Here is a 72089-nt window from a genome sequence, read left to right on the forward strand (position 1 = left end):
TAATATCTCTACTACAGTGTACACCTAAAATATGAGGCAAGCAGCATTATGAGATAGAAAGGGCTCACGCTTTGGAATCCAAGATCTGGGTTTAAACTGTATCCCTGACTCACTATGTGACCTTGGGCAGATCACTTAAGCTCTCCGAACCACGCAACTGTAAACCCACCACTGAAACTTGAGATGGGGGATCAACTATTAGCACGGAAGTATTCAAAGATATTCCCTTCTCCCAGTCCACCAAAAAGAAACCCCTTCTGAATCTTCTACCAGGTTTCATTCTGTCCCTACCTCAAGCCTTCCCCAGCCTATCTCTACACCAGGAGAGTTTGAGTTTGTTTCTGCAGAACCAGTTGGGCGGAGAAGGACAAGACAGTAGAGGAAAGAAAAGAAAGAGAGGAAGAACTTGGCTCTGGGGAAGGAGGTCAATCTGCAGAACAGGGCTGAGAGAAAGAAGGGAGGCAATGAGAAAAAATTTTTTTTGTAGGCTGGAGGTAGAGAGACATATTTTAAGGGCCTTTTTGCTAGTAAAGGACTTCAGAGAAAGTGGAGTATAAGAATCAGGAATGAGAGAAAATAGATTTCCAAGGAGATTTGCTAGGGGCTATGGATCCAACTTTACATTTTCCAAAAGGTGCTGGTAAAGAATGTAATTCATAAGCTCTAGGTAGAGAATAAAGTTGGATCAAAAATTCACCTTCCTGGAACACATAATGAAAGGATCAAACAATTAAAACCAAATTGCCCTACCACCTACTCCCCCACCAAAAAAACCCTCAGCAGCAGCCAGTCAAAGAGAAGGGTATAACTTCATGCCATAAAGGCCATGAAGTGGTGGTCAAGGAAGGAAGCAGGGAAGTCTGCCTTGACTTGTTATGACTCGTAAACTCCTCCCATAGGCAACTCTGATGGAAGAAGGCAAGTGAAAAAAACTGAAAATTCATCTAACTGTGCCCAGTGTGGAGGAAAAGGAGCCAAGGCCAGGCTGCCAGGTTATATACAGAAAACCTAGTTACACCTGAATTTCTGATAAACAATGAATAATTCTTTAGTGATGCCCCATGCAATACGGGGGCATACCTAGATAAGAAAGAACTTGTTTATCTGAAATTCAAATTTAACAGAGTCTTGGTTTTATTATTATTATTATTTTGATTAAACCTGGCAACACCAAACCCAGGTAATGAGCCGACATACCATAGAATATGAAAAATGAACAACACAAACAAGCCCATTACATGACTACCCTGAAAGGTCTCAATGGCAATAAGACTCCCCATTCCTTGGGCTCCCCTAAAGCTGAGGCAACAGCCGGTGGGCTTTGATAAAATCCCAGCAGAGGGAGCCCAAGTCCCCCAGGCTTTACTGACGTTTCATACATACATGTTCTTCTCCTCCTTTCTGCACCTTCAGAATAAAACGAATTGGAGAGACTTGCAGTACTCAAGCCTCTAGAGCTTAGAGAAGACAAACAAGCTTGGAGGACAGTGGGACAGTCCCTGAAGGAAGTTTTTTCAGAGCTGCCTACATCATAATAAGCAAAATAAAAAAGAATACATCACAAGTGTGAAAGCAAGCAATATGCAGAAGGCAAGGGATGAAGAGCCCTGCCTGGAAGGGAACCCGAGGAATGAGAGAAAGTTCCCTCTGGCCATTCCACGGCAGCCTGTTTGGTCCAGGGGGCTGTTCATTGAGTGTTTATAGCAATGAAAAAAAAAAAAAAAGGAAGAAAAGGCCTTAAATCTTTAACTCTCTACTTCTGGGGATTAGTGTTTAAGGAAAAAATAAAGAAGTATCCCAAACAAACAAAAACGATACATGTTTAGGGATATTTGTTCTACTGTTGTTTCTATCACAATAGTAAACAAAAATGACTTATATAGTAAGAAATTGGTCGAGTAAATGGTGGAAATTCATACAATGGAATACCATGTAGGGTTGGGAATGAAGATTGAGACCTGCATTTTCTTTTTCTGAATGAAAACAATTGGGTTACAGAGCAACATGTAAAGGAAAACTCCTCTGACGTCGGTTTGCGCCCCTGTGCTCATGTGCTCATGTTTATGAACGTGCTGCAAGGGTGTTTCCCCAAGATGTTATTAATGACCCCCCAAGTCTCATGATGGGATTCAGCCTTGTCTGCACTTTTCTGTATTGAATTGCCTTTTTTCTTTTATATCATATATGAATTGATTTTTTTCTTTTTTTTTCAGTTGGTACCCCTTTTGCCTTCCTTGAACTCAAGGTACTTGAAAGTTTTCTGAAGTCCTCTGGGAGGAGGTAGAACAGACAGAATGAGACCAGGTCACGTATGCTTCCCAGTGAGTGGCCAAATGCCTTGGCTGTCTTTAGGATATTTTTGCAGCCTGGAGAACTTGGGAAGTCTCAGAAACAGCCGTTTGACCTGAAGCTACCAATGGCCAGCTGGGCTGGCAGCTGTTGGGACACTGGACTTGTGTAGATGAATTGTTTGGGGACCATGGAAGAGTAAGGACCCAGCCAATCTTGGGCAATTATTTCTCCTCTTTAGACTTGGTTTTCTCTTTCCAAAAGAGAGAGATGGATATGGAACCTACATTATAGGGTCATTGTAGGCATTATATAAAATAATATACATGAAAGATATTCAATAAATGTTAGTTACCCTCTTTAAAGTCTTTCTTTCCATTGTGCTGTTAAAATTAGTTTTCATTTTATAGATGATTGGACTTTGGATTGAGGGTAAATTTATTTAGAAATGTTTATGAAAGAATAAATGCCCTTCCTGTCCCCTAGTCTATACCCACATATCTAGCCTCTAACACGCTTTATGATTTCACTGCTTGTGGGAGTCTTTCAACTCAATTATTTTTTCCAGAAATTGATTTCCCTGTGCGTTATCTTATTTGATATGTGGAAACAAGAGAATTCTACTGTAATTTCTATGAATAGAACATGATTAAACAGTTGTCAGGAAATCAGAAGAAAAAGAAACACTTTGCGCTCAAAGGCTTCCAATCAGCAGTGAAAGGTCAGAATGGCATCTGTCATCTGCAATGGAAATAAGGTTCCTGTTTCCCCTACAGAGTGATGGGCTCTTGGTCCCCAGCTTTTCATCTCTGGGTCTCAGCTCAATTACACAGCAGCATCAGCCTGCTGCCCTGTGCTGAGACACAAGTTGAATACATTTGGTGACTTCTACTTATTCAGAACAGCAATTTGGATTTTAAGAAATAATTAAGTTGAGTCAACCAGCCCTCCATGTTGCCTTTGGAGGGACAGTTTGTTCTAGGGAATGCTGAAGCCAGCTTAACACAGGAACCCAGCAAAACGGGATTGCTCACAGGATCAAGAGTTTTGGAAACAAGGCTTACAACTAAAAATATTTTATGGTAACTAGTATATCAAAGCAGTGAACTCAGAGAATTGAGTTCCAGCTCAGGCACCAAGTATGTGGTCATGGAATGCAGGATTAATCAGAGCAAATAACACATCTGCACACAGTCCAGATGATAACATTTGTATTTTTCATTGAGGTTAATGTTTAGAAAAGATGGATGTAAAAGTGAACCTTGACATGTACTTAGGCTGGAGGCTTCAGAATTTTAAAATGCATGAACATCCATATTAAAACTTGCCCAAGTCAGGGAAATTTCCCCTCTCTTGGGTGGGCAGGGTTCTGCATGGGGTTTGATGGCATCTTGACACTCACATATACCCTCTGTGTGGGAAGAGGGGAATGAGGGGGCTCCCAGGGTTTGTGTCTTGGGTTTGACACAATTAGGAAGTGATGCAGAGGAATGAACAACCACCAGAAGGTAAAGCATTGAAGACCAAGTTCTTCACGGTCATTGGTAACCATGGGATTAGAAACTTGGCCCATACTGTGAGTGACTGTGTGTGTGTGTATGTCTGTGTCTGTGTGCAGGTGTGTGCATGCACACATATTAAGTAGAATAAGAGAACAGAAATAAAAGATTCCAAACAATTGCCCAATTAGCTATCCTCGCAATTATGGGAATGTGACATTTAGTTAAAAACTCAATGATCGTTTTACATTAAACTGCCCATTTTGAAAGTGTCCTCCTGGCTCCGTTGCCATGCCAACTGATTGGTACAGTGGTGCCCTCGCTTTTGAGAGGCAGATGCAGTGGTCTCCCTCAAACAAAGCCCCCTGTCTGCTTTCTTAATGAACAAAGTTAAAACCAGGGAGGGAAAGGTTGTGGTTGGGAGATGGGGACTCAGCTACACTCCCTTTTCACTGATTTGTGGGGCTTGAGGGTGGCCTGCCTGGCCTCTGCATCTAGGAAATACTGCAGGGGAGGGCAGGGCAGGGCTGGGCCAGGAAGACCAGCTGGACCGGGGCATTGTTGCACAATTGGCTAATGGTCTCTTTTCAAAGCAGGGTGGCATATAGGCAATAATGAAAGACAAGTGAATAGGAACAAAATATCAGGTTCCAGAGATTCAACAACATTACTAACTGAGGTCTGGCTGGATTCTTACCAACATTTCCTCCTGGCATCTAGAACTCCAAGAACCTAAGAAGTCTTCTGTTTGTTTTCAAGCATCTGGTCTCATGGACTGATCTGCTTGCCCACCCAGGGTCCGTCTCCAGGACACAAGAACCTTGGTTCTCTTGAGCATCCTTCCCTCCTGGCATTGTGCCCACACACTGCCCACCCTAAAGAGCATCCTTCCCTCCTGGCATTGTGCCCACACACTGCCCACCCTAAAGAGCACAAGCCTGAAGACAGTGGGGCCTGCGGTTCTCATGTGTTGTTTTCACATCTCTGAGATCAGAAAGAAGGGGCCAAGGGGATCAGGAATTTGAAGGATACAGGGACTCCCTTCTGGACAGGCCTTTTCTGACTTGGGTGGCAGTTCTGATTGCAGAGTCCAGGGAGGGCTCTCTACCCAGGAAACATTTAACGGATGCAGACTTACCTGATGTGGCATTCCTGAGAAAGCCTCATTGGCCAACACTTCTGTTCTGCAATATGAAATGCGGTGTTCCCAATGGTCATGTTGTAGGACATGAAGCTTCACAATGGTCATGTTGTAGGACATGGACCAGCACTTGCTTAAGAGCTAGGGGGCCTTTCAGATCTGGGTTTATGGCAGGCACTGTTGCTTCCCAGCTGGGGGGTATTGGATAGGTAACTTAAATGTTCCGATTATCACGGAGCCTTGTCTATAAAAAGAGGATAAAAATGGTACCTACCCCATTGGGTTAGTGTGAAGACTAAATAAGTAAGTGCATGGGAGGGGTCTAGCACTGGTAAGCACTCAAAGATGGCATTTGTTACTATTTATTATTCCTTTCAAAAGTATGACCCAGTATCAGAGCTGGGACTCCAGAGAGGACCCATCAATCCCTCAGCCTTGTACAGCCCCTGGGGCCTGGAGGTTGAGGCACAGGCTGCCTGGGCCCGCTTTATGATCCACCCTCCACACAGCCTCTAGTAGGGTCTTTCTAAAAATGGAGCTCTAAAGCACATCTCTCCTACTACCTGAAGCCCTATTACAGTGGCTGCCTCTGATCATGGGCTCCCTGCCTGACATAGGGCTCCTCTGGGTCACCTGGAGCCTGGGCAGAGGCCTGAGCAAAGGCAAGGGGGGCAGTTCCAACTGAAGATAATGTGTACCAGGAAAGAGTCTGGGGGCCTGCATAGGTCAGAGTCCTGGGTTCAGCCCAGGTCTAGGGAAGACTCAGAAACAGAATGGAAACAGATTTGGGGCAAGCAGTTCACGACCTAAGGTAGGCTGGGAAGCCAGTGTGTCAGCCAGACCTGAGTGTGTCTGCTGATCCCAGGGTGGTGGGGAGATGCCAGCCCCTCTTGTCCACCACCGTATGGCTGCCTTTCTTCCTGGTGTGTGAGAGGTGTGGCAGACCCTGAGATGGCGGCTGGAGCAGGCCTGGGAAGGAAGCCCTTGCTACGGGCACTTAAGATGCTCTGGGTTGCAAGTAACAGAAACTCCTACCCAAATGGGCTTGAAAAGTAGGGATGTTTTGTTTCCTCACAATTCTAGAAGTCCAGAGGTAAGGTGGGCTGCAGGTGAGGGACTATTGGTGGCTTAGTAGTGTCATCAGGAATGCAGGCTGTCCTTGTGTCCCAGCTCTGCCATCCTTGCTGTGGACATCCTCCTAGGACGGTCATGTTCACTCTCAAGATAGTCGCCAGGGAAAATGATGGCTTGTCATGAGCTAGGGGTGGAGTGGAGGGACCTCCCCTGATCATGCAATGGGAATCTTTCCTTCAGACGGATTGGGCAACCTAGCACGCTACAGTCCAAAACACGGTTTCCCTTTGGAACAGATTTGAGATGATTAGAAAAGGGGCAGGGGAGAATTGTGGGTTGGGTAGGCCAGCAACCTCTCAACACATCCTAAAAGATATATCTCATGCTGACACTCACAGCTTTTCAGGTCTGTGACATCCTCTGCCTTCTTAAAGATCCATGGCAACCTTGAAAGGTGGGCAAGGATTAGTCTACCTATGTGCCTGGAAAAGGCTCAGAGAGGTTAAGAAACTGATTGAAGGTCACACAGGTGGTAGACAGCAGGTCTCTTTTTCCCCTCTCTGCCTGCTCAGAACCTGTTTGTGGTCCAGAATCCTACAGGGGCCCTGAGAGCAAGAGGGAGGCCCTAGGGTGATTGAATTCTTTGCTATAGAACAATTCTCTCAGGGACACCCCCACATGTACGTCCTAGAACCTGGGTGCTTGACTCCTTCCCAACCCCCAGGCCTTAGCTCCCAACCACTGCTGTCTGGCACCCACTTTTCCCTGCCACCATCCCTGCTCCTACCCCCAGGCCCTGCTCTTTCATGCCCACTTCCCACCTCTAGTGACTCTTGTCCCAAGACTCCCCGCTATCATTAAGGAAAAGTTCTTCCCAATGTGGGTGTGACAGGCAGGGGGCAAGGAGAGGAAAGAGAGAAGGATCTTCTGCAGAGAGTCTGGGGTACTCCCTCCAGGCAGCATGGCAGTGAAGCCCATCTGAGCAGATCTGGCAGACTGGCCCAGGTGTTGCCCAACAGAATGTTGACTCCATTCAGGCAAACACATTGATTTGTGAGTTAGAAGATGTGGTTCCTTCCAAAAAGTTCTCCTGTTGACATTTAATGTAAAATAAAGGATCAGAAATTGGGCTTAAGACAGCTGGCTTTCAAGGGAGCCAAGGGGCAGAGTTCACCTGTTGGCTGGCAAGTCTTACCCCTTGCTCTGGGAGGGGCCCAGGGGTAAGTGGCCTTTTTCTTTTTCTCTTTCTTCATATTCTAATGGGAGAACCAGAGTCAAGGATTATCCATTCCACTTTCCTGCCCTTGACAAGGCAGCCTCCTTCCTCTCCCAGGTGCCAGCAAGAGGCCATGGGTGCGAGATGCCCACCCTGCAGGCCAGTAAGTCATGGGCGGCATCACGGTCTGCCTGAGGGTCTGGCTGTTTTCCTGGACCCCTTCTCTTCTTTGCCAAAGGGAGTTGCCCATACTTGGGTGAGGTGGCCCTTTCAGTGACCCCTAACCCAGTGCTGTGTTTTGTAGTTTCTCCCCATTTGGAAATAAAAGCATGGGAGGGGCAGAGTGACTTTCAGTAAAGTGGTTATTTTCCTTAAGTCCCATTGTAATTAGGAACTTTTGGAGTGGAAGTCAGGAAAATCAAGATTAGAGCTGCAGCTTCCTCCATCACTGACTAGGTGATCAGTCCTTTCTCAGGGAGGAGTGGTGTCAGGTGAATGCTAAGGCCCCTCCGGGTTCCAGTCTATGAATTTTGCTGAGCCCCTTTTCCCTACACCAGAGTTATAATCAGGTTCCTTTGGTGGAGGCTTCACTTAAAAAAATAAAGGCTTATTAAGGTGTAATTGGCCTACAGTACACTTGGGACACCCACCTCTAGCCAAGATGGAGTAACAGGGACTCGAGTCCCGACTCTTGTAGGTCTTCTCCGGCCTCGTGTTCTAGAGACCGCGGAGCCGCTTCCCAGCCGATGCCTCTGCAGTTCCCAGAACCTTCCTCTGGGGGGGAGAATCAGCGCTATTTTTTCTAATTAGTCTGACATTTCCAACAAGGCCATTGTTCCTTAAATCTAAAGGGATTTGAAGTAGTTCTAATCTGCTTGGGCTCAGGTCACATGGCCCAGGCTTCCGGAAGTACATAAATTCCCAAGGGTCACATGGGGCAAAGGGGGGCCTTGGGTTGCCCCAGGAAGAAAAAGAGCTCTGAAAGGGAAGGTGCTTACAAATGCTAAGTCTTTGGAACCCTGATTCTTTCTGCAGAGAGGCAGATTTTGTCCAATTCTTCCCTGATCCCAGAGGGAACCCACAGACTTAGGGGAAGAGGCATGAACCAAACGGTGCTGCACCCCAAGCAGGTCTGCAAAGCAATCCTTGTCCACAAATGCAACTGCTGCAGAGCACATCAATCCTATACATGGGTTACAAGAAAAAACGAGTCTTCCAATCTATTCTAGATCATCAACCATGGGGCCAATCACTCTGTATCCACTGGAAATGTTATAAAAGAAAGATTAATGACACAAGAAAAGTCCCCACTAGCCCAGCTTTTCATCTTCTGCAATGATGACACGTGGGGCCTGATTGCTCCTTGTCGTGGGGCCCGTCCTGTCTGGTCTAGGATGTTTAGCAGGGTCCCTGGCCGTCACCCATTAGTAGCAACCCACCCCATAATGGCAACCAAAAAGTCTGCAGATGTTGCTGAATGTCCCCTGGGGAGCAAAATGTCCCATTTTGGTTAAAAAAAAAAGTAAAAATAAGCTATTGTTTTGGCTACTATTTATTGTGTGACTGTTATATGCCAGCCACTGTGTTAAGAGTCTTACAGACAGGATCTCACTTATTGTGGCTACTGGATTACAAGAGCCTTTTATTTCCTTCCCTTTTAATGAGAAACACATACAGCATCAGGGTTTTCTGATTTCTTTAGCTAATTTTGGGGTTTTCCCTCTGCCCAGGGAGAAGTGTTGGGCAGGGAAAAGAGATGAGGGGCCTGGCCCGGTCACATAGGTTGTGCTCAGGGTATATACCCTCCTCACCCTTTCTGAGCCTCACTTATAAAATGAGAATAAGAATATCTTGCAAGGCTGGGAGGCTTAGAAACAACATTTATGAGGAGAGGGAACCTGCTGGCTTTGATTATCATCTCCTCAATGCCTGGCCACTGGGCCTGGTTCATGGTAGATGATCAATAAACGCTCCTTGGTGAATAGGTTGATGAAGAAAAATGTCTGGGATCTGCCAAAGGCACTGGCTTGGATATGTGCCCAATAAATACTTACTGCCTGGCTGTGAGTGTCTGTGCACAGACAGGCAAACAGCAGAGGCACCAGCAGACATTGGATACTGCGAGCAGGACACAAACTAGAGCTGCCCCTGCCCTTGCGTGGTCTGTGATCCTGCAGAAGGGAACAATGAGCCAGAATTACCAATCATTAAGTAATAGCAAGTGTGAAATATGGCAAAGCAGAGGTTCAGTCACCTGCACGCTCAGAGTTACCCGGACACACCCTCACACTTGAGTGTGCCCAGCCACGGGATTGAGGTCTGCCCAGGAACTAGGCTCTGGAGAAGTTTTAGGGAGGTTTTCATGGCTTTATATGCTTAAAACAATGAACTTTAATAAAAGAAAACATTTCCATTGAGCTTTTAAGTACTTCTTAGGAGTTAAAACTAATTAAGGCTAATAAAATAGTGTGTTTTATTCCAGTTCAGTAAGTGCTTTATTTTACTAACTTCATTGGCCTATGAGATTGGGGTTAAGGTTTGTCTGCATTTGGAAAAGGTCACATTTGCCCAAAGACTGAGGGATGCCTGGGGTAAGGCAGTCACTTGTGCTGGGAATGCCAAGAGCCTGGCTCTGTGAGGCCATGATTCAGACCCGGGTCCTGCCATCTCCCAGCTGCCAGCCTGGGCACGCTTCTCCTCCCTATCCTGTCAAGCCTCAGTTTCCCCATGTGTAAAGTGGGGATGGTACTATGTGGGAAGGTGGTGTTGAGGATTAAGAGAGTTCTGTAGGGAAAGCCCCTGGCATGCTGTGTGGTAACGGGGCAGCTGATGATGACCCCCTGCCCCCAACCTTTCCTTCTGAGATGACCTCTCTGAATATAGTCCATCTTTCAGTGACTAGTGCTTTCCTCTGGGCTTCCACAACCCTCCACATGCCCTCTCTCATGCCTACTTACAATGCTCTGAGTCTGACTGCGAGCTGCTGAAGGGGAGCAAGGTCCACTTGTCTGAGTGCCTCTCAGTGCCCATTTGCTATCAGACGCCTTCCCCTCCAGCATCTGTCCACGCTACACTCGGGGAACTACATTTCCCAGGCTCCCTGGCAGCAGGCTTCAGGCTAGTTTCCACCAGTGGGAGCCCTGATAGAGATTGAAAAGTGAGAAGAGAGTTGAAGCCAGGGTGTTTCTCTATCTCTTCTTCCTTCTTCTGTTCTGGGTTTTTTTTTTGGCAGTGCCTGTGTCTCCTCTGATAGCCCTCCTGCCATAGTCCAGCCCCTCCTGGCAGCCCTGGCTTCTGGATTATGGTAACACCACTTTCCTCCAGCAACCCTCATGGTATTGCCAGCTTCCTGTTGTGGCTAAGCTCCAGGCTACTTCCCCATCTTCTGTTAGGCTTCTGGGCTTTCCCAGCTTCTCTGTAAGCAATTTCCCGTACTGAATTCCCTCCATGTGAAATGCCTAATATGGTTGTTGAAATGCCTGACAGGAGTAGACTGACGCATTCTGTGTCCTAGACTTGACAGAAGCTCAGAGAGCTCTTATTGGCTGAGTGCGTTTTCTGTTGTAACATTCCAGGTGGGATTTTTGTCCACCTTTTCCAGGACTTCCCCTTGGCCTCCCTCACCCTCCATAATCTTAGCAAATGCAAAGCGTGAGAAGTGAGTCAAGTGAGGGCCAGCCTCAGAAAATCAATGACCGAACCTTTGAAGCTCTAGGAAATTCTGCCTAGTTCATTTCTATTTCATTTTTCAAGGCCTAGCTTCTAATTGGATCCATCTACATAACAAGTGTAATCAGTGAGCCAAAATTAAATATCCCTAACCTCTGCCCTAATCAATCACAAATCATGGGTGAAAAGAGCCTGTTCGAGTGGAAGAATTGGCTCCAGGAGGCCTGTTCTGTCCATCAGTTCTGCCAGGTGCTGCACAGAGGTCAGACATCAACCTCCAGCCTGGGAGAGTGCAAAGGATCACTTCCAACAGGCGTCCTGTCTGCAGCAGAATCAGTCTTAAGGGGTCTTACAGTGAATGCTGATTTAAGAAAAATAAAGCCTGATTCCAAATGATTGGGAAGAAATGGCATTAGAGGTCTCCTGAATACACTGGGGGTCTGGAGCCTGCTGGGTAGGTCTGTATGTCCAGGAAAGGGGAGGGCCACCCTGTCCCTGTCAGGGACTGCCTCCTGTAATATGGAGGGTCTCAGACTCTGGAGACAGACCCACCTGGGTCAAATTTTGCCTCTGTTACTTAACCAGCTGTGGCATCTTTGGTATTTAATCTGTTCTGAGCCTCAGTTTCATCATCTATAAAATGGGCTCTTCTATTATATGAGTTCCTGGAAAGAGCTCCAGGACAGAGGAGCGATTGTTATTAGAAAAGGCCTATTCTTTCCTCAAACTGATTAAAGACCCAGGCCAAGCCTCCTGAGTGCCTGTAAATACACTTGCTCTATGCTGACTTGCCTAGTTATATTTAAATAAACCTTTCTGTGCTCTGGGGAGGTGGGGAGGAACAAAACTAGTGAGAGCCATGGGGGTGCATCCCCACTGCTGTCGCTCCAGCTGCGGACTTAGCTTACGTCCACTACACTTGTCTGTGTTTGCTCAAGGTGAGCAGGGTCCTGCCCCAAGGCTCTCCCCACTCCTCCTGCCCGCCCTGCTTTCCTCCTACCCCGCCCCTTTTCCCCTCCCCCTCTCCTCCGTCCTCAGTCCCTTTCCCCTCCTTCCATCAGCACTTCCTGGCCTCCAGAGTGTGGCAGCCTGGTTGCTCCTCTCTCCCCAACCCAGCCCCAGCCTCCCTGCCTCCTCCCCAGTCACCAGGGCTGGGAGGCTCATGAAGGGGTGACATTCAGGCAGGGGGAGGTCAGGTGGCTGTGGGAATGGGGAGAGGGCCCGCTGGCCTTTGCGATCACCGCTGTCGCCTCCCTGGCAACAGGCCTCAGCGAAGGCAGCCTTCCTCCTGGCATCCCCTTCTCCACGGCGGCTGCTGCGCTGGGTTGAGGACCATCCCTCCCTCTTTCCCGGATTCACAGCCTCTCTCTTGCCTCAGCTCCTCGGTGAGCTTTGTGAAACCATCTCCTAGCGCAGGGGCTCCTTTAAACGCCTCTGTTCTTCCCTTTCTTCCCGTGGCCACTCCCCAGCCCTGACATGGGTCCGTTGCTGCTTCCGCCCTGATCACATGTCTGAACAGGGGAGCCTGAGTCCCAATCCCCACCTCCACCTGTCCCGCCAACAACGGCCAGAGGGCTTTCCCGGACAGGACCTGCTCCTGGATCACTTTGCTCTGTGCTCGCCATGCTCCCCCCACCGAGGCCCAGCGAGGTCCAACCTCCCCTCGTCTGAGATGGCAACTTCCCCCGGCGCTGACCGCCTCTCCTCCTCCAGGCAGGCACGCACTCCCACCTCTACCCAGCCCTCTTCAGCTTTTCCTGCCTCTTTCTTTTGCTCACCGTGGTTCTTTCCCTGCCCTGCCCTGTCCCCGCTACCCATGGCCACCTCATGCCCCAAATGCCTCCGTGCCCCAAAGCTGTTCCAGAGACCACGACATCACCCGAACTCCAGGGCTCAGCGTGCACAGCAGGAGCCCTAATACGGTGTGGTGGAGGAACCATGTGTGGGCCGTTCACGGGAGCTTCAGCCACCTGTAGACATGGATGGGGCTTTTGCTTTGAGAGTGTGTGTGTGCGCACATGTGGGTGAACACGCATTTAAAGTGACTCAAGCTTCAACTGAAAGAGGCGGGGCTTGTTACTGTGCTTGCCAAGCTCCTGCAGGTGACTTACCCAAGTTGGGGGCTTGTAACAGATTCCTAGGCCTTGCCCATGACCTCAAAGCCAGAATCTTAAGGGCAGAGGGGGCAGAAATCTGCTTTTTTAATAAGTTCTCCTGTGGTTTTCAAGTGTGAGGACTGTTGTAAGGCATCCCAGTTTTTGAGCTTTTAGAAAGCAAAGTTTTAATGAAGGGAATCACTACCTGACCACATATGTACGTAAAAATACATGGCAATGGAGGGAGATTGTGTATGTGTGTGTAACACACACGCACACACAAACACATATTTAGGTGTTGACTGCTGTTTGAGGCACTGTGCTAAGTAAGATCTTATTCGATCCCTACTAGCCTCTATGAAACAGGTTCCATAGTCCTCATTTTGCAGATGGAGAAATGGAGGCTCAGAGAGGAGAAGAAACAGGTATTATCACACAGCTGGAGAGAGGTGGGGCCAAGGGCTGATGCTGAAGTCCACGCTCGAGCTGGTCTACAGTGCCGCCCATTTGGGAGCTAGGATTCCTGTGGGACAGGTTTTCTTTAACTTCCAGGATCAGGCCTCTGGTATAGCTAACCCCCAAACCTCCTATGACACCCTCTGGAGGCCAGGGTTCCTGGGTTCTTAGAGTCTTTGCCAACAGCCCTGCCCCTCCTCAATATAAGATGGGTTTTAAAAGGTGACCCTAGCCACACTGTTCCCAAACAGTCTTGTCACTATTGGGGTGAAGCATTCCTGCCAGGGGCTGGTTTTGAAATAGGCTGAGGGAACAGAAATATGGGGCAGATAACTTGGCCTCTCAGCCACGGTGAGTGCAGGACTAGAAGGCAGGCCCTGGCCCAAACATGTGCCCTGGCTTTGAACTGAGTACCTCAAATTTGACCACTTCTGGGTTTATTTTTGTTGGAAAAGAATGGTCAGTAGAATGAATATAGCCACTGTTAGTCTGTCATACTTTTATGTAAACTAATTCATTCAGTTACTCTTCATTAGTGGGAAAGAGATACTGAGAAAACCCCACTTGGAAAATGGGAGTTTTTGTTATCTGTAATTGAAAAAGTGTTGTACACACACAAGGAACTAAAGACCCTGTGGGAGCTGAACGCAGTTGGGTGTAAGGGGCCCTAGGGCTTAAGGTCTGTCTTCTTTGTTGCAGGACTTCTCAGAGCTTTGCTTTGAGAACTCTCACTGAATTTCTAAGAAGGGGATGTAGTCCTCAGCATTTCCATTGTTCATTTGACCATTAACCTTTCAACAGAATTTTGGACAGCCAATATCTCCTAGAATATACCCCTAGGACCTCTAGAATCAAAAATGACTAATAAATATAACCCCTTCCATGTGCCAAACACTTCACAGCTAGTCCCCAGAGGGCCTTCCTCAGACATGATCTTTTTCAAAAGGTTTTTCTTGAGGGACAAAGCGGAGAGTCATCTGAGGCCATGCTGGATGAGGGCAGACAGGGGAACATGGGGCTCCTGGGGCAACTATGGGGCAGTGGAGGACAAAGGGCCCACCTCCTCAGTCCCTCCACTCGGTCCCTGGTCTGCCCCAGGAGATGGGCCTGCACCTAGTCCAGAGGCTCCTGTCTTCCCCAGTGCCCATGGGGGGACCCCCACATTCCCTAGGTCCCCCGCCAGTATACGGCTGCATCTGGGCACTTCCCTGGCTTCTTGCTGCTGGGAATAAGGTTCAATCCACCCTGACCCTGGGACACATGGCTAGATTCCATCCTCAATCCCGTTTCGGATGCTCAGGATCAAGGAGTGATCTGCTTATGCAGATGACACCAGAGTGTGCTAATATCACATGCCAGCTTTCTTGGGGTAAACCTGCTTTTCAAAGACAGTGTTTGCCTAATGGTGGGATTCCAGGCCCTGCTGCAGAGGGATGAAGATGGCTTTAACCTGCAGGGCCTTCCCAGGACCGATGATTCTCTATATGGACCCTGTTTCAAGCACTTTATATATATTAACTTGCTTAATCCTTGCAGTGACCCAGTGGCAGAGACACTATTTTTGTCTTCTCCATTTTATAGGAGAGAAAATGAGGATAGAGTGGCCAAATGATATGCTCATGGTCACCCAGCTAAGTTCAGCAGCAGGACTTGAACTCAGGCTGCTTGGCAGTGCTTGGTAATTCCTCTGCAGGAATGCCTGTCTGTCCAGGGCTGAAGGGCAAAGGGCTGGTCTGGACTGAGAGAGCTGGTAATGCAGACCTGCAGAGGCCTGTAAAGGTAGCTTTGCCTGTGCTGCTCAAGGTTGAGTACAAACTGGAAGGCATAGGCATCTTAAAAAAGAGTCTAGAGAAATGAGTGTTTTATCCAAATGAATGCATCTCAAATGGGCAATGTTCAAGAATTAGCAGGGGATGCTGTGTTGGCCAGAGAATGTTTCTACATAAAACAACTCCCTAAACTAACTAGCAAAAAACAAAACTCAACTAGAAAATAAACAACAACAACAAAACACACAGAAAACCACCCTGCAGGCAACCACTGCTTTGCCTGTGGATAAAATGGAAAGTTGTAGAACTAAAGGGAAGTAGATTAAAGGGTTCAAAGTATGGGAGTGATTTTTGGTTTTTATTTAATGCCAGGTTTCAAAGAAGGAAGAACATGTCTATCAACTGTTACACACTCATTCTGTTTAAAATCCATCTCGATGCCTCCCCAGGAATGGGAGGGTGCCCACAGCTGCTTCTGAAAGCCAGTAGAGAACTCCTACTCTGGGAGTGTGGAGTGCATGCCTGTCAGGCCCCCCAAGGCCATCACTTCTTCTTGAACACTTGATGACACACCTGGTCACCACACATCAGCTCCTGCAACGTCAGAAAGCGGGTGAGTGACTGACAAGCCAGGCCTCCTTCTCCCCAGCCACCCACCCTCTGGGTGTCTGTGGTTTAGGATGGTGGGGCTGGGGGAAAGCTGCGATGAAGAGGACACTTAGTCATTCTGGGCAAACTGCATCTCATAGACCCAGTCAGCTGGCATGCCCTGCAGGTAGCAGTAATTTGATTTTGACACTTGAATTGAGCTCGAACAACTATAAAAATGAAAAATGCCAAGAAATTACCCTCTTGGGTGGGATTTCTCCTACTTTTGTGATTAAAGCAACATCACTTAAATTATAAAAGGTAGTGAAACTGTGAAGATGGGAAGGATGTGGTGGGGAGAAGCATTTGGAAGGCAAGGCCCTGGGAAGATGCTGACTGCTGAACTGTCCCTCCACTCTGTGGCCCCTGGTGATTGGATGTGGGCTGAGGGCTGCAGGAGGCTTGCCTGCGTAGGCGAGACGCTGTTCACCACACAGATGGAGTCCCTGGGCCTTACCTGCTCCTCAGGAGCTTCTGAGCAGGGAGAGGGGCACACGAGCATGGGAACGTCCACAGAAGCACTGCAGCTGACAATGGATCCATTGTCATAGCCACAGGTGCCACTGGGGACTGTAACACGATTAAAGAAAACCATCATCCAGCCCAGAGAAGGTAGGGAAAACAGTCAGTGGGAAAACTGGGGAATGCTTCCCATTTATCACCAGTTGACACTGCCTCTGATATAAAGATCTCAGCTGAGGTGAGGCTGGCTCCCCAGGGCACCATGGTGACGTGGAAACTGACTTTGGAGCCGGGTACCTGTCTGACTCTGTAGGTGAATGAGTGAATGTATAAATGAGTGAGTGAATGAAGAGCCATTCTTTTAACAAGTGAGTGACTGAATGAGAGGGTGAAAGATCTATCTGAATACTGAATGAATAAACTGCCTTGAAGATTGGAGACTGAAAATTAAGCTATCACAGACAGATAATTTATTTAAGAATATCAGCAATTGCTCCTACTGCTCTGTTCAGTACTAGATTAACTTAAAATATTTTGGAATTGGTGGACATATCTTTTGATGACGGGCCAATGCCTGTGGGCTACAGGCAGTTCCCAGGCCCAGCTGTCCCTGTCCACCCGTCTCCATCCCACTCTCTCCTTCCAGGCCCACATAACTATGAGGAGGCCTGGACTCCTCATGGGGCAACTTAGTTCTGTGCCTCACATTCCTCCTTAGCTGGTCTTTAACAGGTTCCCTGCATTGTTCCTTGGATCTTGGCTTCCTTCTTCAGCATTTTGAACCTCATTTCAATTGCAGCTGTTCACAGAAACAGCCATATAGATTCCATCCTGGACTCCCCTGAGCTGGATGGGAATGGCTTTCCGACTCTGTGACCACGTGCATTTGGCTGAGCTCAGGGGAGGAGCTCAGGGCCATTTTTCTTGTCAGTGCGCCTGGCTCAGTGAACCAGCAGGTTGTGTAAGCACAGGGGGTGGGGAGCTGCGCAGACCGCAGGACTTACCAAGTGTAGTTTGTCGCCCTCAACCCACTGCCTCCAGCCGCGGTTCTCCTTCTCCCCCTTCTGCACGCACACAAGGACATCACCTTCCCAGGTGACCAGCGTCTGCAATGACAGGTTCCCACAAATCAAATGTATTGTCTTGACTGAGCTTGGACAGAGCTGCCCCTGCGGCTGCAGTTCCTACAGCCACGAGCACCTGCCTCCCCACAGGGCAGAGCCCTCAGCATCAGCCAAGCCAGATCCTTCCTCAGACACTCTCCGTGCCATCCAAGCTAGCTTAGAGTGGCTGGTTCTGTCCTCTTAGAAAGAATTCTACTCCCCCATTTTACCATACAGTGAAGACAGCATTCCAGATCAATGAGGGGAAAGATGATGATCTTGAATATATAACCATGTGAAATTTCTGGGAGGGGAGAATACCTCAAAGTCAACAGGTGAATAACAAAATGGGAAAACTTATGTTAGCACATATCAGACAAAGACTTGAATTCCTTATATATAAAGCACTCCTGTAAATAAATAGGAAGAAGATCATGAATAGGAAATTCAACAAAGGACATAAACCAACAACTTACAAGGGAAAAAAAAAAGCCCTAGCAGATGGCTTTTAAATGTAAAAAAAGATATTCAACTGAACTGGCAATAAGAGAAATGCAAATTAAGGCCGTTTGTTTCTCCAGTACAATTCATCATCTGGTCAAAGATCAAAGAATCTGATAACATTCCAAGTTGGAGGGGCTGTGGAGGGCAGGCAACTTCATATATGGCTGTTGGGTGTGTCAACTGGTATGAATCTTTTCACAGAGCAATTTTATACTATTCAAAATATAACATTGGGTATGTTCTAACCTAGAAATTCTACTTCCAGGAGTTTCCCTACAAGAATTACATTGGGGGGACTGCCCACTATAGGGCAGTCATGAAGGCAGGGACACTACCTCCCCAGCCGGGGGCCACTCACGTGGCCCCAGTGCCGGCCCAGCATCCAGAGCCAGGGTTTCCTTCTGCTGGTCCCGGGTTTCCTCCAGATAGCCATGCCCACTGTTAGTAGCCCAGGGGCAGTGGCACAGACGGAGCTCCTACCAGACAGCCCAGCAGAGCTGATCAGCGGGCTGGAGAAGCCACAGGCCTGCTGAACTACAAAAGGCTCAAATCCCTGTTGCACATAATTATAAATTATACACCATCAGCTCCTCCTCCTCTGTTCTCCCTTTCATTTCTCCTGGAACCTGCCTTTGGGCAATCTGTACTGCCCCTAGGTGGTCCTCTAGGACCCCCCACCTCTGTGCCCAAATTCGGCTGAGATGGTGATGTCATTCCGACCCAGGCAGTGGTTCTGTGTTGATACTGCCCTTCCTCAGGGATGACCCTGATGCTAGTCAGTTTCCTTCCAAGTCTGTGCAAACCATATCACGTCTCTGTGAACAATATTATGCTAAGGACAGGGTGTTTACTTTTCTCTCTACCTTGTAAACCCAGTGGGTGATAAACTGACCTGTGTTTTTTTACTCACTGTCCTTGAATATTCAGGTCTGCTTTTTGGTATAAATCTGTTTTTTACAGATTGTTAAGTCTACCTACTTCTGAAAGAGTATGTGACCTTGATCATATTATATATTTTATGTACAATTTCATTCCTCCTCCTTTTACTCCTCAACATATTGCGGCATTGTTTGTTACAGCAAAGGACTGGAAGCCTCGTAAATTCTGTCAGTGGGCGGCTGGTTACATATGGTGCGCTGCGTCCCTACTATGAGCCTTGAAAGACAGACGCCGTCCTGTACTTACAGAGAGCAGCAGTCTCCATAGCGTACAGTTTAAGTTAAAAAGCAGAGAACAGGGCCATGTGCATAAAACAAGGTGGAGTGTGTACATACATGCACATTCTGCACAAGTTCTCCGCAAGGAGCGAAAAGAACCCTTCATGGTGATTGTTCTTGGGAGGGAACTGAGAGGCTGGTGGCCAGGAGAGGAAGGAAATCTCACATTTTACTATTTTAAAAAAATGATTTGCATGTATTACTATTTCTCAAATTAGCTTAACAATATAAATCTCCAGGCATTCTAAGGAAAATCTATCTCCTCCTCCTTCAGGGCCTTCCTAAGCCTCACATCTTCCACTGTCTGGAAGAAGTTTAACTCACAGCTTGCTCTCCTTGCTCTTCTGGGAGGGAGGTGCTGCCTGGAATACTCCTGAGTTTGCTCCCAAGTGGATGAGAAAGGAATATCCATTTGCTGTTGCCCATCGTGGGTCTTGTGGGTCAGTTCTCCCCTGAATAGGTGAGAAAGGGCTCACATCTTCTATCTGGGCAAGGACTGTGTCTTCTGATGCCCCCCACCTGCTCCTACTCTGCCAGCCCCTATTGCCTTACACATCACAGACCCCTAATACATATTTCTTGGACTAATGTCTGTCTCACTCAGGAGACAGTAAGCTCCATCAAAGAAGAGGCCATGTCAGCTGCTCATTTCTGCAGCCCCAGACTCAGCGCAGTCACCAATGCTGAGGAGGTGCTTGGTAAGCATTGTTGAATAAATATGTGATTGAATGATTCTGTTGAAACAGAATCTTGATGTAAATCCACATGTGGGAATAAATAAGCATTTGTATTCTTCACTGATGAGAGTTCTTGACAAGACCCAGCCAGCCCACCTCTGGTATTAGCGACATTCACATGCCCACAGATATGGACACCAAATGGTAATTCTCCATTTACTTGTTTGCTTCCCCATGAGGCTGTGAGATCGTTGAGGGAAGCAAGGGAGTCAGATTCATTATTTTATCAAGGCCTTGATTGTAGTAGGGGCTTAGCAAATTTACAGAAGGAACAAGGGAGAAAAATGTTGTTCCACAAGCGCCTGTCCTAATATTTTCTTTTAGTAACTCATATTGGGCAGCAAGATTAAAAGTTATTCTGACTTGAAAGTAAATTGATTGCGAATGAATCATGTCAATATCTACACTATCATAGCCTATTCCTAGATAGAACAGACACTAAGAAGAGAGACGAGAATGGTTAAATGAACTAAAGCCTCATAGTTCAATTTGCTTTTAGTTGGTGTCCTTCATTCCTGTATCAAAGGCTTTAAAAAACTCAGTTAAAAGATCTTGAGGTTGAGGAGCTGGGTGCCAGTGAGGAAAACCAGTGCTTCTGCGGGATGGGTGTGCTGAAGAAGGGGCATCTCAAGAAGACAAAGAAGATGCACTTGCTGTGTGCTAAGGAAGGAAGTCGGGCCCTCCTGCAAGGCCTCCCTCACAGGGTCTGAAGTTAACTTCAGTAGAAACAGCCCTTTATGGCAAATCAGATACAGGCATTGTATCTATGTTAAATTTACAGAACTTGATAACTATACTGTAGGTATACAAGAGAATATCCTAACTCTTAAGAAATACATACTGAATTATTTAGGGATAACACATTGATTGTTCAGAAAAAAATATGTATACAGTAGAGAGTGCGTATACAGAGGAGAAAGCAAATGGGCAGAAATGTTCATAGGCAGCTCTTGGTAAAGAACCTGTGGATGTTCTTTATTATGGTCTTGTATCTTTTCTGTACATTTGAATCATACCCAGATAAGTTTTATGTTTTTTAAAAAAGGAAAATAATAATTCCAATTTAAGAGCATTGAAGGACCCTTTTAACATGTTTAAACCCTCTCAGTGCACCCGCCCTTATGCAAGAGTCATTCCGGCTGTGTTCCCGCTGGCAATCCCTGAGGTGGGGCCTTCCTGGGGAAGGGTGTTCCTGAGCTCTCGCCCCACATCCCAGCAGCATCACTGGTCCTAATTGCCACTGCCTATATCTGCTTTTTCTGGCCCTTACTGTCTGCCTCAATTACTTATTTTCTTTAGATTGAGATGAAATTCACCCTTTAAAGTATATAGTTCAGCCATTTTTAGTATATTCACAAGGTTGTAAAACCATCACCACCATCACATTTTCATTGCCCCCCAAAGAAACCCCACACCTTCTAGCAGTCAGTACCCATTCCTTTTGCCCTGGCCACCACTGTCTGTCTCTGTGAGTCACCTATGCTGGACATTTCATGTGAGTCATACAACAGGTGGCCTTTGGTGTCTCAATACATCTTCCAAGTTCGGCCATGTTGCAATGTGCATCAATCTCTCATTACTTTTTATGCCTGTGTGATATTCCATTGCATAAATATCAATTACTTCTTTTTACTTTACTTTTCTTTTGGATAGCTTGTGTATTTTTGAAGGGGCTTTAAATCCTCTTAGAATCTGGTCAGGGTCGAAAGTGAAGAATGTGTGTGACCCGAAGGAAGGAGGAAGGGGGTCGCCGGGCCCCTCAGAGGAGAGTCAGCCCTCTGATGGGTGTGGTCTCATCACTCCTGCTCTGGAGCCAGCGAGCACAGGGCACTTACGGGCCTCCACTGTGACCCCATTTGCCCACACCTCCCCTCCATGCTGCTGAGTGAGGAGATTTCCAGAGGGATTTGTGAGGGGAACCAAGGCGCTGAGAAGGGGAGCCCTGGGCAAGAAGAGCATGAGGAATACTACATAAACATGCACACACACGCACACACACACATGTACACACAGACACACAGCAGTCAGGCTTTAATCACAGAGATAGACTCACCCTTGTTTGTTGTCCCTTTCCAGCTGAAGGATTCCAGTCAAGTTACAGGAGGTGGGTAGTCCCGAGGGCACTGTTATATGTTGTGATTCTCAAGGGAACAGCCCTTTGCTGGGGACTCAGCAGACTATCCTGGGTAGGACACTTCTCAGCTGCCACCAGTCTCCTGTGTGTGTGTGTGAACACGTGTGTGTGTGTGTGTGTGTGTGTGTGTTAGCCCCAGTTCTTTGCTGCAGGCAAAGCAGAGACAAGAAACGAAAGGGAAAGGGGGTTCCCTCTCTCTCTGAAGGGCTAAGAGCTGATCCTGGACAGAGGATGGGGCTCAGAGGTAAGGAGAGTGGAACGTGGAGAGGCGGAAGGGAAAGCGTTAAAGACAGAACCCTCTATGGGTCAGGAAGGGCCAAAAGGACATGATTTATTTCACGAAGAGTGAGTTCTCTACCATCAAAGGTGATGAAAGAATGAGTCAGAGAGAACAGGACTGCTTTTCAGCAGCCCATACCCATTTTGGAAAGGTGAGGGTAAAATGAATCATTGTGAACTGATTAGGTTAGAACAGCAGAGTGATGCAAAAATTCTGAGACAAATTTTCCAATCAGTTCTGTTGTCTGATGAATTGGCCTTCTAGCCACACAGTTCAGAAAAGCCTCATCTATCCTTCAACCCTTCAGGGAGGGATTCCACACGGGGCCATTCCAGGGCTCGCAAGCTCTCTTGCCAAGACTGCTCTGATGGAAGCATTTCCAAAGTGCTTTTCATTTCCCACTTTTCTTTAGCAAGGACCACTCAATATAATTCACCCTTGGTATGATGGCTGAGATTACCAATGCTGCAGGACAAGTTGACTGAGAAATAAAATATGCCCTGCTCTCTTGGCTTTACAGTCATCACCAGAGAGTGATGACAACTTATTCTCCCCACCCGAGGAGAGGAACCAGAGCTCATGTCTCTTGTTTTGCAGAAGACTTGAGATCTCTGACTTTGAAAGAGCTGCTGGAAGCACCAGAGAAGAATGGGACTCTGGGGAAGGCAGGGCTCAAGTGGGGAAGGGCAGGGTGGAGGGTCCTGCTTCCTTGTGGCACTCGAGGGGGCTGGCCCTCTGCTGGGATACGTGGGGACAAGCTACCCAGCCTTGCCCTCCTCAGCTGGGGAGCCAGGGCAGTGGTCCTGGCAGCTGCATAGCACAGACTGACTGGGTGTTATGAATATTCAAGCTGCCCACCTCGCATAAATTGCATGGGCCTCGACAGCGAGTGGCCAATGGCAATCGTGCTGAATGGCAGACCAGAAACCCTTCCAAGTTACCTAGACGTTGTCATCCCCAGGGTCCTTGTATGATGCTGGGATTGGGGTAGGGGAATCCTTAAATATGACTGAGATTAGATTTCTCTCCATTACCGGTTGTGCGGACTGCCCAGGTGTAGCTGGATTTGGAAAATCCAAAGACAGTCACACTGAGCATGAGTGTGAACCCTGTGACAATTAGTCCCTGGGCTGTGACGCCACATGGTGGCACCAGAGGAGAGGGGCACCTGCTGTTATCCAGCCTCCCCAGTCCCTTTTCCCTGCTGCTACTATTCTCTGCCCCATTTACAAAGAGCTCCTCCGTTCCCCTGCAGATGGCAGTTCTTGGGCTGTGAGAACTCCTCACTTGTGCACTCAGTTGTCTGCTCCCGTTCAGGGTCCTGCCTGCACCAGACAGTTCAGGTGGCTGGGTGGCTGGCTTTCTGATACATGGAGGCTTTCCTCAGTTAGGTCCTGTGAGTCAAGGTGATATTGAGACAGAAACCACAAACTCGTCGGAGATTTCTCCAAATTACTAGCACTGGAGAAACCCTGACTTCATTTAGCCCACTGACTTTTTGTTTGCATTTTTCTAAAAAAAAATTAAATCAGTCAGGATCATCTCAAAAAAACATATGAATTCTCAACTTCTCTTGAAAAGATGAAAAAATATAGCAGCATGAGGCCCCAGTCCCTCACGGCAGGGCGTGGCTGGAGCCACGCAGGGCCGCCCCTCCGAAGAAGCCTTGCTATCCAGCTCGCACAGCTGCAGATCTGCCCTGGGACTTTCCTCCTCTCGCCTTCATTCTGCCCACCAGGCCCCTGTCAGTATATGAGCTGGCCTCCTACTCCCGATCCTGGAGAGGCCAGGGCCCTTTAATGTCCCCTTTACTTTTAAGCTTAGTGTAGAAGCCAGCTTGCATCTTCCTACTAAACTTTCAATAACTGCTGATTGCCAGCATCACTAAGTCCAAACAGCAGCCCCGGGCAGTACCTTAACCTTCCGGTTGTCCAGGCCCTTTGTGTACTCATCAAACTCCACTCCAACGGTGAAATCCACTTCATAGTTGCGGAACGTGCTGTTTGTTTTTGTCTTGAAGTTATCACCGTTTTGCTCAATGATCTTTGTCTGAGTCAGATGTATTGCGATCTTGCGGGTGGCAAAATCAATATCTGTTGGCAAAGGGAGTTGTGGAAGCTATGATGTACTCAGCCAGACTCATTCATTTCTTTAACAAGGCCAAACATTCAGGACCAGAGACACAGATCATGGACAGGTCACATATCTTGCTTAAGTGGGAAACCAGAGTTTCTTACACGTGGTCAGTTAGGGCCTCTCAGTCAATTGTCAGCAAACCTGGGGTCTCTCGGTGCCTTCTCAGGAGCGCTGAAGGGAGGGCTCACCCCTGAGCCACAACGCCCCAGCATGTGTACATGCACACACACACACACCCCTTCACCAGAGGAGCTCGTTCTATTTGACATACTGGGTTTCCTCCTAAGAGTGTGCTGGACAAAAGTCTTCATGGTTTAAAAGAAAAAAGATTGTTTAAAAATAACAGTCTAGATCATGGGTAAAGATGGACTTTTGTTAATGTCCACAGAGGGAGGGATATGTACAAACTTCCCGTTTGAAAACAGTCTGGTCGGGGGGGGTACTTAGCTTGTTCTGCCTCAGTCATGAGCCCCCACGACAGCTTTAAGCTATTCCAGGTGGTTAATGAACATTTGCTCATAGATTTCTTTTGCTGTTTTTAAGGAAAAGATGAATAATTTCATGTTTTTTTTTATTATGAAACATCTTAAAGAAACCAAAGTAGAGAGGAGAATACAAAGAACTGGAACGCCTGTCACCCAAATTCAACATTTGTCAAGATTTTTCCACATTTACTCCATTTACATCTTTTCATCTGCCTTGATACTTTAAACGGAATCTTGTTCATTTCTTAGAGACTATTAGTGAGTAAAACGGAACATGCCTCTCAACAGGGGTGTTTCATTTCCTAAGCTTTGCATTTTATAGTAAGAAGCTAAGTGCTGAGCTGACCTACTTGTAAGCCTCTAGGTGTGCACAAAACATCACCCAGGCCAAAAAGTCACTGTCCTGTGGAATGGATGTAGTAACAGGACAATTCTGGAACTACTAAATTTCTATCCTTGCTAAAAAAATCATTAAGCTCTTGGTTTCTAACTAAATCATATTTAACCCCTTTTATGCCTATGAATTCTCCAGATATCTTTGGATAACAATCAATTTCTTATTTCTGTTTCAGAAAGTCCACCTGGAAGGCTTCAAAACCACTGAGACTGAGTCTTTCAGAAGCCAAGGCAATAGTGACCCCCAGAATAAGAAGAATTCAGATTCCTTGAGCACCCCAACCCCATGTCTATAGCAGGGAGGGGATGAAACCTCACAGTGTGTGCTGTCTGTGGGATGGTCAGTACTATTGTGCCCATAGGGATACCACCAGTTACCAACAGTTCCAGGAGCCCCGGTCAATTTGGAGAAACAACATGTCTGCTGGCTGCACCCCCACCTCCCTGCTGCCATTCCGTGGTAGCCAAACATCACTTCCCTCCCCATTTTCTCCCATTTCCTTCTGAATCCTCTTTGGTCACTGTCACTCTTCTTCTCCCCAAGGATGGATAAGAGGCCTGAGCTGGCTGCTTGGACCTCACTTTGGGTCAGCAGTCTAACCTCGGCTGGGAACCCACAACAGAATCCCATCTGCAAGGGGAAGGGCTCGGGCTTGTCATTTGGGCCCAAAATTGTGTACAGTCAGTTTTTATCATAGTGAATAATTTCAGGTACATCAGGCAGCCCAGGAGGTAGAAGGTTAATATGTCTATATCCTCAGTTGCAAAGAGAAAGAGGTCCAAGTTGGCATGAGTTGGTGCATGAATGCCAGTCCCTTGCTCAACTATTGTTCATTTTCAGTTGAGAACCTGCCATGTCTAAGAATTCCCCAGTGGGTTCCAAAGCTGGCTGCCCGTCAGGATCACTTGTGAAGATGTAAAAAACTACAGATTTCTGAAATTTACCACAGACCTACAATCTCTGGGTGGTTTTAGATCTTGGATTTCCTTATAGGGGGCTGTTTGGAGAAAGGCTTCTCTGGTTGAAGAAATATGAAAGCCGCTGTTTATGCAACTACTCCTTCCATTATAGGTGATGGAGGCCCAGAGAGGTTAAGTGACTTATTTAAGCATACATAGCTGAAAAACAATCACAAGGGTTTGATAATTGGATGGATGTGGGGGTGGGGATGAAATTGGGAGCAGAGAACAGTGGTTTTGTGCTTGGGAGAGCCAGGGAAGTCAAAGAGAGAATTAATTTTATGGGAAAACATAGGAGCTGAGTTTTAGGTGAAGTGAATCTGGGGACCATGCTGTGTAGACCCTTGTCAATATTTGGGATGGTATTAGGAGATGCCTTGACACCAACCAGAAATGGTGCCTGATGGTGGAACCTCCCTTGGGAAACCTCACTCACTTCATTCTCCCAATAGACCCCCGAGGTGGGTATTGTATTATTTCCATTTTACCATTGAGGAAATTGCATCAGAGAAGCTGTGTCACTTGCCCTGGGTCATATCATGAGGAAGCACTAGAGATGGAATTTGAATCCAGGATGGTCTCCAGGGCAAGCGTTGTGCTCCAGAGCTCTGGGCTGGCACGTCTCATCAGGTCAGCCCAGCCCAGTTTGTGCATTTTCTGTGGCTGCCTAAGGTACCAGGAACTTGGGACTGATTCTTCTTCTTTACGTTTCTCCTGGAGCCACAGGGACTTCTGGATCCAGCTGTCTCTTGTGTACCACCTCCACCAGACAGGCCCAAGGGCTCTATAAGAAGGCTGAGCTGGATCAATCACACTCCAAGCCCTGAACATCCTCTGACAGCTCATTTAGTTTCAGCTCTGTGGCATATGGAATTGCACCTGGGCTCAACCGAGCCACACTGGCTGGCCACAGGATGTGGGATGAGACAGAGGCTCTCTTTGCTGCCCTTCTTGCTGTGAGTACTTCTCAGCATCTCAGCATTCACAGAGCCCAGGGTGCCCTCCTGAGTCTACCATGTGCTCAGCTCCATAGGGCATTTGGTGGACAAAAAAAAAAAATGGCTCATGATCAGCAAAGTTTGGGAAATGAGGAATTAAAGAGAAACTGGTTCCTGCACTGAAGAACTTTACAAAGCCTTTAATCTAGGAAAGATGCTTCGTACCTCCAATAGCAGGCTACAGGATTCAACCTTCCCCAGTCTTAAGTGGCTCTAGAACCCCTCTGTGGTGGGACACCCAGCTGGCCTGATGTTCCACAGAACATAACACAGAAAGGGCTGGCAAAACCCCTTCTGAGGCATTCATCTCAGTCACCTGGACTCTGCAATTATGGAAATGTCTCCTGTTTAATTTTTCTTCCTTCCAGGCAACTGCTAGCCTGTTTGAAAGGGAAGAAACTAGAGGACCAAGTAGTCAAGCATTTGACTTGGAAATGGATCCTTCCTTAAAATTGCTTAAAGTCACTAAAGAATGTCTTCCATATTCTAGTCAGTATAAACACATCTTGTGGTGGGCAGAGGGCTACCAGATCATATTCCCACTCTTGTTTCTTTCCTTTAACCCTAGAAACCTGGCTAGTGAGTTAGGCGGTGTCTGTGACATCAGTCCCATCACTGGACTCCTGGGTCAGGATGTAGAAGTGGCAGAAAACAATGGCCATAAATTGGAGTTATTATTAAATGCACCATGTTGCTTTGAGGATGAAATCTGAGGGCGTTTGTGAAGAGCTCTGCCCAGCGGCTGGAGGCCTGTGGTAATGACCCCATAAACAGTAGCTGCTGGCATCATCATAATCATTACTAAGCCCCCTGGTCTCCCAGGCTGGTGTTCTTGAAATTCTTTGCATTTTTCCAGGTACACACTATATGTTTGCTCCCCAAATCCCTGCCCCTCCCCATCCTGATCTCCGAATTTCATGAGGCCCAGCCTGAGGCTGTTCTGCCGTTTCTTTCCTCCTTCCTCGTCTGCTTTCTAGGTTACAGGGGTTTACCCCCAGGAGAAGCCACCTGGTATCCCCCTCTGACGCTTTCATGTGGTTGATCGTTCCCTCCTCCAAAGCCTGACCTCTGTGAAGACAGGGACAATGCTGTCTCCTTGCTCTATGTCCCCATAGAACCAGGCCCAGGGCTGGGCGCACCGTAGAGACTCAGGCAACACTTATGGATTGGTTAATGGGAGCATCGCAGGCTAGGACAGTGGTTCTCAAATCGAGGTCCCTGGGCCAGCAGCATCACAGAGCCTGGGGACCCTCAGAAAGGTAAACTCTGGAGCTTACCCTGGACCCACAAGGCCTGGGCCCTGCTTCCTTTTACAAGCTTTCCAAGTGACTCTGTGTACTCTGAAGTTTGGAACCATGGGTATAAACAAGTGAGGGTGAGGGCCGGATGTGGGCCTAAGTCCTGTCCCTGATTTCCCAGCCATGTGACCTTGGCGAGGTCCCTTTCCCATTCTGAGCCTCAGTTTTCTTAAAGTAAAATAGGGAAAACTGCCCATTTCATAGGGTTACTTATATAAGGATTCAGTTCAAATGATGGTAAAATACTTTAGACAGTGCCAGTGAGCTTGTGCATATTCAACGCACATTTGCCTCTACCCCTTGGCCTTTTCTATTCAGGTCAAATGGTGGCCAGATCAGCATTCAGTCCAGAGGGAGAGGTTTGGGTCATATTTATGCATCTCCACAGCCATTTGCCACTCCATGCAGTCCAAGGGCCCTGGACTTGGAAGAAACAGTCAGAAGGTGCTGGGCCACTCCCTTACTAGCCTAATCCTGGCCTGTCGTGCGGGCATTTTATCTAGCCTGACCAGACATTTCTCTGTATGGGCCACTTCCTCCCTCTATAGTTTGGCCAAAGGGTAGGAACAATTCAAGCCCCTGATACAGCCCTCTGAACAGAGGTCCACGCTGCTGCAGCCATAGCTGGGAGATGAGGAAAGAACACTGCAGGTCATGTGCTAACCAGTCAGGGGGCAGGATCCAGACAAAACTATCAAAGAGGAATTGGGAATTACAGAGAAATTTAGAACTACAGGGTTCCTCTGAGAACAAGTCATTTCTCTCCATTGATGGGGAAATCAAGGCCCAGAGAATTTAAGTGGTGGGTTCAGAGTTACCCAGGTAGGACAGGGCTCCTGACAGCTTACCTGTCAAAAATTCCTGCTAGTCCCTGGTTGCTTAGAAAAGTAGATCACAGCCAAGAATGCCTATTGCTGAGAGAACTGGTTTGTCCTGGAAACACCAGTCAATCTTTCTGACCAGTGCTAGGGGCATCTTGTTAGGGGCTCTATGCAAATAGAATCAAGCATCACTTCTTCTCCGGATTGAAAAATAGCCTGGCCTCTTGGCCACCCTTTAGCGTTTGCACAGGCTAGCAGGCTAGTTAATCATGTCACTCTACTCCACCCCAGGGAAGGGAGTCAAAGGTTCTGTGGTGGATTCGTGATATTTCTAATCAAAAGGAAAGGCTTAACTGCAGTTGTAAAATACACACACACACACACACACACACACACACACACACACACACACACACACACACACACACACAGATTACAAAAACCCTCCCTCTTTGTACTTTGCAGAGAAAATTATTTTCCTGATGTGGCATTTTAACACGAGAGTTACCAAGTGTGTTTTATCTCCTTTTCTGGATTAAAGGCATCTCCAAGCTTGATTTATAGCCAGGTGAAATGAATTTCTATCTCAGAGGAAAAGGTCCAAAGGCAAACTATTTCTGAATAATACATATGGCTTACAGCTACCGCAGAAGAAAAAAACAACAACACCGAAGTGACTTTATTAAAGCATACTTTTCATAACTGCATTTTGAACAATGCAAACCATAAAGTTGAAATATGAGTATGCTACTGAACATTAAAACGCTTTGTAATGTGCTTGTGAAAAAAAGCTAAAGTTGCAGGCTAAAAGGGCAGGTGCTCTTTGCAAATTAAAGAGCAGAGATGCACATGTCTTCATCACATGAAATCAGAGACTCATTCCAAGTGAAGCTTCAATGGGCTTCCAACCTGGACTCCTTAATTCCCAAATCATCAGCACTCTCAGGCAATTGTGAGAAGTAGAGTGGAAGAGCAAGCAATCTTCTCTGTTTTTTTCATGCCATTTCCCCTCCAGACACCGCATTTAGAGAGGAATTGGACCAGCCCCCTGCCTGCCTCCTCCTCTTTGTCTCTCATGGACATCCCCAAATATGTTTAGAACTTTGCCCAGTCAGCAGAGGAAGGCTGGAGACACTGGGTGCTTCGCTGATCCCCTTGCAGGATTGTACCTCCCCACCCCTAGTCTAGTGTTCACCACTGGGTGGGAGTCAGGATCAAGGTGGAGGTCCTGCCAGTACAGGCCGGGAGAGACCCATAGAAAGGGACCGGACTTATCTTCACCTGGGCCTTATCTACCACTCTCCTCCCCCAGCACTTCCCCTGCTTGAAAGTCCACTCAGATACCACGTCATTCAGGTAGAGCCTTTGGCAAGGTGTGTAACTTCATACACTAGCAGGAATCCAGATTTGTGAAACTAATTCCTCCTTAGGTCATTGTTTATTTATTCAGTCATTCATTCATTCTTTTACTCATTTGTTCACCAATTCATTTCTACCCAGGGACTCTGAGTGACTCTTGCAGTGTTTCTGAGGGTCCCAGCTGTCTACGCTGGGTGTTCCCATCCTGATGAACCTTGCTCAGAATAAAGCTCCTCCTCGCTACCTCCATGCTTTGTACCCACACCCAGAACAGTGCTGTGGGAAGAGCTTGGGTTTCAGAAGCAGAGGGACTGGGCTCCTGTCTGAGTAACACCGCTTCCTAGCCATAGGTGACTCCAGGCAAGTCCCTCCACTTCTCCGGGCTTCGGATTCCTCACTCCACAGCACGGGAAGCATTCCCTCTGTCTTCATCCCTGACTGCAGCCTGAGCTCCAGATCTATCCACATGTCAATTTTAATACTCCACTTGGATGTCTAATGGGCATCTAAAATCAAAAGATGCAAGACAGATCTCTTAATTCCCTCCCTCCCACCCAGCACCCCTGTCCAAACTCACTGCTCTTTAGTCTTCCCCATTTCAGCCAGTGGGATCACCATCTTCACAGTTATTCAGCCCTAACGCCTGGGGGACTTCACTTTCTCCATTTCCTCTTGCTTCAACCATGTGCAACTCCTGTTGGCTTTATGTCCAAAATATACACTGAATCTGTCTGCCCTTGTCCAGCCCCATGGGCACTATCCTAGCCCAAGCCACCATCATTTCATGCATGAACTACACTGCAGTCAGCTTCCAGTCCTGCCTGCCTGTGATTCATTCTCCACACTGCAGCCGCAGCAATTCCACTGAATATAAATAAGACAGACTGAGTCTTCCCATCATAAGGCCTGACCCTCCACTGTGGTCTGACCTCCTCCTTGCTCACCACAGTCCCCACAGACTAGGCGTCATATGTTTCTTGTACACACCCAGGCCTTTCGCACTTGCTGTCTCCCGTGCCCGGAGCACCACCACTCAGCACTCAAGCCTTGGCTCCAGTGCCACCTCTTCAGACGGCCTTCCCTCACCCATCACCACTCTCCACCCCAAGAATTCCTTATTCTCTTCAAAGCACTTATCACTACCTGCAACCATCTTAAACTTTTACTTTCTCTCTCTCCCACTAGGATGTACACCATGAGGGCAGGGACTATATCACCATGTCACCAATGCCCGGAGTACTTCCTGGCACATCAGAAGTGCTCAGTAAGTGTTTGTAGAAACTGATTAAATTAAATAAGATCATATATATATGTATACACATATATAAAGCTCCAGCGTGATGCTTATCATGGCTTGAGAATAATTTGTGCATGTGCTCACCTCTGATGGTGGACGGCAGCTCCTAATTGGTTAGGACGAGAGCTGGAACATTGAGGGTATTCAGGAAATATTTCCTGGCAGAGAGCACTCAGCTGGGGGCTACCTGACTTCAGCCTCTAAGCCTGCCTCCTTTCTGGTGGAATTTTTCAGAGACCCAGTAGGACTTTTCGCAATGGTTACCGCTCTTTTAAATCTGTGCATGGTAATTGGCATGAATAGATGGTCTTCATAGAAGATAATTGTCCCTATCTTTTTGTGAATGAAGAGAAGAACTGGATTTTCTCCAATATTTCCTATTTATAGACTAAAAAAATTCTTAAAATATGTCTAAATTTACATGAACTGAGCAGTTTTAGGACACCTTCCATTGTATGTCACCATCTTCGCCATTAAAAGCTTGGTGTTTCGTTTTCTGGGCTCACTCCTTGCCTCTTCCCCAGCCAGTTGCCAAGTCTAGTCTGTTTCCCACTCTGAACATCCCCCTGGTCTGGTTAGTTGGCTTGCCTCTCACCATCTTCCCAGGCCATTGCAGCAGCCTCTTCAGTTCTCTGGCTGTCGGAGGGAGCACTGATGGCTTCTCTCTCCCCAACATACAACTCTCCTTGCAGGATGAGGTCCACATGCGGCGGCGCACCACCTTCAAGACTAGCCCTGTCACCTTTCTGACTTTTTCACCTGCTCCTTGCACTTCACCCTCTGACAATACAGCTGCTATTTCTTCTGCCTCCACCATGTCCTTACTGCCTGACTTCCGCCCACACCCACCGGGCATGCCTGACTCCATTTCTGCGGGTAGCACTCTCCTCCTTCCTTTGAAACTCCACCTAGAAGTGCTCAGGAAGTCTTCAACGACCTGTGTACTTTAGCCTCCTCCACCCCACACCTCCCACTTCTTGTTACTATCATTCTATTGTTACAGGCCCAAGGGATAGAATCACCCACTGTCCATCTATGGCAGATTGTATTTTCCTAAATGGCTGCAACAGTACCTTTCATCATGCATGTCACTTTGACACACCCATGCTAAGAGGTGGGGTACCTACACCCTCCCCTTGAATATGGGGGGCTGGTGACTACTTCAATCAATAGGATGCACCGGAAGGGTTGTAATGTTATTTCTGAGCCTGGGTCATAAGAGACCATGCAGCTTCAGCCATTCACTTTGCAGACACAGCTGGCAATCTGTGAGGAATCCCAGGCGACGTGGGGTTACCACATGGGGGTATCGACAGCCTGGCTGAGGCCTCAGCTGCAGGCCAGCACCAGCTGCCTGACTCAGGAGCGAGTAAGCCTCTGAGATGGCTCCAGCCTTCATCACTGTCCAGCCGCAACTGAATGACGGTTCCTAGCAGGATAACCTAGGAGAACCCTGTCAGCCCCCAGGACTGGAAGGCCAACAGTAAAATGACTGTGGCTGTTTCAAGCCACTATGTTTTGGGTATTTGTTACACTATTACAGAAAACAGGAACACCACTTGTGCATTGTTATAATGTGCCTCTCTACCAGTTTGAGCTCCCTGGGAGCAGAGAGTGGGTTCAGTTCTGCCTCAGTGGCATAGTCCCTGGTTTCCATGGGCAATATCTAAAGATGTGGTACAGAAGTCAAATGATTCCCCATCCATGTACAGTACTGGTCTTGCTCCTGGGCAGCTAATGGACTCTCCCCAATGCTGGGACCTCATTTTTAGGCTCCCCTTTAAATTAAAGGCACCCCTTCTATTCCCTGATTCCCTGACCCTCCTTCAGGAGGACCTTGGAACACCACAAATTCCTCAGCATGAGAATTTACCAACTGCTCAATTGCTGTCAAGAAAGAGTCTAGGGCTTCAATAAACACCATGTGTCAAAAAGGCAGAAGACGAGGTACCATTGACCCTTAGCACTCACTTTTGAACATTTAATGATGTAGATCATTTGAAGCAAACCCAAAGGTCGCTGTGCCATGTGGCTCTGCTGAGGCTGGCAGCTGAGTCAGGAGGGGAGGTTGGCGTGTGCAGTGAGTCATGGCTAATGACAAAGCCAGCTAACACCCACAGCCACGTCTCCACAGGAGTCTCTGCTGCCTTCCTGACCAGCCCTGGGCACACAGAGGAAGCCAGCTCTCTGGTGCTAGGGGTTAAAGTCTAAGAAGATGATGGCTGTTGGCAGGCAATGGAATTCTACTGAGCAATATTTCCATATCTGGGGATTTGCGGAGATCTCCACATATGTTCTTCCCAAATGCCAAGGGCCTCATGCTCAAAAGGGCAAGGAAGGTGAGCTTTGCCGACTTGTCAATGCCGGGAAAGTCACCCATCTTGTGGGGTGGGTATGGAGGAAATTGTGAAGATCTGTTGTGTTGCTTTTAGCAGATGAATTGTGGGGACAGCCCCACTCAGCTGCTTCCTGCTGCCCTTGAACCCTGTGTTCCATCACTGCATCCCCTGGGCCGGGAAGGGGGCTTCGGTATCCTGTCTCCCCTGCAGGAAGGTGACTTTGAGTGAAGCATTTCTGCACAGGGCAAGTTCCTGGGGCCCTGAGACACTGCGGGCTGTCAGCAGCTGGGTGAGCCAGGGCACCAGGCCCTCCACATTCTGGGTTTAGCTGGTACGACCACCTATGGCATTAGTCTTAACCAGGAATGGGTGAGTCTCCACCCCTACACACAGAGACCCTGGTACAAAGAGATCAAACCACTTGCTCATTTGAGTGAAATCAATGTACTATGATGTTAAACTGGAAGATTTGCCTGCAGCTCTCAGATACCAAGGAGCAATGGAAAGGCCTCTCCAAGACCTCCTGTGACAGAGATAGCCAAACATCACCGTCGCAGCTCACAAGCCCCTCACGCACACTGAGGGTGTAAACTAGTGTGAAAGTGTCCAGAGGACGGCTGTTTTCAGCAAGAGGATTTTGGAGAGAGCTGAGGGTGTGCACTGTACCCCTTTAGCCCCCTAGAGGGGCAGGGGGATGGTGACTGAGTGCCTGCTGCTCACCTGAAGCCTGCAGAGAGGCACTTCAGGGCCCAACCTGTGCAGCCGAAAACAAAACAGAGACTCGTTTTTATGTCTAACGTCACCATTGGACTTTTTATTTTTAAGAACAAGCAACAAAGGCACAGAACTGCTTTCTGATTATTTTCCCTGAGTCTGGCTTGTACGGCATATGCTGAAAGCTTGAAACTGCCAAACAGCCCTTGTTAAAGTGCTTTCAGTGGTTCAGAATGACAGCCACACTCAACATCATCTGTAGAGACAGGCAAGGCTGGGCTATCGTCCCTATTTGGCAGATGAGGAAAGGTTCTGAAAGGCTAAAAAATTGATAAAGGTCAGAGAAAGAGCCTCAGCTAGGTTGGGCCCTCCGGTTTGGTCTTCTCATCTGTCTGATCTTGTTTAGAATTACAGTTCTGAGCTAAGCTCTCGACCATTTACCCATGTGTAGAATCAGAACACCATTTCTATATGCAGCATGCTAAAAACAGATGCCACAAGGTTAGAGCTCTGGTAGGAGGATTTTTGCCTCCTCCCTGTGCCCTAAGTATTTGGGGTAAAATTCTGATAGTCAGGAAGGAAAAAAGCTGCTCAGTGTTGGAAGCATGTCTGAAGTGCATGAAGTTCTAATCTCTATAAATTGTGAAACAAGTCACAGCCCTCCTTGTTCACTGACAGAAATATTCATCAAGCTAGAAGCTAATTGCACAGAAAAACCCATGATTCCCATTCTTGATGAGACGTTCCATCATCACATCCAAGTCACTGTGCCTCCAACCCCACTGGCTGCCATTTCCTCATGTTTTGCGTGGGGACCTTGTGAGTGGAGAGCTCTAACACTGGAAAAGGTGACCTGGAGGCTGGTGCAGGATGAGTAAGGACAGGCAGCCAAAGCTCCTTGCCCAGGGCCTAACCCCGGCAGCTGCCCAGCAGCACGCACTCCCTCTGCAGGCCTGGATCCTCTGGTTTCATGAGTTTTCTGCCAGACCCACATGAGAGTCAACCCGGGACACACACTGACTGAGCCCTTGCCCTCTGTGTGACGAGAGCAGCTCCTAGCCTTCTGTGTGCCTGATTTTTCTCTAGGTTGAGATATTTATTAGCTACTCTTTTTCTGCTTGGCTACCACAAGACTGACAAAGAGGCAGTGCAGGAGTCATTCATGGATAATATCAGGTCCCACTGGTTATGTAAGAGACAGTGATCACAAGGCAGGGCGCTACCGCATTATCCTCTCAAATCTGGTTTAACTCTGTGTGGGTGCCTATGTGCGTGCGTGGTGTGTGTGCCCTCCAATCAGTGTATCTTTTCCGTGTGCCAGGTACCATGCTAAGGACATTCCAGACATAATCTTCTTTATTATTATTTCCATCTTGCAGATGAGGAACCTGAGCCCCAGAGACTCTGTCTGACTTGTCCAGTATCACACAGCTACTAAGTGAGGAGTGAGGCTTGCACACAGGTCCGATGAACTCCTCAGCGGCACTGTGTGGAGGGCCAGACCACAGTCCTCCCAGAGTTCTCCAAACTCCCCCGTCCGCAGCCTCCTTCTTACCTAGGGCCTTCATGTAGCCTTCAAAGTTGTCATTACTCTCCATTTCCCAGGTTCCACTTTGGTCCCTCGTCATGGTGGAAGCCTCTGGTTCAGTGTGAGTGTATGGTGGATGTCAAGGAGCAGGCTGTCGGGAGAACACATTGAAATGAGCTACTTTTATAGCCTAGTAGGAGGACCAGGTTTATGGAGCTGAAGATAGCAGGATCAAAGTTCATAAACACAGTCTAAAGGAACTTTCACTTCCTCTGCAAAGTTCAGCAGTACTATGTCAATCCATGCTCGAAGGGCAGGTGCGGCCAGCAGGGGGCCCATGGACCTCCACTATATGCAGGGCTCTGGAGCAGCTCCTTTTCGGCTGGCTGGGCTTCACTAGAGCCCCAGGTCTAACCAGAATACTCCACCAGCACTTGAGGAAAACAAACGCCCAGTGTCCATCCAACATGTGCTACAGGCCACCAGTTCCCAGGTTCAAGCCTGGAGCCTGTCCTGAATGTAGCCGGCACTTCCGGTCTGGATGGTAAAACCAGGACGATGGGGCCTCACACCCGTGGAGCTCTGCTCTGCTCTGCTGAGCAGTGTCCACTCTTCATTTTGTTTTAGTTACAAGAACTCTGAGTTACATTTATCCATCTCCATTTTACAGATGAGAAAAGCTCAAGGAGGTTATATCACATGTCTAATAACAACTAGTAAGTGGCTGAGCTAGGATTCAAAACCAGGCCTGCCTGGCTCCAAAGCTCTTTCTTTTCCAGTGTGTTAAGGTCAGTTTAGACACTGGGTTAGAGTCTGAGTTGGGAATCTGGCCCCCCTTGCTTTCCAGGAAGGTACTCAGGGCTTCTAAGCAGTAGGGTTACTCCAGAAAAGTATGTTGTAGGAGCACGAATCTGCTGAAAGCAAGTTAAGCCTGGAGGGAGGCCAGCAGGGAGGCCAGCAGGGAGGCAGAGGCATTTTATTTCGAGACAACAAGAGCAAGCCAAGAGGGTCTTGATCAAAGTGTTGGGGGCATATCAGGCATTTGGACAAGGGCTGCGCTCTAAACCAGTTGTCCTAGTAGGTCAGAAAATGGTTTGGTTTACTGCTCTGATGCATGGTTCTGAGAGATGAGGCCTGAGCAGGGGCCCCCTACACTCAGAAGAATGGAGGTGTGGGCTGAGATGGATAAACTACAAGTCCCCAGAGGCAAGGCCAATTTTGTTTTTGACACTTTGGGGTTCTAATGTAAGTATTCTTGCGTTGTGAAATCTAAGCAAGTGGTTCTGTCTGGGTGTAGTTTGGTTTATATATATATATATATATATATAATAAAATATAAAATAAGTATTGTTATTAAAACAACACATTACTTTTCAGTAAATATATCAGAATGAGGAAAACATACAGTCAAAAATGGCCCAGCTGTTGTCAAAAGGCCAATGTAGGACAGGGGAGGGGAGTTAAAGACAACTTTCCCCAAATCAGAAAATGAGTGAAGGCAGCAAAAGTGGACACGCAGGAAGCCTTGGGCTTCATCCTACTGGTCCAGTCAGAGGCTGCTGGCTGAGCAGTCAGCCTCCTGAGTTGGAAACTTAGTTGTCTTCTCCAGGTTCAGATTCAAGGGCCTCCTAACAGCCCCTTATACTCTCAGCTGAATCTCCTATAAGCCTCCCTTGAAAGAAAGTAGCAGAAAGCTGGCCTGTAGGAAAGGGGCTGGGGGCATGAGTGGGCTTCTAATTGCAATAAGCCAGGGACTTGGGTTTTAATGGGCAGGGGATGGGATGGGGAGCGTTCACACTGTGCAAGGCAGGAGGACAAAACCAATATGCTTGCATTGTGCCAAAACACTTACTCTCTCAGTGAGAGTGTAAAATAGCCAGAGGCAAGAAAGTTTGTCTATTTGGCCTGGGATGTATGTGAGTTAGAAAAAGTTCTGTCATGCTCTGACTCTGGTTTCAGGTTTGAATTCCTGCTAGACAGTATATTAAAGTACAGGGAGTCCTGAGCTTGCAATACTTCCATGCTGCTGGAAGGAAGTACATGTAAAAACTGTCTGGAGGGACACAGCTTCAAACCAGGCCAACGAGGATTCCCATAGTAAAGCTGTGCCAAATGTGAGCTCATAATCCAAAATAGTAAAGCACATATGAAAATTGACCCACCAAAAAGCATCAACAGAAATATAGTCAACTTAGACTTCTAAAAACTTCCAATAATGAAAATGATCAGATATAAACTATAAATATATTTAAAATGGTGTAACTCTGGGGAGAGGAAATCCTGGGGCAAAATACCTCTAAAACCAAAATCAGTCAAGGTTTCAAACCCATTTATTGCTTACGAACTGCAGTCTGGGCTGTCTCTTTCCTGCTCCTGCAGAAGCAAGCAAGACCTCCCCCCAACTTCTCAGGTTCAGATAAGCCCTTGGTCACCTAGATAACTACCCGTAGATATGGAGATGAACTACCTTTCTCCACCCCTAGGAAGACCTGTTGATATGCAGATGCACAAAAGTCAGGTGAGATATTCTGGAAATATTACAATTTTACCCACAGGCCACCCCTCCAGAAATCTTGCTGTACAATCTACTCGTTCCCCCTCTTTCTCACTGGTCCCTGGGTGAGGAAACTGAAGCATTGTGACCAGACTAATGACGTACAATAGCAACAGCAATGAAATCATGATAATCCTCAAGCCAGAGGATTCAGCGAGGTTCAAAGTCCTATGCAGGTTAAGTCTGTAGATCGCCCATTCCTTAGGCGCTGAAGAGGTAGAGGGTTCAGAGCAATTATCACGCAGCAGCTGCACCCAGGGGGCGCATTCAGGTTACAAGGTCTGTAGAAGAAAATAACCTTAAGGGTGATAAGATTTAATGACACCAGCAAAGGCAAATCTTGTCCATTAGGTAGGATACATGCAAGAGAGTTGTCCTGTGATAGAACAGTGGCAGGAATGGGATCTCGTCCTGGTCTAGTATGCCAGACTTTCACCCCCCTCCCTGTGGGAGTTACAGATGGGTCAATGTATAGGGCTATGGGAGATACATGCACTCACCGTAAATATAAAACAAAACTTCTTGGTAAGATGCTCTTACCTCCCAGATATTTTGGATACACTTTTATGATCTTTGGGGCCCACTCTGCTGTTACTCCAGCATACACATGAGGCCAGCTTCCAGGCCTTTTCCCCAAGGTGCCAGAGGGCCCGCCATCACTGGTCCTTGTGTCAAAATGTTCCCAGGTCCATTCAACGGTGTCTCTAGGGTTTAATGCAGTAGGGGCTGGCAGTGGGATGTTGCTCTGCTGGCCATATCCTGGCTTCAACAACTCTTTTATACTTTACACGTACAATTGTATAGAAGAGGCAGCAAGGTGTGTTAGCATATCCAGAGGGATCAAAGCTCCTTCACGTGATTTCTCATTCAAATTCCGTGGCATTGTCCATAGGGAACTAACCAGCCCTGTAGACTATTGGTGTCCGATTTCAGGCCAGATTTCAACAAACCATTGTATCTTTCTATCATGCCTTTCCCGGAAGGGTTATATGGTACAGGAAAAACTTCCACTTTATTCCTAATTGCCGCACCCATCCTTGTAATGCTTGTCCGGTAAAGTGGGTGCCATGATCGCTCTCAATCACCTGTGGCCGGTCATAGGCTGCAAAGAGATGCTCTAGGTCTCTCTTGGTGGTTTGCTGATCTGCACGACGTGCAGGAAAAGCAACCAATAGTCCAGTAGCCATGTCCACAAGTCATGGCATACCGATATCCTTCTGATGTGGGCAGAGGCCCAATATAGTCTATTTGCCACCTGACAAGGGGGATAGTGCCAGAGTCCAGCTCCAGAGAGTCCAGGAGTCCCCGAAGGAGGAATGACGTCATGACTGGTTGAATGAGTGAGGACACAGACTCTAGCAAAGTTGTTAAGCTGAGCCTGGCCTTTAATGAAAAGTAGCAGTCTGTTTATATACTCTTTGATTACATAAAGTACAGATATTAATCATTTAATTGACATATAGGATGGTTACATGAGTTTAGAAAATGAGATTAAATCATTTAGCATGTCCTAGCAGTCTACTTTTTTCTGAGTAAGCTTTGTTTCTAGTCACTGTGGTTAAAAAGTCTTACAAAGGTTAGGTAGTGCTAGACTCTTGGTTTTTTTTACAGATGACTATTTAAAGTTCGCTATTTTATTGTTTTTATGTAGGGTCCTCATTCTTTCATAGCTATACTCCCATTCCTCATCTCCGGTAGGAAAGAAAGAGGCTCTCTCCAAAAGGACATGATGACCTTTTTGGCAAGCAGGGACAAATTTTATGGACTGTGCCTCGACCCATTTTCAGTAAGACTTACAATGGAGATTTTTCTGATCTGGAATTAGGTAATGCCTTGTTCTCATTTGTTTTATAGTTTGCCAGGCTGTTCTTTGGTGGGCTAGCCAAAGAATATCGTTTGTTCTCTGTACCCACCTGTTGCCATTAATCATCGAATATGTCGTTTGGAGGCCACGTAGGGGCGGGGAAGGGACCTCCACCCAAACAAATCTCCCCTATCTTTTTTCCCATAAACTTGGGTCCAATACTCATGGGGTCCCACCTTCCCATCATTGGGGTAGTCACAAGGGCAGTAGTGGTTTTTTCCAATTTCCTTTAGGGCCAGTACCTAAAATTTTCAGGGAGAATTGGATATGGCCTCTTCCCTGAAGGGACAGCTTGAATTGAAACCGAAATAACCAAATTTATTAGGAGGAACATTTTGAGCAGGAGGGATATCCGGGTTGCTCCTCCGGGAAGGCCGCTGTGCAGTCCCTGCCATCTGACTGCCTGGACCGTGTCATCAGGCTGGCTGTTCAGACCGCCTCCTGACAGTATAGACCCCCTTACTATTGTCTCATGTTGCTGCAGGACTCAGTGTAAGTCCCTCTTAGAGCACACAAGGCACTCCTTCTGGACTTGGCTGACTTCTTCAAAGGTCAACTGTAAGCCCTGCTGACAGGCTACAGCCCACATTGTCTTTTCCCCCATATGCAACAAATGCTGATTGGGCCACATCAGAGGCAGGCTTTCCTTCTAGCCAGTGCACCTGGGCCAATATGTCTGCTTCATCATTCCCTGGGGATGCCAAAGGTAAATGTCCACTCACATGATACATGGTAACTTAGTCTGACCAGATGCCCATAGATCTTGCCACAACTCTTGCCCGCAAAGGGGCCGGTGACCAACCCTCCAGTTGGCATGGCACCATGTCAGTAGCCAAAGGGTCAAGCACTGATAGACAGCCCAGCTGTCAGTGCAGACTTCTATGGGGGAAGGCTCCTGGGTTGTGGGGGGGCTTCTGCATGAGCCATACTGCCTGCAACTCAGCCCATTGGCTGCTCTTCCCCTCTCCATCCTCCAGCCATATTGTTTCAGTCTTAGGATGGAAAGCCACAGTCCTCCACTTCAGGGGCTGCCCATGACTGGAGCTGTGTGCCTACCAAGATCTTCAGGTACAGGGGCTTTTCCCTCCTGATAAGGACTCTTGGCTACCAATGGCTCAAAAGCAAGTTCTTTCTGCTTTCCACTGGTAAAGCTCACTGGTCCCAATAAGCTTTGGAGTTCTCCACTTAAGAGGGTAGTAAAGAGGGTGCTGCAGTACTGTAAATATGCACCCCATTTTGCCATGCCACGCCACTCTGTGGCCTTTGGGTCCAGTCTTGCACCCACCCTGCGATGGGATAGGTGGTTACTACCTTGGTCAGAGCTGTTCCGGCGATGGTCTCTGTATCCAGTAAGGCGTGGTACACAGTAGCCAGTTGCTACTCTATCAAGGTGTACTGTACCTCTGCTCCTTTCCATAGTTGTGACCAGAATCCTATAGGTTGGTGTGTCCATTCAAGCCACTGTCAAATTCCCCATCCATAACCATCTTCGGTTACATGACCATCTAGCTCACGTGGCCTTGATGAATCCATTACATTCAAGGCCTGCATGGCTCTGACTGCCAGCTTAGCAGCAGTAAAGGAAGCTGCATATGTCTCATCCCAGTCCTACCTGATGCCCTTTTGTACCAACTGGTAAAGGGCTTCAGAATTTGTGCCAAGTACAGGATAAGTGCTCTCCAGCAACCCAAAAGTCCAAAAGCTCTTGTAATACTGCCACAGTGGTAGGGGTGGGGAAAGCCTGGACCTTGTCTATGACTGCTTCAGGAATAACTTTAGTTTTACTGGACCAAACAACCCCTAAGAATTTTACAGACAAACCAGGTCCCTAAACCTTGGTGCTGTTCACAGTCCATCCTTTTCCCTGTAGATGTTGCAACAGTCTAGGAACTTTCCCTTTGAAATCTGCAAGAGAATCAGATGTGAGCATAGTATCATATTTATAGTGATACAACCACACTGTTTGCAGTTTCTTCCATATGGCCAAGTCCTGGGCTACAAGTCTGTAACAGATAGTGGGACTGTGGAGGTATCCCTGTGGAAGGACAGTGAATGTCCACTGCTGGCCTTCCCATGTGAAGGCAAACTGTTCCTGGCTTTCCTGTGCTATGTCAGTAGAGAAGAAAGCATTAGCAAGGTCTACTGCATAATGATACATTCCCAGCTCATGGCTGAGGGTATCCAGAATGTCTGCTATAGAGGGGACAGCAGCATGCAAAGGGGGTGTGACTTTATTCAATTCCCTGTAGTTCACGGTCATACACCAGGAGCTGTCTGGCTTTCTCACTGTCCACACTGGGGAATTAAAAGGACTATGAGTGGGCTTTATGATGCCCACCTTCTCCAACTCCTGTAAACTTTCTCCAATATCCTTGTGCTCCCCAGGCTATTTATATTGCTTAGTATTTGTCATCTGCTGAAGTCCAGGCAGAGCTACAGATGGGTGCTTAGCATGTCCTCTCAAAATGCCTTTACCACACGTACCTTCAGTCTGAACTCACCTGCAGTCGTCTCTAACCAAAGGCCCTGCAGGCTATCTACCCCCAAAATATATTCAAGGATGGGAGAAATATACACAGTATACTCCTTTGGGGGTAAATGCCCTATCCCCAAAGGGATTGGGCTTTCTTCACTCTAACTGCCTTACCTCCATAGCCATCTATCACTGCAGGGGTCCCAGGAAAATGCTCAGGGTTGCCGTGAATCAGAGAACACTCAGCTCCTGTGTCCACCAGCACCAGGACACATTGTATATTTACAGGGAACCAATGAATTGCTAATTCTACATGTGGCCTCCGGTCCCCCCCATGTCCCCCAAGGTGGTGACCTTGACACCTCCCTCAGTCGAACCACGATGCCCAGTTGTCCTCCTGAGGGGGTGAGGGCTCAGGTGAATCCTGAGTACTGTCTCCCAGGAAGTTTTGCAGGGAGCCAGGCCAAGCACAAGGCCTTGACTCTGGTTTCCGTGTCCTGGACCTCAGCGACTGGAACTGCTGCTCTGGCTTTAATTGGTGCCACAGTTCTAACAAGATCCTATTGGGCTGCCCATCGAGTTTTTCTTTCACTACCCCGGGCCTTTATCAAATCAACCCATATCTGGGTCCTCAAGACCTTCACGGGGCGTTTTGCACCTGTCCTGTCAAGTCGTGGCCCATACTTCTTTTCATGCCCTTATTCCCTTATTGTTCCAACCTCCCCCAGATCTGCTAAAGTACAGGTAGCCTCCCTTATGGGTTGCCCTAGGTGGGGGGCAAGAGTAGTCACTAGGCACCCAAAGAGAGATGGGGGAGCTGTATGCAGCACCAGATTTCTCATTCCTTCAGTGAACACCTCCTCATCAGGGCCCTGAGGGTCCGTATTATAGATGATATTTTTCATATCCAATTCCCGCAGTACCTGCTGGAGCTCTGCATACGTTTTCCAACTACTGGGAAAATATGGTAAATCATCCTGATTAGGCCAAACTACCCTGATGGCAGCTGTCAACCATTCCAGGAGTGTCTGATTCCCTGAGGCGTGAGGGGCATTTTACAACTGCTGCTGGAGGGAAGGGTGAGTCGTCAGGGAAGCCATCCTACTCATCTCAGTAGCTGACATAACAATGTTTTCCACCCCCATATTAGAGAGATGTAAAAGCCATGTAGGCAGAGATTCTGATGGCTTCTGCCTATACCGGACGCTCATGTCCACCAGCTCATACTGGGTATAGGGACAGAGCGTGGAGTGCTCCACAACCTGGGGCGGGGGCTGCTCCTCCCCCTGAGGAGCTTGCGGTTGTTACGTTTTTATTTTCTTAATTACAGCCAAGCAGCCATTTAAAACGGAAGAGGCTGGTACCAGGGGTGGGTGGATTGGCCCATGGCCCCGCCTCCTCTTCTTTGCCCTGCCCCCGCTTCTCCTCCATCTCAGGGGCTGAAGGCTCCACTCCCCCCACCCCACCCCCAGGCCTCTTGCAACGAGGCTTTTCCTGCCGCCTCCCTCGCGGCTGCTAAGGAATCTTCTAGGAGCATGACCTTTCTTTTCAATAACTGTCTTCTTTAAAGGCCTTCCATAGGTTATCACCCAACTCCTCCAAGTGCTGCTGAAGTGTGTCTTTCTCCTGCCTAAGTCCCTCTCTCTCCTGTTTAACATTTTCCACTATCTCGATGAAAAGAGACCCTACACAATGCCAGCTGCTAGACAGCCACTCAGGGCCTCTAAGCAGCCTTCTATCTCACAGAGGGCTAATTCTGCAGCTTCCGGTGTCTCACCCTTCCCCAATTCTGGGGAAGGTCCCACCCCTCTAGGAGGTGCTTTACCCGAGGCCAATTCCCCACTAGGGGCTCCCAAATTGGAAGCCCCACAGGTAGGGGGATAATAACAAGTGAAGATGCACCCACTACCAATGCATCCACTGGGGCCTTGCCACCACTCATGTGGGGTTCTGGGCATCTCCCCATCATCTCTAGGGGCAGCCCTCCCAAAGGGCACACCTATTATGACAGATTTTGGGTTCAGAGGTCCTGTTGACTACCACTGGATGTAACTCTGTGGAAAGGAAATCCTGGGGCAAAATACCTCTAAAAACAAAATCAGTCAAAGGGAGAAAGTTTCAAACCTATTTATTGCTTAAAACTGCAGTCTGGGCTGTCTCTTTCCTGCTCCTGCAGAAGCAAGCAAGACCTTCCCCCAACCTCACAGGTTCAGATAAGCCCTTGGTCACCCAGGTAACAACTACCCATTGATATGGAGATGAACTATCCTCTCCACCCCTTAGGAAGGCCTGATGATATGCAGATGCACTAAAGCCAGGTGAGACATTCTGGAAATATTACAATTTTACCCACAAATGGTTAAAGACCTTTAAAAGCACTTTCATCTTTTTACATGAAAAAGGGTAAAATGATGTTTTTTGAAGGATAGATTAAAAAATGACAAGTGAGTAGTTGTAGAAATTTAAAAATATAGTCATTAAAATTAAAAAGGTAATAGATGAGTTAAACAGCTGACTAAACAAGCTGAAGAGAGAACATAGGGCTAAAGAAATTACGCAGAATGTACGTAACACAGAACACATTCGTAGATGTTTAGAAAATAAAAGTAAAATTCTAAAGTCTTCCAGAGAAAAGAAAACAACCATTTACATTACCTATAAGGAAACAATACAATAATCAGACTGATACCAGACCTCTCAACCACTCTGATGAAAGCCAGTGATGAACAACATCTCACAATGGTGGAGGGAATACTTCTGAATGAGAATTCTAAACTTGGCCAACTTCATTAAAATATGAGGGTTTTTAAAACTAAAAGAGTTTCACATATAAAAGCCCCGAATTGGAAATAATCCAAACATCCATGGACAAGTTCATGGATAAACAAATTGTGCTCTGTTCACACAACAGAACTACTACTCAACAGTAAAAACCATCTACTGACAACATAACCTGGCTGGATCTCAGACATTATGTGGAAGGAAAGAAACTTGACATAAAAGATCACATATTCCATTCATGTGAAACTTCAGAAAAAAGCCCACCTAATCTACAATGATATAAAACAGATGTGATTTGGTGGGGAGAGAAGGTTGGGAGAGGAAAGTGCACAGGAGAAGTTTCTTAGAAAGTAGGATGGAAATGTTCTATAGTGAAGGTGGTGGTGCATGCATGACAGTTGTCAAAACTCAAACGCTGCAACTCATATCTGTTCCTTTTTGTTGTGTGTAAATTATATTTTAACAAATAAATGAATAAAATTGGTTTGTATTCATGTATCCATTCATGACTGTTTATACAAAAAGATTCAGTATCAACCCAAACCAAAATCCCACATTACAACCCTCATTAGAAGTTAGATGATTGACATGAAGTAAATGTGCACTATAGAATAGTAATTATTGGTTGACTAGATGTTTTTAAGAAATGAAGTTTAAATATTATCTTACAATTTAGGAGGAACCTCAATAGCAGTGGTTCTCAAACTCTAGCCAGTGTCAGATTCACCTGGAGGGCTATTAAAATACATTGTTGGGTATGACCCTAGAATTTCTGGTTTAATGCATGTGGGGTAGGGCCCAAGAATGTACATTTCTAGTAAGTTCCCAAGTGGTACTGACACTGCTGGTCCAGGACCACAATTGGAGGACTGCTGCTAGAGAGAATCAAAATAGAAGAGGGAATAAATGGAAGGGAAATACGAAATCATACAAAAAGCTTTGGCCACACCAAGTGCTGAATCCAGGTTTCATTACTTCCTAGCAGTGGGACCCCTGGACACTTACTTTCTTTGAGTGTCAGATTGATTCTTTGAGTCTCAGGGCTATTGTAAGAATTAAAGAGATAATAAACATAAGGCTCTTAGCAGAGTCCCTGGTACATAGTACAAGTTTATTCCAAGGTAGAGGCAATGGTATAGGGTCATAGGTCAGGCTCTAAGCAAAATGTTTGACTTGTCATAGGTCCTCAAGAAAACACAGCCTCAGCATGCTCTTTGGCCCCAGATCTGTGTGTGTAGAGGACGAGGTGGACTTCGACTACCAGTGATTCTATAAGCTACCAGCAATCTTTCTTTTCAAGACCTCAAATTAAATGAAAACATGGGTGAGTTAATCAATAAGATATTTGGTCCATATACTCTCCCACCATTTATCATATGCCATTTGATGTGTTAAAATCTTTGAACATGTGCCCATTCAAAAACTCTTACTACATAGTGTTTTGTTTCCAATAAGTGTTTTGACCCATGATTGAAATAACAATCGTGACCTTTCATGACTGTGCCAAGCACTTGTCCTGGCTTCTTTCATTTAACTCTCTCAGCAACCCATCAAAGGAGGGGGTGTCACTGAATTCCCACTGTAAGGATTACGAAGAGGAGGTTCAGGGAGGGGAGGTGCCTTTGCAAAGGTCACACAGCTAATAAGACTACTGAACTCAGACATTTTTCTGTCTGGCCTGTTAGGCCTTGTTTTCAGATTGAGGAAAATAATGTTTACCTCTTAAGGCCATGCTGAGAATTAAATTGTATAATGTTTGAAAAGAGCTTAACACAGTGGTTCTCAAACTTTGTCCTGTCAAAATATCACCCTCATGAACTTGGTAAAACAGGCTAGGTCCTCTGCCCCTTTAAGGATCCTGGGCCTCTGGGTGCCTTACTCAGTCCCCAAGTATTCTGATGATACTTTCCAAAGTGTGAGGACATCAGTGCAACACACTGTACACACTAAAACATGGGGGAGCTTGAAAACAATTACAAAATTCCCATGAGGCCCAGGTGTAAAGGAAGAGCAGAGGGTGGCCAAAGACGCTCGGCTGGAGAAAGTGTCAGCTTTTTATAGTCCTCTCAGTGCCCCACATTCTCTGGTTGTGGGAGAGCCAGGTCCCAGAAACAGGTACTAGTAATGGCCATGGCCATCCTCATGCCCACAGTGGCCTCAAGGCAGTCCCCGGGCCATGTCACGGTGTCTGGGCCAATGTTAGGCCTCTAGAGCAGAGAGCACCTGGTCCTTCTGCCCTTGACTGGGCAGAGTGCCCACCTCAGCTGTGGTCATGAGTCAGATCAAATGTTTCCCTACCAGTCACCACCATGAAGCCACTGGGGCCAGACCAGCATGCTTCCTCTGCTGACAGAGGTGCCACCCCAGACCCAAAGCCCCCAGGGGGCCCGGAGTAAATGTTTTTTGGAGTATGAGCCACTGGATTTATCTTCACCTGGGGTCCCCAGAAGAAAGGGGACTGGGGTTCCTTCACCACCAGTCAGCTCTGGGCTTTGCTTTAGTTTTCATGTAAACTGTGCCCCTTCGCTACTTTTGCTCCCCAAAGTCAGGCCAGGAGAGCAGAAGGTCATAAACCTTCATCTCTCCCAGGATCATAAGGATCTAATTGCTGAGGCCCAGGAAGGGGGTCCATTGACAATCCCACTGTCCTTCCCACTATCCCCCACCCTCTTATCAACAGTCAGAGGTCAAGGGTCAGTTGGCAGGGGTCACTCCTGACCAACTCTTCCCCAGGGGGCTGTCCTTGCCTCTCCTCCAAGAATCCCTGGACTGCCCTTGGAAATCCCACCCAATGGAAACTGCTTCTCACTAACCTTTCCTTCTACCAGACCTAGGGAATGTCTGACATTTCCATTCAATATATCTTCGAAATTTTTCCAAATCAGCACACATGATTTGCTTTATTCTTTTATTTATCTATTCATTTTTTATTGCATTTGTGAACAGTTAACACATTCACATAGTGCAAAATTTAAGTAATATGAGAAAACATACAATGAAGTCTGGTTGACCCATGTTCGGTGTCTATTGCTGCTGCCAAACAAGAAACCATTTGTATTAATTTCTTGTGTATCTTTCTTTATTCATTTATGCACATGAAATCAGATATGAAGATATTTTCTCCCTCTTGTCTTTTCATCCAAAAAGTAGAATACAACAAATTTGGATCCATATTTTTCATTTTGCTTATCTTGGCAAGCTTTCCGTATCAGTACAGGGAGAGCTTTCTTATTCTTTCTGACTGCTGCACAGTATCCCACTCACTTCAAGTACCGTAATTAACTTAGCCAGTCCTGAGTTGAAGGTCATTGGGTTATTTTACTTGTAGTTATGAGCAGTGCTCTTCTGATATATCTCATACATTTGTTTTTATGCACATTACAGGAAATGTCAAAGTGGTTTTCAAGTAGGTTGTCTCAGTACGTGAAAGTTCTTGTTTTCATCACACTCTTGGCAGCCCTGTGTATTGGCAAGTAATTTATAAAGTCTTTATGAGTCAGATAGGTTTGTAAAAATATATTCTGTTGTTTTAAAATGGATTTCTCTTGTAAGTACATTTGAGTATATTTTCAAATATTTGTGAACCTTTTTTCTTTTCCTGTGAGCTGCCTTTTTATGCCCTTTGTTCTTTTTAAATTGGGTTGTGTTTGTTGATTTAAAGAGCTTTTTATATATTAAGGAAATGAGTCTTGCTATGTAACTATTAAAAATACTTCCTTCAGTTCCTCGTTTGCCTTTTACCTTTCTTTATTACACTTTTTCCTTATATTTTTCTCAATATAGTGGAGACATATTACAAAAGTTAAAGTACTACAAGTCTTATAAAAGTAAATCTTTTGTCTTGCCTCTATTCACCAAGTTCCTACTTCCAAGAAGCAACTGTTTTTATCACTTTTAGCTGTTTTGTTGGCACTTGCCCCCACATTTCTGAATCAATTTATATCACTTTTCTTTACTACATCAATTTTAGACATTATTATTGACTTTTGTCAATAGATGTTGAAGATTTAGCACTTTTTTCTGGCTTCTTCCATTGCCCCATATACATTTATGTCCTCTATTATTCAATTTTTGGTTAGGTCAATATTTAGTGCTTATATTATTTTGACTATTTAAATATTATTTATTATTGAGCTGAACAATTTACTGTAATTAGATTTCCATTCCTGTATAACTCTTTGTTTTTCTTCCTGGAGTTAACAATGCCCCAGATTTTTGTGGGTTCATGACAGTTGAACATTGTCAGTTTCACATATTTCAACCTAATACACATTCTTCACTATTTATTTCCAAACTCTCAAGCATAATGTAAAATCACTCTCGGTAGAAACAAGCATGTCAAGTATGGCATTTTTGTTTTGAAGATATTGCCCTGAAGCCCTATTTTAACCTGCCTGTTTAGTTTGCACCTCGACCCAAAGGGGCCTTGTTGTGCCTGTGTCCTTAAATCTAGATGTCCACTGGACAATTTCCTAGAAAGTAAACCTGCAGTTTTTAATAGTGTTAGGTAGGCATAGTCAGTTGTTTGGATGCGATAGAGGTCAAAATTTGGGATCCTAGTTGTTCCTTTATAGGCATATAATTGATCCTTCTGCTTTCAGTCTTTATTTCTGCCTTCTCGGGCATTTGGTACTTCTGAATTCTGTGCCCCAGAGAAGATTCTGTGAGTATATTGGGTTGCTCCTCATTGGCATATTCTTTTGTGACACTCGCATTTCTTTTTTATGCTAAGTCAGTTACCATCCAATGACTGTTCCATTTTTCCCTTCACTCAACTTTTCTTTCACTTTCTAATTTTCAAAATAGGTAAAAAATATAATTAGTGACTGTTCTGTCTAGCTCACCCATTTATGTATCTCTGCCTTTGGTTGTCTTTTATTAGGCTACTTTCCAACTTTGTAGAGATATAAATTAATTTATAGAACTGATTGTAATGCAATTTTTTTCCAGTCTGTAGCTACACAATTGATTCCTGACATGGCAATGCAAGTAGGTATTGTTCAGTAGAGGATGTAAATTTCCGTAAGTCAAACTCTCATTTGAACCAGTTTAACATCTTATTACTTCCTTCCTTAATTAATGAATTGATTTTAAATATTTTCTAAGTGTTCATTTATATTTGTATGAGAGTTATGATTTTATTTATTAAAAAAATTATCTTTTAACAATTTAGAAGTTGTGCTGAGATGTGCAATAGATTCACCTGACAAAACCAGGTAGACTGGACACTCAGAAAGGTTACTTTGTGAACAGCTTAAGCCAAGGCATGTATTTTCTTGGCTCCTAGAGGTGAATCAAAAGTGTCAATAGAACTTTAACTTTGCCAACTATATTCTCTGGGGTTTTTCCACCTCAATTAATTTGGCGTTTTGGTTTTATTCATTTATAGCCCATACGTTATATCTCATTGGTGACAGCAATGACTAAGAATTTGTCTTGATGGTTTGACCATTTGGTGATCTCTGCAGATGAATGATAAATATTCTTTGCTGGGTGAGAAATGATAGAGAAACAGGTTTGTTAGTCTTATTTATTTATTTATTTATTTTATTATTATTTTTTTTGAGAGGGCATCTCTCATATTTATTGATCAAATGGTTTTTAACAACAATAAAATTCAGTATAGGGGGGTCAATGCTCAATGTACAATCATTAATCCATCTCAAGCCTAATTCTCATCAGTCTCCAATCTTCTGAAGCATAACGAACAAGTTCTTACATGGTGAACGAATTCTTACATAGTGAATAAATTCTTACATGGTGAACAGTACAAGGGCATTCATCACAGAAACTTTCAATTTTGATCACGCATTATGACCTATAAACAATCAGGTCAAATATGAATATTCATTTGATTTTTGTACTTGATTTATATGTTGATCCCACATTTCTCCCTTTATTATTATTATTATTTTTATTTTTAATAAAATGCTGAAGTGGTAGGTAGATGCAAGATAAAGGTAGAAAACATAGTTTAGTGCTGTAAGAGGGCAAATGTAGATGATCAGATGATCAGGTGTGTGCCTATGGACTAAGTATTAATCCAGGCTAGACAAGGGCAGCAAAACATCCACGGATGCAGAAGATTTCTCTCAAAGCAGGGGGGGTGAGGTTCTGAGCCTCACCTCTGTTGATCCCCAAATTCTCACCTGATGGCCCCCCTGCGACTGTGCCTGTCTTAGGTTGTTCCTCCCTTGAGGAATCTTACCCGTCTCTGGCTAACCAGTCATCTTCCGGGGCCATACAGGGAAATGTAAAGTTGGTAAGTGAGAGAGAAGCCATATTCTTTGAAAAGGTTAGCTTTTTACTTCTTTGCAGATTTATGCCCTGTGGTTTCTATGCCCAGCACTTGTCTTGAGGTATCTTTACCACCTGGAGGAATTATGATACTCGGTAAATTCGATATGAGGCACGAATTCTATTTAAGGGTTGTAATTAGGAAGGAAGAAGAAAAGCTATAGATGTAGCATATGGAAGGAAACATGGGAGGATTGATTATTTCTTTGACATATCTTCTTGTAGGGTACCTTAAGTATGTATATGTTTTAAACTACTAACTAATTTGCACACACATATTAACATAATAGGAATACGGTGACATAAACAAAGCAAATCTATAATTACCATCCATCTCCAGTGAAGCCAAGAAAACCATTTAGGCACCCTAGGCATTTGTGATAATTTGTCTATGATATGATGGATATTGTCCAACTGTACTTGACCAGTCTGAGAAAAATCAGACAGATTAAAGCAGCCCACTTCTGGGATCTGTTCACATCCCATATGTTCTTTTAACTGTAGATAGTCTATAGTCATGAGATTTTGGAGTGCTACAACTTGCACCCCTCCCAACTCCTGGTTGAGTTCCAACAGTACAGATCCGGTCAAATTCGTTGTCTCACTGTATGCACATGCCAGCCTAGACATCTCCCTCCTCATTCCTATGGCAAGTCCAGGAGACGGTGGGCTGGATGCAGCCACAACCGCAGCATCGTCTGGATCCCTGTGGAGGCTTTTTGATGATCATCCCCTGGCACAAGTCCTCCAGAGAGTGCTGATGCCGGAAGCTCCTCCTCATATCGTATCTTAGTTCATTTTCTGGGTATCCAAGCTAGGCCTTGATCTTCTGCATAGAAACAAACAGACCCTTTGCCCACACTTTGACATGCCCTCTATACCACTGTGCAGAACTCATTGGAGGTCAGCACACAGTAACTGCTTTTTTTTTTTTATTAAGAGAAAGGAATATTATCAGAAAAGAGTACCTCCATAGCTGATCATCTGACACCCTTTAAGTGATCAACATTAAGGATATTTAAAGCATGCGTTGATCTTTGATTTACCAATAGTTTTATCCTATCAAGGAGTAATCCCCCTTTTCTTTCTTTCTTTCTTTCTTTCTTTCTTTCTTTTTTTTTAATTTTTAATCTACACTTACATGAAGAATACTATGTTTACTATGCTCTCCCCTATATCAGGTCCCCCCTAACAACCACATTACGGTTACTGTCCATCAGCTTAGCAAAATGTTGTAGAGTCACTACTTGTCCTCTCTGTGTTGTGCAGCCCACCCTCCCCTTTCTCCCTCCCCCCCATGCATGCTAATCTTAATACCCCCCTTCTTCTACCCCCCCTTATCCCTCCCTGCCCACCCATCCTCCCCAGTTCCTTTCCCTTTGGTACCTGTTAGTCCATTTTTGGGTTCTGTAATTCCGCTGCTGTTTTGTTCCTTCAGTTTTTCCTTTGTTCCTATACTCCTCAGATGAGTGAATTCATTTGGTATTTCTCTTACTCCACTTGGCTTATTTCACTGAGCATAATACTCTCCAGCTCCATCCATGCTGCTGCAAATGGTTGGATTTTTCCACTTCTTATGGCTGAGTAGTATTCCATTGTGTATATGTACCACATCTTCTTTATCCATTCATCTACCGATGGACATTTAGGTTGCTTCCAATTCTTGGCTATTGTAAATAGTGTTGTGATAAACATAGGGGTGCATCTGTCTTTCTCAAACTTGATTGCTGCGTTCTTAGGGTAAATTCCTAGGAGTGGAATTCCTGGGTCAAATGGTAGCTCTGTTTTGAGCATTTTGATGAACCTCCATACTGCTTTCCACAATGGTTGAACTAATTTACATTCCCACCAGCAGTGTAGGAGGGTTCCCCTTTCTCCACAGCCTCGCCAACATTTGTTGTTGTTTGTCTTTTGGATGGCAGCTATCCTTTCTGGTGTGAGGTGATACCTCATTGTAGTTTTAAATTGCATTTCTCTGATAATTAGCAATGTGGAGCATCTTTTCATGTGTCTCTTGGCCATCTGCATTTCTTTTTTAGAGAACTGTCTGTTCAGTTCCTCTGCCCATTTTTTAATTGGGTTATTTGTTTTTTGTTTGTTGAGGCATGTGAGCTCTTTATATATTCTGGACGTCAAGCCTTTATTGGATCTGTCATTTTCAAATATATTCTCCCATACTGTAGGGTTCCTTTTTGTTCTATTGATGGTGTCTTTCGCTGTACAGAAGCTTTTCAGCTTAATGTAGTCCCACTTGCTCATTTTTGCTGTTGTTTTCCTTGCCCGGGGAGATATGCTCAAGAAGAGGTCACTCATGTTTATGTCTAAGAGGTTTTTGCCTATGTTTTCTTCCAAGAGTTTAATGGTTTCATGACTGACATTCAGGTCTTTGATCCATTTTGAGTTTACCTTTGTATATGGGGTTAGACAATGCTCCAGTTTCATTCTCCTACACGTAGCTGTCCAGTTTTGCCAGCACCATCTGTTGAAGAGACTGTCATTTTGCCATTGTATGTCCATGGCTCCTTTATCAAATATTAATTGACCATATATGTTTGGGTTAATTTCTGGAGTCGCTAATCTGTTCCACTGGTCTGTGGCTCTGTTCTTGTGCCAGTACCAAATTGTCTTGATTACTATGGCTTTGTAGTAGAGCTTGAAGTTGGGGAGTGAGATCCCCTCTACTTTATTCTTCTTTTTCAGGATTGCTTTGGCTATTCGGGGTCTTTGGTGTTTCCATATGAATTTTTGAATTATTTGTTCCAATTCATTGAAGAATGTTGCTGGTAATTTGAGAGGGATTGCATCAAATCTGTATATTGCTTTGGGCAGGATGGCCATTTTGACGATATTAATTCTTCCTAGCCATGAGCATGGGATGAGTTTCCATTTATTAGTGTCCCCTTTAATTTCTCCTAAGAGTGACTTGTAGTTTTCAGAGTATAAGTCTTTCATTTCTTTGGTTAGGTTTATTCCTAGGTATTTTATTCTTTTTGATGCAATGGTGAATGGAATTGTTTTCCTGATTTCTCTTTCTATTGACTCATTGTTAGTGTATAGGAAAGCTACAGGTTTCTGTGTGTTAATTTTGTATCCTGCAACTTTGCTGTATTCCGATATCAGTTCTAGTAGTTTTGGAGTGGAGTCTTTAGGGTTTTTTCTGTACAGTATCATATCATCTGCAAATAGTGACAGTTTAACTTCTTCTTTACCAATCTGGATTCCTTGTATTTCTTTGTTTTGTCTGATTGCTGTGGCTAGGACCTCCAGTACTATGTTGAATAACAGTGGGGAGAGTGGGCATCCCTGTCTTGTTCCCGATCTCAGAGGAAATGCTTTCAGCTTCTCGCTGTTCAGTATGATGCTGGCTGTGGGTTTATCACATATGGCCTTTATTATGTTGAGGTACTTGCCCTCTATTCCCATTTTGCTGAGAGTTTTTATCATAAATGGACGTTGAATTTTGTCAAATGCTTTTTCAGCATCTATGGAGATGATCATGTGGTTTTTGTCTTTCTTTTTGTTGATGTGGTGGATGATGTTGATGGATTTTCGAATGTTGTACCATCCTTGCATCCCTGGGATGAACCCCACTTGGTCATGGTGTATGATCCTTCTGATATACTGTTGAATTCTGTTTGCTAATATTTTATTGAGTATTTTTGCATCTACATTCATCAGGGATATTGGTCTGTAATTTTCTTTTTTGGTGGGGTCTTTTCCTGGTTTTGGTATTAGGGTGATGTTGGCTTCATAGAATGAGTTTGGGAGTATTCCCTCTTCTTCTATTTTGTGGAACACTTTAAGGAGAATGGGTATTATGTCTTCTCTGTGTGCCTGATAAAATTCCGAGGTAAATCCGTCCGGCCCCGGGGTTTTGTTCTTGGGTAGTTTTTTGATTACCATTTCAATTTCTTTGCTCGTAGTTGGTTTGTTTAACTTTTGTGTTTCTTCCTTGGTCAGTCTTGGGAGGTTGTATTTTTCTAGGAAGTTGTCCATTTTTTCTAGGTTTTCCAGCTTGTTGGCATATAGGTTTTCATAGTAGTCTTTAATAATTCTTTGTATTTCTGTGGAGTCTGTCGTGATTTTTCCATTCTCATTTCTGATTACGTTGATTTGTGTTGATTCTCTTTTTCTCTTAATAAGTTGGGCTAGAGGCTTATCTATTTTGTTTATTTTCTCGAAGAACCAGCTCTTGGTTTCGTTGATTTTTGCTATTGTTTTATTCTTCTCAATTTTGTTTATTTCTTCTCTGATCTTTATTATGTCCCTCCTTCTGCTGACTTTAGGCCTCATTTGTTCTTCTTTTTCCAGTTTTGATAATTGTGATGTTAGACTATTCATTTGGGATTGTTCTTCCTTCTTCAAGTGTGCCTGGATTGCTATATACTTTCCTCTTAAGATTGCTTTCGCTGCGTCCCACAGAAGTTGGGGCTTATTGTTGTTGTTGTCATTTGTTTCTATATATCCCTTGATCTCTATTTTGATTTGTTCATTGATCCATTGATTATTTAGTAGCATGTTGTTAAGCCTCCATGTGTTTGTGAGCCTTTTTGTTTTCCTTGTGGTCTGAAAAATTGGTTGGTAGAATTTCAATATTTTGGAATTTACTGAGGCTCTTTTTGTGAGCTAGTATGTGGTCTATTCTGGAGAATGTTCCATGTGCACTTGAGAAGAATGTATATCCTGTTGCTTTTGGATCTAGAGTTCTATAGATGTCTATTAGGTCCATCTGTTCTAGTGTGTTGTTCAGTGCCTGTGTGTCCTTACTTATTTTCTGCCCGGTGGATCTATCCTTCAGAGTGAGTGGTGTGTTGAAGTCTCCTAAAATGAATGCATTGCAGTCTATTTCCCTCTTTAGTTCTGTTAGTATTTGCTTCACATATGCTGGTGCTCCTGTGTTGGGTGCATATATATTTAGAATGGTTATATCCTCTTGTTGGACTGAGCCCTTTATCATTATGTAGTATCCTTCTTTATCTCTTGTTACTTTCTTTGTTTTGAAGTCTATTTTGTCTGATATTAGTACTGCAACCCCTGCTTTCTTCTCACTGTTGTTTGCCTGAAATATGTTTTTCCATCCCTTGACTTTTAGTCTATGCTTATCTTTGGGTTTAAGGTGAGTTTCTTGTAAGCAGCATATAGATGGGTCTTGCTTTTTTATCCATTCTATTACTCTGTGTCTTTTGATTGGTGCATTAAGTCCATTTACATTTAGGGTGACTATTGAGAGATATGTACTTATTGCCACTGCAGGCTTTAGATTTGTGGTTACCAAAGGTTCAAGGTTAGCTTCTTTAGTGTCTTACTGCCTAACTTAGCTCGCTTATTGAGCTGTTATATACACTGTCTGGAGATTCTTTTCTTCTCTCCCTTCTTATTCCTCCTCCTCCATTCTTCATATGTTGTGTGTTTTGTTCTGTGCTCTTTTTAGGGGTGCTCCCATCTAGAGCAGTCCCTGTAGGATGCCCTGTAGAGGTGGTTTGTGGGAAGCAAATTCCCTCAGCTTTTGCTTGTCTGGGAATTGTTTAATCCCGCCATCATATTTAAATGATAGTCGTGCTGGATACAGTATCCTTGGTTCAAGGCCCTTCTGTTTCATTGCATTAAGTATATCATGCCATTCTCTTCTGGCCTGTAGGGTTTCTGTCGAGAAGTCTGATGTTAGCCTGATGGGTTTTCCTTTATAGGTGACCTTTTTCTCTCTAGCTGCCTTTAAAACTCTTTCCTTGTCCTTGATCCTTGCCATTTTAATTACTATGTGTCTTGGTGTTGTTTTCCTTGGATCCTTTCTGTTGGGGGTTCTGTGTAATTCCATGGTCTGTTGGATTATTTCCTCCCCCAGTTTGGGGAAGTTTTCAGCAATTATTTCTTCCAAGAGACTTTCTATCCCTTTTCCTCTTTCTTCTTCTTCTGGTACCCCTATAATACAAATATTATTCCTTTTGGCTTGGTCACATATTTCTCTTAGTGTTGTTTCATTCCTGGAGATCCTTTTATCTCTCTCTATGCCAGCTTCTATACGTTCCTGTTCTCTGGCTTCCATTCCTTCAATGGCCTCTTGCATCTTATCCATTCTGCTTATAAATCCTTCCAGGGATTGTTTCACTTCTGTGATCTCCTTCCTGACATCTGTGGTCTCTCTCCGGACTTCATCCCACTGCTCTTGCATTTTTCTCTGCATCTCATCCCATTGCTCTTGCATTTTTCTCTGCATCTCTGTCAGCATGTTCATGATTGTTATTTTGAATTCTTTTTCAGGAGGACTGGTTAGGTCTGTCTCCTTCTCAGGTGTTGTCTCTGTGATCTTTGTCTGCCTGTAGTTTTGCCTTTTCATGGTGATAGAGATAGTTTGCAGAGCTGGTACAAGTGACCGCTGGAAGAGCTTCCCTTCTTGTTGGTTTGTGGCCTTCCTCTCCTGGGAGAATAGCGACCTCTAGTGGCTTGTGCTGGGCAGCTGTGTGCAGACAGGGCTTCTGCTTCCTGCCTGGATGCTATGGAGTTTATATCCACTGTTGCTGTGGGCGTGACCTCGCTGGGGCTGCTCTTCCAAAATGGTGGAGCCCCATTGGAGGGGGAGCGGCCGGGAGGCTATTTATCTCCATAAGGGGCCTCTGTGCTCCCTGCTGCCCAGGGAGTTAGAGTGCCCAGAGATCCCCAGATTCCCTGCCTCTGGTCTAAGTGACCTGTCCTGCCCCTTTAAGACTTCCAAAAAGCACTCTCCAAACCAAAACAACAACAGCAACAATGAGAGAGGGAACAGAAAAAAAAAAAAAAAGGAAAAAACACGCGATTTTTTTATTTTCGTCAGGCGCCGGTCCCAGGTACCCACTCAGTGGTCCTGCTGCCCTGTCTCCCTAGCACCAGAGTCCCTGTCCCTTCAAGGCTTCCAAAAAGCACCCGCCCACCGGTCCCACAGGGCAAAACGCGCGATATTCTTTGTCCTCAGGCGCCGGTCCCAGGCACCCACTCACCAGTCCCCCCGCCCTGCCTCCCTAGCACCGGGGTCCCTGTCCCTTTAAGGCTTCCAAAAAGTACTCGCCAAAAAGAGAAAAAACAAAAAAGGGGAAAAACGCGTGATTTCCTCCATCCTCAGGCGCCGGTCTCAGGCACCCGCCCACCGGTCCCGCAGGGAAAAATGCGGGATATTCTTTGTCCTCAGGTGCCGGTCCCAGGCACCCGCTCACCGGTCCCACCACCCTGCCTCCCTAGCAACGGGGTCCCTGTCCCTTTAAGGCTTCCAAAAAGCACTCGCCAAAAAGAGGAAAAAAAAGGGGAAAAACGCTTGATTTCCTCCGTCCTCAGGTGCCAGTCTCAGGCACCCGCCCACTGGTCCCACAGGGAAAAACGCACGATATTCTTTTTCCTCAGGCACCGGTCCCAGGCACCCGCTCACCGGTTCTGCTGCTCTGCCTCCCTAGCACCAGGGTCCCTGTCCCTTTAAGGCTTCCAAAAAGCACTCGCCAAAAAAAAAAAACCGCTCCGGTTTCTTTCCACCTGCCGGGAGCTGGGGGGAGGGGCGCTCGGGTCCTGCCGGGCCGGAGCTTGTATCTTATCCCCTTCACAAGGCGCTGGGTTCTTGCAGGTGTGGATGTGGTCTGGATGTTGTCCCGTGTCCTGTGGTCTCTATTTTAGGAAGATTTTTCTTTGTTATATTTTCATAGCTCTATGTGTTTTTGGGAGGAGATTTCCACTGCTCTACTCACGCTGCCATCCTGGCTCCGCCCCCCTAGTCTTATTTATTTTGAATTTTTTCCTTATGTGTTTGTTTTGAACACAATTTAATAAAAAAAATTCAAGCTCTTTATGAAGGAGAATAGTTCTCTTTGATATATGGAATGGTGAATTTAAAAAATTCTGTCTGTGTCACTTGACCTGTGGATAAAATTGTGGAATTGAAACTATAAGCTCTCTAATTATCTGTAATTTGGAAAGGCTTTTACCTCTCAATGTTTATGCATATATTTTCTTATTTCTGGAGGGTATAAATAAATTAGACTACAAAGGCTTTGAAATTAAAGGAGCTTTGTTCTGATTGGTTTATAGAACAAGTAAGTGCCTACATAATATCCCCCCAAAATAAGATAATTAAGCATCTAATACTTTAAATGTGCTATAAACATGTGCTAAACGTTGTTCTTCCTGAAGCTACTCAGAAACCTTTTAAGAATCCAAATTCACATAGTTAAACTAGATATGGCAACAAGAACAGTTTACTAATGTGGGTTTAATTTAAAAAGCTTTGTCTTACCTAATTTATCCTTGTTAAGCGTAATACAAGCAAACTTTTTTCTATTTGTGTAAACTTTTCCTAAACATTTACAGGTTTGCTGATCAAATAAGCTAACATTACTCCTACCTAATGCCCAAGATTATACAAAATATTAATTTGTTTGACTAAATTTAGTAATTATTCTGACAAACTTTTAATTTCCACAGTAAATATGTTACTTGAAGATAATTTCCAGCTTGAAGTATGTCAGCTTGAAGATAATTTCCAAGATCTCTCAGTAACTTAAAACCCTAAACTGATATTATATTAATTATTATGTAATCAATAGTTATCTAGACACTTTCTAAGTAGGACAGAACACTGACACATTGATTACAAAGCACAATTTTATTTATTTTTATATGCTATAAGAAAAGCTATAGCATTGGATCATGCTAACGAATGTGCTCATTTTTACTACATAGGAATGCATGTGACTGTAAAAAATTACATTATAAACTTTGCTAATCTGCTAAAATGCTTCCGTAAGACAAAAGTTCTAAGTATCTGCTCTCTAGTTTTCTCTGTGAAATAGAAGTTAATCAATATGAGCAGTTGCAACTGTACTAGGAGAATAATGACAGAGAATTACAATTGAGACTATGCTTTTGCTTCTCCTTAAGCAGTGGTTTTTGAGATTTTTGTTCTTCAGACCACTTCATACTTATTGAAGGACTCCAGGAACTTTTATGTGGTTACAACTATATTATGTTTATTAGAAAATGAAACTGAGAAATACTCAAAATACTCATTTATTTATTCATTTGAAGATAGCAAGGATAAATGCATAGCATGCTGTTATACATAGTGCCTTATTATTATGAAGTTTGTTTTGAACTTGTGGACCCCTTGAACCGTGTATTAGAATAAAATTGCTACCAGAATGCAAAAGCATAATAGAGGATAAAACTTGGAAAGTGAATTTTGCTTATCTTAGTTTATAATAGTAAATTTTATAAGCTTTGAAATGTGTTAAAATTTTTGTGAAGTTCTCAACCCTGATGGGCTTGCATCCTTGGTTTTCTGATTAACGTCTTTATCTACAATGTGAATGGCATTCTTTCTAGGGTGACCCACATTCCTGATGGGCCTGGAACTGAGAGTTCCCTGAGAAGATTCACACCTCAGTGTTAAAGTCAGAACAATCCTGAGGAAATCAGGAGAGTTGGTTACCTTATTTACTTTCTGTGTAACCTGCCTAGAAAGCAAAGATTCTGTGACTTACCTGAATAATTTTATGTGCTGTATGTTGGCTTTATGCTCTTGAAGATGAAGAAGAAGAAGAAGAAGAGGAGGAGAAGGAAAAAGAGAAGGGAAAAATTTCCCTGCTTATGAAAGTCCTAAGGTTCTGTACAATCTTGTTTCCCCCCTCTATTTATTTTTAAATGTTTTACTGTCACTTTGATTCAATAAGCAACCGAGTATATTTCTCAGGCACCCATGATCCTGTCTTCATCAAATCTCCTTTGACAACTCTTTTGACTTTTGCCTGCCAAAAATCTTGTCTGAAATACAGAAGAAAATAAAGGAAAACTTGCTGGACATCTTTTACATCTAAAATAGTCTTTGAGATTTCCCAGAGGGTTCCTGGAAAATCACAAAGATTTGTTCTTTTACCTTATGTAAAGGAATGCTAGAAATAATCTGTTGGTGATTTGTATGGGAAGAGTTGTGGAATCAGAAGAGATGCCCAGCCTTCCCTAAGTTAAATTTGTGTAAGTAAGATATAATTCATATAAATATTTCAGAACCTTAGAGATTTTTCAATGCCTTGCTTTCTGTATATATTTTAATTTCAGGGAAAACCCTGACTGAAAGTTTTATAAAATAATTTTGCTAAACTTTCCTCTCTTTAGCTGAGTCTTGGTAATGTTTTGCCTGACGATATTGAGCAATAGTATATTTCAATTAATTCTTAAAATGTTGGCTGCTGCAGTCTTTAACAAAAAATTTGAATCAAATAATTGTTAAGCCAGTTGTTCTCAATGCATATCAGACCTGATCATGAAGTTGTATAGAAATACAGATGTCTCGGCCCCACTCCAAACTTACTGAATATTTATACTTGATTTTCTTTGCATATATAACACATATAGTTTGTGTGTTATACCTAAGGATTATCATGTTATATCTTAAGAATTTCTCCTCTATAAAAGTATATTCATCCAATTTCATAAATCAGATATAGCATTCACTGGCTTTTTAAAAAGTAGACTTGAGAGACATTTATTTCAAATTATTTTGGAGAATGAGTTTATTATCTTTGTTTTGCATGCCACTAACCAAATAGAAAAATGTCTTTATCAGTCATATTATTCTTGTATTATTTTTATTATGAACTCTCACATCCTTTCATGCTTGAAAAATTCCAGTAATAAAATAATCATAGGCCTGTCATTTATGAATAGTTTTTGTTTTACTCTAATGCTTGCTGAAGTCTCTCCTATAAGCAACAGGCCAGAGTTTGTGTCTTCAACAAAGAAGGAGTTTCAGAGCCTTGTGGAAAGAGGTACTCAAAATATTGACTCTCAAAGAATGGACTCTTTGGTAGAGGCATCTGAGCTGTAACCATTTGGGCAACTTTCAGTCCATATCAGTAGACTGAGCCAGAATTTCCAGAACCCTTCTTAGTTGAGAAACAGATGACTTTATGAGATTATTAATGGAATTATCCAGTGGAACAAGAATTACTTACATACAGCTGAATGAACTGATAAGCAAAATTTTATTGTGGTTATTTGTTTGGAATATTGTTGATATTATTTTAATGTACTCTTTTCCAGATCTGTTAGGAAGCCCTTTCTATTTCTTCTTATGCCCCATGTAATCCATGGCAATTTGGTAGAATCTACTTTAATAAACTAAAATGAAACACTCAAGAGTGATATCTAATTCTACCAACTCCCTGGAATTCAGAAACTCTGCGTCTCCTTTTCATGGCAATATAGTCATTTGTATTTAATTTAATAAGAATCTGTCTTCCTTTCTAGTAGAACATAACTAAACAAACTGAATAACCAAAAATAACTAGTACTAGCACAGAAGAGAATACTCAAAATTCTAACAAACATATGAAATAGTGTGCAAACTCATTAGGAGTCAGACAAATATGAATTAGATAATAATCAGACATCTATCATTTGACATCTGTTAAACCAGCCCAAGGTAGAAAGCTAGATAATGCCAAGTATGGTGGTAATATAGTGGTTATATGGATAAGGTGACAGGGCAGCCATCCTTGAGCCCAATCTGGCCCTGTTCAGTCAAATGTATTAAACCTACACATTACCTACATCCTAGCTCCTCTGTTCCTGAGTGCATATCCTGAGGTAATTCTCACTTCGATTCATGAAGGGATTGTCTAGGAATGTTGTAGGAAATCTGTGTATTTATTACTGAGGAGGTTGAGAGACACAATGTGGTAAATGTATCATGCAGCCATTAAGTATCATGCAGCAAGTAGAGGCAATTAATTCAATGGACTGGACTCTAAAAAATGGAGCAAAAATAACCCCACAAAGATAAGAAACACAATGAGACAGATAACACACTATTGCTTAAATGTAAATAAAAAATACAGTAGCACAAAACAATGCACATCTTGGAAATTATGTTAACTCAAAACTTATTAAAATGGTTGCTTGTGGAGGAAAGGAAAGATAGAAAGGAAAAATGTATTCATACCAACAAAACCCCAAACCCATGGAGCCTTGAAAGAAAAAAAATGCTAAGGCATTATTTGCATCTTTAGAATTTAGTAAAATTTGTCCATGAAACCATCTGGACCTGGTGCTTGGAAGCATAGTTCTTTGACAATTTTCTTTATTTCAACCAAGTTCTCTTTAGATCTCTGTCCATTTTGGCTCAGTTTTGATCTTTTATATTTTACTTAAAAGTCTTCATTTCTTGAAGAAATAATTGTACTTTTATTTCCTCTGTATCAGTGGCTATTTCCTCAATCTAATTTTAGTTTTATACACTTAATGATTTCTCATGTTCTTGATTTGATTAGCGGGTGGTTTATCTATTTTGTTTTTAAAGATTCAACACTTGGGTTTGTTTTACTTTTCTATTTTCAGTGGCACTAATTTCTGCTTTTCGCTTCATCAATTCCTTCTTCCTATTATCCTTATGCTTATTTTGCTATTTGTTTTCTAACTTCTACATTCTTAGTTCAATTATTTCCATACTTTCTTTGTTGAAAAATTTTATTTAAATATATGAATATTTCCTTTGAGCTCTGTTTTAATCATATCCCTTAATATTTCAATGTAATGTTATTTAAAAATTTAAAAAAATTTTTGATATAATTATAGACTCATAAGAAGTTGCCAAAACAGCACAGAGAGGCCCTGTGTACTGACCACCAAACTTTCCCCAGTGGTGACATCTCCTATAACCATAGGGCACTCTCAAAACCAGGAAATTGATGGACATGATTAATACAATTGACTATAGGTCTGATTCAGATTTCACCATTTTTTTCATGCCCTTATTTTTTGTATGTCTCTGTATATAATTTTATAATATTTCATCACATGTATAGATTCATATAACCAAAATCAAGATTTGGAACTGTTCTGCAAATGAATTCCTTAGACTGCCTCTTTATAGTTGCATTCTCCTGGTCCTTCCTAACCTCTGGCAACCACTCATCTGTCCTAAAGCTCTAAAATTTTGTAATTTAGATAATAATGTCAAATAAGTGGAATAATAGAGTATGCAACTTTTGAGATTGACTTTTTTGCTTTGCTTAATGCCCTAAGATCTGTTCAAATTATTTTAAGTATCAATAGTTTTGTTCCTTTTGTTGCTGCTTAGTACTACACTGTATGAATGTATCACAATTTGTTTAAGTTTTCATCTGTTAAAAGACATTTGGAAATTTTAAAGTTTTTGGCTCTTACAAATAAAGCAAATATGAACATTCATGCATAGGTTTTTGCGTGAATTTAAGCCTTTCGTTTGTCTGAGAAAAATACCCATGAGGGTAATTTCTGGGATGTATGAAAGTGTAGGTGTAAATTTTTTAAGAAACAGCCAGACTCATTTCCAGAGTAGCCTTGCCAATTTATAGTCTTACCAAGCATGTATGAGTGATTTAGTATCTCTGCATCTTTGTCAGAACTTGGTATTGTCAAATTTTTAACTTTAACAAGTAAGTTAACATACTTCTTTAGCAAGTATGTTATTGTGATTTAATCTGCAATTTTTCCAATGAGTGATGATGTTGAACATTTTTTAAGCTTCACCGGTGAAGCGGCTATTCAAGTTTGTTGCCCGTTTTCTAACTGGTTGTTGGTTTTCTTACTGTTAAGTTTAGAGAGTTCTTTGCTGGATTTGTCATTTGCAAATATTACCAGTGTAGTCTTTTTAAAAACCATAAATTTCTAACTATTTTGCATTTTAGTTTTGATTTACTGTTTGATCCAACATTTTTTAAAGAGTGTTAACGGACTCCAAAAAGAATGGAATTTAATAATGACACAAAGTCAGAGAAGAGGTTACCCAGGGTTGATGGGGAAGGTATTTTGCTTAGGTAGGGCATTTAGCTGAGTATTGAAGAATATGCAGGGCTTGGGGGCAATAATCTGTAGTGATTACAGCAGCCTTGAAGGTTATCAATTAGGGGCTATAAAATGGTGAGAGTCCCAAAGTGCAAAATAGCAGACATTTTCTTAAGACATTCTCAGGCTTTATCTTGATATCCCAGATTAGCTGATGTAATGCCCACCTCATCTAAAGAGCAGTATCTGCTCACAGGTGGCCTCTTTTGTGGGTCAAAGGTCCCTACCTATTGCTTCGTGGCAAGATTTCTTAACATTGTCGGCGGTCCCTTACAAGAACCATACATGAAAGCATGGCTAAGGTTGGGCTGATAACTACAGTGTGTGAAGTTCAGGCGATTAAAAACCTTACTTGCACAGTCTAGTAACTCAGAGAAATCTGGGTGGAGTGAGGTGGAAAGGAGAATGGCATGAGACCAGGTCTTACCTGGCTGGAGAAAGCCTGGTGGAGGCCATGTAGTAATCAACAGGAAAGAACTCCTGGAATAGACAATTGGATTTACCCCTTTTCTGCCAATAACCCAGCAGCAGCAAACCAGTCAAACCTGGGCAGAATCAGCCCAAAAAGTCAGTCAGAGAAGTCTTCTTGGAGGAGGGACTTTTTGAGCAAGTTCAGAAGAATTTTCTAGAAAGGGAAGAACTGGACATTTTTTAGGGGGAGTGGGAGGAACAAGAGCATAGTGCAGGACCAGCCCATTCCCTTCAGAGACAAGCCTGGCTCAGAGAGAAACAGTGTGTCCGGGACTTTAGGGGAGGCACTTTCTAACTTGAACACCAAGATGAGATGGGCAGATGCTGTGGGACAGGAGTTAAAATGTCCCGTGGGCAGAGGTGGCTCCCCACACTCTCTTTCCACTGCTTGTTGTGGAGATGTCAAGGAGGGCCTGGGATCACTTCTTCAGATTAAGGCACCACTCTCTTCAGGTTCTTTTGAAAGCAAAACATACGAAGATATTGCTTCCCTCTGGTACTCTTCCTACACAATGGACCAGCCCACAGTCTGCACCTGGGGTGGCCTCTCTATGCCTGCTAGAAACTTTCCCTCACTTACCTTTCCAAATATCCACCCAGCTTGTACAATCTGCCCTGTGCCAGCGTTTCCTTCTAGATTCCTGCACTCCACACTGCCCTCTCTACGTCAGCGAGCTCCCACAGCCCTGGCCGTTAGAGGCACTCATGGGGCCCTGGCCCTGACAGGGCATTCATTGTGTGAGTGACACAGCCATGGCCCGGCACTGACCAGGCCATCAGTACACATTTTGGGGGGAACGGAGGACAAGGGGGCATCTCCATCCATTAAGGCTGTTTTGAAACTGGTATCTGGTATTACCTCATCTAGTTATTTAATATCATTGATAGTTTTTTGTTTTTGTTTTGGCTTAAAACAACAAAATTTACTTTCTCACTTCAGGAGGCCAGAAGTCCAAAACCTAGGTGTTGACAGGGTGGTTCCTTCTGGAGATTTGAGCAAGAATCTATCTATTCAGTGCCTGTCTCCTAGCTTCTAGTGGCTACTGGCACTCCCTGGCATTCTTTGGTTTGTAGACACATTATTTTAATTTTTGCCTCCATATTCAGATTACCTCTTTCTCTGTGTGTCCCTTTCCATTTCCTGTAAGGACAGACTCACGGAATTTGGGGCCCACTCTAATCTAGTATGACCTCATCTTGATCCCTTCCTTAATCACATCTCCACTGGGTTTTAAATTAATAAGAGGACCACCTCCGTACTCTGCCCTCCAGTTCTTGGGATATCTGGGATTCAAAAGAACAAGCTGGGTCTCATCAGCTTCTCTCTCCCCCTCTTGTAGCTCCTTGGCATCCAGACTCTGAAATGTGGCCTCATGGAAGGGGCACATCATTTGCATCCCAGAGACCCAGGTGCCAATACCAGAGCTGCCCCGTGGCTCTGCCTGTGAGGCCCCATAGAGAGGAAAGGAGGTCTTGTCAGGAGCTGCTGTGTCGTGCTCATGAGGCACAGCAGTCCTGCAGGGTTCTCACTGAGATGCTGTCAGTGCACACAGAGGCCATCCTGATTGTGGATCTGAGGGTCCTGATTAGTTAATTATTGCTGTGCAACAAATCACCCCACAACTTAATGGCTTAAAACAACATAAACATTTATTATGTCATAGTCTGTGTGGGTCAGGGGTGTCAGAGCAGCTTAGCTGGTCTGGAGAATCGGCTTTGAAAGATGGCTCCCCAACTATTGGTGAGAAGCCTCAGCTGCGGTCCACACAGGCCACTCCACAGGGCTGCTCATGTGTCCTCATAGCATGGTGACCGGCTTCCTTCAGATGGCATGATCCAAGAGACAGCAAAGAGGGAACTGCATCCTTTCACGACCTAGCCTCAGAAGTCGCCTGCCATCACTTCTGCCACCAGTCCACATTCAAGAGCAGGAAACTTAGCCTACCCCGTTATAAGAAAGGCATGCCTAAGAATTTGCCAAAATACTTAAAAATCACCACAGCTCTCTTTTCCGCTAGGTTCCCATCCTTCACCTCTGTCTTCATTTGATTGGTATTATTACTATGCCGCGTCCTCACTCCCATACCCCCACCCCCAGAGTCCAGGATTCTATGCTGGAGCGGTATGTGGGTATAAATGCGTGTGTGTACATGTGTGTGTTTGCACATGTGCATGTGGTGGTTGTGGTGGCATGGGGTGCTGGATTTGCTCACAAAAATCTCTTCTTATTCCAAAGGACCTTATCAATAAAAGGTAAGGGGAGAAAGAAAGGGATTTGGGAAAAAACACCCCATTTTGACACATCAGTGCATGATTTTAAGCAATTTCACTAACTTGTCAGTGATTCAGTTTTATCATCAGGAGGTTGGGAATGTTAATTAAAAATTAATTAAGTAATGAGATAATTCATTTCAAAAGACTGTTATATTGGGACTATTTTGGTGGCCAGTAACAGAAATCCAACTCATACTAGTTAAGGAAAAACCCCCGGAGTTAATAGCTCATAAGTAAGAAGTCGGGTGAGGACTGACCTCAGGCAGGGGTGGCTCCTGATGCTCAGATGAGGGAACATCTCTTCATCTCTTGCTTCTGCTTTCTTCCATGTTGGCTTCATTGCACATGAGGCCCTCAGCAGCTGCAGGCTGACATTCTACCCTTTTAGCGTCCCCAAGTGACAGAGAGCATCTCTTTCGCAGTAGTTTAAATGAAACAACCAAGGTTATGTACCTGTGCCAGGTCCAGTGAGCTTGGGTTTGATTGGCAGGCCCATGCTAGGAGCCCAGCCCTGGAGGTGGCTGGAGAGAAGGGACGTGAGTCCGTCTCAGCCACATGGACTGAGCATTATTATCAGAAAAAAGGGGGTCAGACTTGGAACAAGCAAACAGGTAGGGGTCCACTGCACTGATGGCGAAGATGGAAGGAGCTGAAGTATATAAACTGCCAGCAGCTGATGGGAATTTCTTTTCTGGATTCTTCTCTTTTCCTCTCCTGAGTTAATCAGTTGAGAAATTCTATGGATTCTCCCTTAGGTCAATGGCTTCTGACTGTCCCTCCTGACCAACCCACTGCCTTGTTATGGCCCCTCGCTGCTGCTTCCCTGGACTATGTTGGCACGCCATCCTGCTGACCCCACTCCAACTCTCTCAGAGCACCTGAGCCTGAATCTGGCTCTGGAAGATCCATCTTCTCCACACACTTCTCAAAGTCCCCTTGGCTACAGATGTCCGTGTGGACAGTTTATGATGGAGAAAGCTGACTGCAGGTGTGCAGCCAAGCTAGCCAGCTAGGATGGAATGGAGATGCATGGTAGCCAGGTCCCGGGCACCATGGGTCCCAGTGCAGCCCTGGAGACCAGAGCAGCCAAAGCTGAGGGAGACCAGATGGTCAGAGTGTACTACAACTTCTCAGCCTCCACTTGCAAGCAGCTTCAGCCTCCATCTCCCCCAGAGGAGAGGTGATTGCTTTCATGCTTTGATCTAAATGGAGAGTGCCTGGCTAACCCTGCTAGCGGGCTCTGCAAGGGGGCAGCTGTGCAACAGTATTCGTAGTTGAGCCAGATGGAGTTTGATTTTTGTACAGGATTATTTGTTTACTTCAATATTCATCGTTTAACTAGGGTTTTAAAAAGTTTTTATCATGGACTATTTCAAACATCTACACAAGCAGACAGGATAGTTGAATGAATTCCATATACCCCTCACTCAGCTTCAATGTTTCCCAAGTCACAGCCAGTCTTATTTTGTCTCCATTCCTACCACTCCATCCCTCCCCAATTATCTTGAAACAATTCCCAGAGATTATGCTCTTTAATCCATAAATATTTCAGTGTGTACCTGTAACACATAAGAAGTCTTAAAATGCATGACCATAATCCACTATCACACCCTAAATTTTAACAGTAAGTTTGGTAATCTCATCAAATATTGTCAGTATACAAATTTCTGTAATTGTGTCATATACTTTATTTGTTTAGCTTAATTAATGTTTTTACAGTTCATTTGTTTGAGTTAGGATTCAAATAAAGGCCACACAGTATAATTAATTGATATGTCTCCGGAGTCTCTTTTAGACCATAGGTTCTCACTGTGTACCTTTTTTTTGTTCCTTGCGATTTTTTTTTGTTAAAGAAACTAGCTTGTTTATCCTGTGGTTTCTCACAGTCTGGGTTTTGCTGATTGCCTCCCTGAGATGTCCTTTAATGTGTCCCTGTGCCCCAGCATTTCCTGTAAATATGTAGTTAGATCCAGAGACTTGACCCGATTCTAAGTTGATTTCTTGGTGAGACCACTGTATAGGTGGTTTGTGTGAGAACACAGAGGCCTGGTTGCCTCTGTTTTGCATCCACGGCCAGTGCAGTAAGTGCTCATGACCCTGGACACTGGGAATCAGAAGATCTGCCACAAGCGCTGCCCCAAAGCAGAGTCTTCAGCCACCACCACCTGCAAGAACTGAATCCGCATTACTCACCTCCCTCACATAATTCACTTTCCAAAGCTCTCCACTTGGCTGCATCTGAGGGAACCTCAGCCTCATACCTGGAGCCTAGATGCAAGGCAGGCTGGGAAAGCTAATATCTCCTCCTGTTAATACCATGGAAAAATGGAATTTTTAATGAAGGAGATTCCCCAAACATGGGAGAATTGTTCACAGGATGGTGGACAGCCACAAATGTGACAAATGTTTCCTGGGGGTGTGTGTATAAAACAATGGGAACACAGAGTTAAGTGTTAGGAGTCCCCACAGGACCTCCAATGGGGGCATGTGGTATTGGGGGAAGGAACCCATTCGGCCCAGTAGTCACATTCAAGAAAGGTTTTTCAATTTCTGACATTTTCACCAAATGAAATTACACCCGAGGTGACTCTCAATTCTTTTTTTTTTTTAAACACACATTTAAGTTGGCTAGTTATATAGAGTGATAGTAATGGGACAGAATGAAGTACGTTCTCCACCTTTACATTTGTGAATTATGATTAGACCAGACTTCCTTGGGTACACTATGACTTCATACATTTAAAAAATCTTATAATTATCTTGGAACTGTTGCAACATAATTTTATTACATTGTATTTTTGTGTGCTGCACTATTCAATTTGTTACATGCAACCACTTAAACAACTTGTTATTCTGACCTGATATTTCTTTACTGGGGACATCTCAAGAATGTGAAGTGGCCAGAATCACCCTT

The 72089-nt window shown here is 44.7% G+C and overlaps 1 protein-coding gene across 1 annotated transcript; it reads right to left on the minus strand.

The window, feature by feature from the left end:
* Positions 1-15546: 15546 nt before the first annotated feature.
* Positions 15547-36787, minus strand: RBP2 (retinol binding protein 2). The gene is made up of 4 exons (XM_073232262.1): positions 36653-36787; positions 24209-24387; positions 17324-17425; positions 15547-15803 (listed from the first exon to the last, which is right to left on the minus strand). Exons 1-4 carry the CDS (start codon positions 36723-36725, stop codon positions 15753-15755), a joined length of 405 nt encoding a protein of 134 aa, XP_073088363.1. The 5' UTR covers positions 36726-36787; the 3' UTR covers positions 15547-15752.
* Between the last annotated feature and the right edge of the window lie 35302 nt (positions 36788-72089).

Source organism: Manis javanica, chromosome 3 (genome assembly GCF_040802235.1).
Source record: "Manis javanica isolate MJ-LG chromosome 3, MJ_LKY, whole genome shotgun sequence".
NCBI classification, from domain to species: Eukaryota; Metazoa; Chordata; class Mammalia; order Pholidota; family Manidae; genus Manis; species Manis javanica.

Coding starts and splice junctions, on each gene's coding strand:
- RBP2 (XM_073232262.1), bottom strand. CDS start 36,725: ATGACGAGGGACCAAAGTGGAACCTGGGAAATGGAGAGTAATGACAAC. Junction 24,388..36,652: donor AGGCTACATGAAGGCCCTAG/GTAAGAAGGAGG, acceptor CTTTGCCAACAG/ATATTGATTTTGCCACCCGC. Junction 17,426..24,208: donor TGGACAACCGGAAGGTTAAG/GTACTGCCCGGG, acceptor CTGTCATTGCAG/ACGCTGGTCACCTGGGAAGG.